Source organism: Macrosteles quadrilineatus, unplaced genomic scaffold (assembly GCF_028750875.1).
Source record: "Macrosteles quadrilineatus isolate MER2022 unplaced genomic scaffold, UCM_ALF_1.0 Scaffold_2__2_contigs__length_208266976, whole genome shotgun sequence".
In the NCBI taxonomy this organism is placed as follows: Eukaryota; Metazoa; Arthropoda; class Insecta; order Hemiptera; family Cicadellidae; genus Macrosteles; species Macrosteles quadrilineatus.
In genome coordinates this window covers 207,296,070-207,357,017 of record NW_026542595.1, presented here as the reverse complement: position 1 = coordinate 207,357,017, position 60,948 = coordinate 207,296,070, and the positions used below count along the sequence as shown (strand labels likewise).

The 60,948-nt window shown below is 34.7% G+C and overlaps 1 protein-coding gene across 2 annotated transcripts; it reads right to left on the bottom strand.

Annotated features, from left to right (window-relative positions):
* Nucleotides 1–3,141: 3,141 nt before the first annotated feature.
* Nucleotides 3,142–56,512, bottom strand: LOC128985711 (uncharacterized). 2 transcript variants are annotated; one of them, XM_054405513.1, is made up of 11 exons: nucleotides 56,347–56,512; nucleotides 37,554–41,871; nucleotides 33,503–33,614; nucleotides 30,738–30,811; nucleotides 28,997–29,136; nucleotides 25,754–25,874; nucleotides 15,791–16,010; nucleotides 14,005–14,213; nucleotides 8,126–8,349; nucleotides 4,841–4,931; nucleotides 3,142–4,347 (listed from the first exon to the last, which is right to left on the bottom strand). In XM_054405513.1, the coding sequence occupies exons 2-11, from the start codon at nucleotides 41,866–41,868 to the stop codon at nucleotides 4,265–4,267; spliced, it is 5,589 nt and encodes a 1,862-aa protein (XP_054261488.1). In that variant the 5' UTR covers nucleotides 41,869–41,871; nucleotides 56,347–56,512; the 3' UTR covers nucleotides 3,142–4,264. The 2 variants fall into 2 exon arrangements, with proteins under 2 accessions (XP_054261488.1, XP_054261489.1); XM_054405514.1 differs by having other exon boundaries at nucleotides 37,554–41,868.
* Between the last annotated feature and the right edge of the window lie 4,436 nt (nucleotides 56,513–60,948).

Genomic DNA, 60,948 nt, shown 5'->3' with positions numbered 1-60,948 from the left:
ATAAATTGTCACGATGTGAGTTTGAGCATTTTGTAGCTACATGGGTAAGTTACATAGTATTTTCGAGGCTGCTGCTCAGTGCACTTTAAGAATATATCTTTAGAGATAAATTAAATGGTTTTTGTAATTTGTTGCCGAGTAGCGTTAGTAAACATGCACAACCCATTTCGTTATTCTAATAACATTCATTCAAAGGCTCTCTAAGAGTTCAAATTCTTATTTGTATACTTATCTATATTATGTTTTCACTAAGCTGAATTAACAACATCGAAGTAACCTCTCTGAAAAGTCTGTAGTAAATTGCAGTTTTACAGCTTAATGCCTTTTTAAATCATGCACATATTTCTACATAAATATTGTAAAATGTTTTATCCAGTTGCTGTAAACTTCTATTAATTTAGCAAAATATGGACACTGCTCAAATGGGCAACGTGCCCTTCTGCACTTGTTTAATTTTGTATTGTATTACACAATCGAAGATTTTTCCAATGATTAAAAACTTGTATAACAATAATCTCGTGAGCCTATGATGATCTGTAGAATAATATGATAAAATATAGGCAAAAGTGGGGGAAAAGGCAGACAACAACCCGTAAAATAGATATAAGATAGTTCAATAAGAAATTATTATAAGAGTTCTGTGATAAAAGGAATTTCCACTGATTTCGTAATGGAATATTATATTGCAAAACATGACATGATACAGATGAAAATAAATTTTAAAATCAGAAAATAGCATTGCAAATACTTCTCTTGGACGATTTAGTAACTCCCAATAAATGTGTGTTGTTTAAAATACAATTGAAAATCAACAGCTGTTTCATTAAAAAGTATTATCCACATGGTAAAAATGTAAACAAATCTGTCGAGGTATCTTTAAAGGCTTCTGGGGCAAAGCCCTAAGGGAATTTACTTCGTGTTTCGTTTGATAACTCATCTACAGACCAAGGCCTTTCTTTGGAGACCTCTACCAAGTTTCTTCGTCCAGCCGTTCTCTCAAATTAGTGGAGACAAAGTTTCCAATTAAATATTTAGATTTCCCCATGTTAATCTTTTGGGAGAAAACCCAACTTTGATGGAAGATCCTGCCCAAACTAATAAAGATTTTAAAAAACCAAAAACACTTTGCAAAACTACAGATCAGGGCCGTTCTTTTGACACTTTAATCATCAAAATCGGTCCAAAAATGTGGGAGGAGTTCTGTTCACAAAAATCAGCTTAGCGTATTATATATATAGATGTGGAAACGTAGAAAGATCGTGCAAGCCACGGTCCGCCATCTTTGCTAAGTTATGAAAACTAGAAACAAGAAAAACAGACTGCCAAGCTACATTTCTGGCAAGCTGGCAATCTGGCAATCATGATGTAAACTGATAAAGTAAAATCACACCAAAACTCGACTTGTTGAACTAGTTGGTCAACAGAGATTGAGGTTAGTTAGTCAGACAACTTTATTTTAATGTATTGAAATATGTATAATACAATGCAATAGATAAATTTGATATTCTTTTCCTTCCTGCAAAAGTTACAAAATACTCAGTATAATTTATTTTTATACAACTTCAATGTATTTTATATAACCACAATGGATTCTTAAAGTTGGGATGAATAAATAATAAATAAATAAAACAGTTATTACACCATAACTAATTAACGTATCGGATCAATAAGTACAGTATTCTTAACCATCGCTTTACAGTCCACTCCCATCCTGAAATATCTACTAAAGTTAGTTTCTTTATTTATTAGAATTGGTATAGTAATCCTATTTTAAAATTTATTACTTTTATTAAATACAGTAATACCTAATACACAATTAGCAACATAGTGCTTATTCGACACTAAATGTGCGGCAATACCAGCGCTCACATAGGCAAAGCTATACGGTACCGGGAGCCCGAGGTACCGCTGTGATGTCACAGCGGCGGAGTGGTGGGGAGCCACCTGGCATCACTTTCTGAGCTCGCGTGGCCTAGCCCTTGTATATCTGTAGCCCTGGGTCTGTGGTGCCTAGTTTTCCGTCTGTCTGCATTTATAGGTTTTTTACAAAAAGACTAATAACTCCGAAACGGTTTGAGATACAGCGTTGATATTTTGCAAAAATATTAATCTTATTAAGACCTATTATCGTTAGAAATTATACTAAAAAATCATTAACCATTTCAAAATATGGAACCGTTTCCATTATGGAGAGAATTACGAAAATAACTCGTTTCTCTGTTATTATTTATCCATTCTAACAAACAAGGTATCATTGAAAACTACATTAAATTTCCAAACTTTTTTGTCACTTGCAATTTATTTGTTAAGTTAACGGTTTTCTTGAAATTTGGCATCAAATATTTTAAATGGCCGTCATTTTGAAACGGTTTATGATTTTTTAGTATTATTTCTAACGATAATAGGTCTTAATAAGATTAATATTTTTGCAAAATATCAACGCTGTATCTCAAACCGTTTAGGAGTTATTCGTTTTTTTGTAAAAAAACCTATAAATACAGACAGACGGAAAACTAGGCACCACAGACCCATGTTCCTATGGTGAAATGTGTTTGTCTTGACCTAAGGAATAACGCTATATACATATGTCCAGAGAGTTACGGGACACCCCTTATGTTTAAAATCAAGCCAATAAACAATCGTATGATGACCACTGATAAAATAATACAGAGAAAGTATTATACGCCATTTGGAAAATACCACTGATCGCATAGGAACAGTGTCTTACAGATTTCATTTATGTAATCTAAATTAGGTTATAACAAATAATATTTATCTTGTCATTGGTAATTAAAATGAAAGGAAGCGGACCCTGGCAATAGTTGACAACGACAAGCTCAATCGCCGCTGTTGTATGCTCATGTGAACGGGTCTATTTGATTCTGAGGTCCGCTACGTTGCGCCTGCGACCTAGTCACAGCCTAGCAGCTAGATGTGTGATCCAGGCCTAAGATAATGTCAAACAAATAAGTAATTAACATCAGTGCAATCCGTTGGTGGCAATTTGGTGTGACATATAAGATGTTTAAATCCTAATATTAATACTAAATTGTCTTTCTAGAAAGAAAGATTTTCAAAATTATATTGCAACTTGCAAGCAATGCAGAAGGGACTTGGTAAGAAAAACACTTTTTGTATTGAACTGTGTAATCTTTATAAAGGTAAAATCGGTACAAAAATGTGGCATTAAAATAATTAGCCAAGATATTTGCTGCCTTAGTGATAAAATCACTTGCTTAAGTTGCGATTCCAGCAAACTCAGGTTAACCCTGAAAACTATGTTATCATAGAAAATAAAAGTATTGGATAACAATGCCACAATTATCTTAACAGCTAGATCAAAATAAGAAATAATTAATTGATATCAAGCTATTTAAATTTCTAACAACATCTTTACACTTCCCAAACTTACAAGTGTAGTCAACCAATGTTAATAATCGGTACAAAAATGTGGCATTAATATAATTAGCCAAGATATTTGCTGCCTTAGTGACAAAATCACTCGCTTAAGTTGCAAACAGCAAACTCAGGTAAAGCCTGATAATTATGTTATCATAGAAAATAAAAGTATTGGATAACAATGCCACAATTATCGCAAGAGCTAGATCAAAATAATACCTGGAAATTATCCAAGTGATAAACAAACAAGAAACAATTGATAACAAGCATATTTAAATTTCTAACAACATCTTTACACCTCCTAAACTTACAAGTAGTTAACCAATATAGATATAAGAAAAGTTATCAGCCTTAGTTGTTCTTAGAATCAAACAACTGCGATAATTAAAATTAAGTAACTTCGAATTGCACTTGATTCTCTTGTTACAAAATTATTCAGAGCTTAACACCCTACGTCAACAAGTATGACTTAATTATTTTGCAATAGAAACTTAACTTAGATTAAAAACAGTCATGATGATTGTACATATAAAACTACTTAAAAGTCAGCAAATAAAAATATTACTAAACCAAGAAAAATCCAAATTTCATCAATTATCAGTTCTGATTACATTATCAGCTGTGAAGTCATCATCTTTGTAAAATACAACCATTCAATATGCAAATGATTGTTTTCTACAATATTAAAATTTAACTAATTTGAAACTTTCTTAGAGTTAACTTTATAATGATACATATGATCATACTCTTTGTCCTTAATATCTTTTCAACGATTACAAATAACACACTCAAAAAGGCACAGATTTGAAATATTAGTTGATAAAAACGCAGGTACTGTGATCAGTCTTGAATTCTATCTCTTGACTTACTTAGCCAACAGATTTTGGCATATCAGGTAAGTTTTATGGCAAAGGCTTTGAAACTTGTCAAGGTCTGTGCGGTGGACCCCTGGAAGTAAAAAAGGCAAGTATGAAAGTTGTTTAATGTTTTATTTGAAAAGGTAGGCCTAGCTGTTGAAAATAGAAGAACCTTTTCTTACAGACATTACACAAAGTATATCCTTTGCTAAGGAATTATTATTTCATTGTCGATGTTAGCCTCCGGATTGCCAAATAATGTTAAATAAGGTTCAAATACCTGCTATTAGGCAAACCAATGTTATTGCTAACACAACTAGTTTTGGCTCCTATGTGGAGCCATCATCAGGCTGTACAAGGACAGTTTTCTTTCTTCATAAGAAGAGCGTCATATATTTAACACGATGATGATAAACAATATGACGCTCTAATTATGAAGATGAAACAGAACCTAGCTGTGTTTGCAACAACATTGGATCGCCTAATATAGCAGGTATTTAGACCTTTTTTTAAATTATTATTTGTATCAGGTAGACCAAGTTAGAATTTTGTCTAGTTATAAGAGATTGGTAAAGTACCATTACCTTTGGTTATGTTGTGGGACAGGTCAAACGGGTCCTGAAGACAAACTGGAGTCAGAATCTTTAACTTTTCCCATTCCTGGAAGCGCCGAGCCTGAAAAAAGATGGTAAAACATATTTGAATAGCAAATTTCCCATATAGAGAATAATAAATTAAACAGATACATTTTAATATCAACCAATGAGGATAAAGGAGGGGTCGAACTCGTAGCCCAACAAACTTATCTTAACACAATACAGGGTGTCCACATTCTGGAAAGTCAGGGATAGTCATCAAAAAAATTTTGGTCATGGAAATCCCCAATGATAGATATATTTGACAGGACTTTTCAATGCTCTAGTCCGCTGTAACCCCGACTATTGTAGGACTTTTTGTAGGATTTTTTACAGTTGTATTAGTTTATGAGTTATGAGTTTTTATTAGTTCAATACAATCTGTCCCTACTTTATATTATAATTCAATTCAATATTTGTAGGACATTGTTGCAACAGTAGTGTATATTAAAATGTTAGCCTACAACTTTATTATTAAAACTCAAATTGCAATACAAATATTGTTATAATGTTTTGAATTGTGGCTAAAGTTTTTTCTAAGTTAAGCTAAATATTGTAAACACTGTAAACTCAATAAAAAATCAAAAGTAAATGAAAAAGAAAGTGGAGAGAGAACATTATATTTTATTATTTTATGTGAAATAACTTGTCTAGGCAGTATTATTCGTTTGTGTATGTTTTATTATAATTTTTAGTTAAGTTTGTGAGTCATGGAAATCAATGGTAAATGGTCATGGAAATTAATGGCAAATTTTCTGTGGACACCCTGCAATAAGAAATCTGAAAATGTAATCCGAATCAAGCAAAAACTTGCTGTTAAATAAACAAAACAGGAAGCTGTATTAAAAAATACACATATTTTCTTTAACCCTGAGAATTTAGATGCTAAAATCTACGAAGAATGAAATAACTTGTAATTTTGGGTGCTTTAAGCTTGAAATTCAAATGCCGTAGAGGTTTTTTTTTCTGATCTAGTGGCAAAATTCTAAAAACGTTTAAATAGTACTGATAGACGGGTATGTGAAGTTCTACAGGTAAAATACCCTGTGCCTGTGTACAAGAAGACTGTACTGTGTTCTAACTTAGAAAAATATTAGATGGGGGAGTCTTGACTTTTTTATTCACCCTGTATGGACACAGATAATCTTCTTGTACAAAGACACAGGGTATTTTACCTGTAGGCCTAGAGTTTCACATACCCGGCTATCAGTACTGTGGACCTGGAACGAATAACAAAGAGAGGCAAGCAATGGGTGATCGAAGCATACGAGACTGATGTTTTCCCGATTTTATTACTAACACAAATCTGTCTGTATCTATGTACAAGACCGATTAACCGGATAACACAGTGGTAAAAACTATTACCGGTGTAAACATTATTACCGGTGGAAGTGCATTTGCCCAGTTATCATTACTGTGGACCTGGAACAAAATTCGGCGGTAAACAATATTACCGGTGGAAATGCATATGCCCGGCTATCATTAATGTGGACCTGGAACAAAATTCGGCGGTAAAAATTATTACCGGTTGAAGTGCATGTGGACCTGGAACTAAATTCGGCGGTAAAAATTATTACAGGTTGAAGTGCATATGCCCGGGCTATCATTACTGTGGACCTGGAACAAAATTCGGCGGTAAACATTATTATCGCTGGAAGTGCATATGTCCGGCTATCATTACTGTGGACCTGGAACAAAATTCGGCAGTAAAAATTATTACCGGTTGAAGTGCATATGCCCTCTATCCATTACTGTGGACCTGGAACAAAATTGAAAAAAAAAACGGCTATATACAGTACTGTGTATTTGCTCGACTCTCGATAGTCCAGATTTTTCGTAATCCGGACCGAACGTCCGCCACTTTAGTCCGGATGAGCGTACATGGATACAGACAGCTTTATGGTAGCAAAAAAATCAGGAAAAAAACGGATCCATCAAAACCGGATTCTACCCAAGATCCAAAATTTTTTGGATCCGATCCGGTGCCGGTTCCAGCTTGGATCCGGTTGTCCGATATCCGGATCCGACCATCACTACTTATCAGAAAGATAAGGATATAACATAGAAGGGAGTGTTGCACAATGTCCAATGAAGTCAGTGTCACAACGTCCAAATCTCACCATGTCCAAAAGTACAGTAACTGCAAGAAACACTTTCTAAGCTTAGGGCGTCATGGGATTGGTCGTTGTGCAACAGCACATTTTATACTCTTAAAAAATTAGCAGTAGCACGACGTCCAAAGCAGCTGCCAGTTGCACGACATCCAATAGCTCGGCACTTTTGTACGACGTCCAGAGCTCCTGAATGCGGAGCAAGGTTAGATTAGGTTAAGTTAGATTAGTATGCACTACAGATGGTAAAACAGTCAGCGCAACTGGAAGTGGAGCATCTGCTACTTTTTTAAGAGTGTAAAGTGCACCGTTTCACAAAGACCAATCTCATGACGCCTTGTTTGTTGCAGTTACTGTACTTTTGAACAAGGTGAGATTTGGACGTTGTGCAGCAGTAAAATATTTTACAATGGACGTCTTCAAACAGCTCAAGATTTATATTTTGGATGTTGTAACACTGACTTATATCATTGTACGTCATGCAAGAGCACAAGGGCCTAGATGTTTAGGGTTTTTTTTTTGTGAGCAGGCTTACCTGAATGGGAAAGAGTTCAAACTGGCACTAAAGATACAACACTTTACACATAGACACAAAACATTTAGAATATTTCACTGTCACTGAAAGCATTTTCAACTAAGGAAGAATATTTTCTTCAGGTCAAATATCTGGAAGATTTCCCACTGGAAGTGTCACTGCACCGTGGTCGACTAAAAAGTGGCCATTTTCATATTTCAATAAATAAATGGCCTCTTAAATAATTACTCAAGTAAAATCTTGAATTTATCTTTGTCTTCAATATATTTCATTTAATTAGGAAGCTTGTCAAAAATCTAAGCAAATATACTTGGGGTAATAATGTATTACTTAGGTAGAATTTTTTTGGGTAAATTAATGTTACAGATATTGGATGTGATTGGTGTTACTATTGGACTGGAAAAACTCTCTCTTCTTCAGTTGGAAATGCTGACAGTGACAGAGAAATATTCTAATGTTTTGTGTAATTAGTATACAGTTTTGTGCCTCTTGTGCCAGTTAGGACTTTTTCCCATTCAGGTAAGCCTGCTATCCTAAAAAAACTCCTAATTGCTTATCAGATGGTTATACGGTTAGTGCAGTTCTCACCTTGTCTACATATGGATTGAACTCTTTTGGAAGATCTCTCAGATCCTTGAATTGTTGGCGACTTAGAGTTTTTCCATTCAAAGGACACATGACTGTGTTTCTGAAGGGGAAGTATGCATAGGTTTTAAAGAAGTTGGCGAGCAGTTCCAGGTTTGATTCTTGACAGTAAGTTTTGAAGTAAACACTCACATCTCTCATGTCTCGATGAAACCGACAATCCCACTCTGAAATATTATGTAACTCTTGAGATAAGTCAATAATTACATGCTTTCGTGTAAATATGTGGTAACTGGTGCATACATTTTAAACAACACAATAAAGTAATTGTTTAAATAATTTGACCCCATTCATAGTCTATTATTTTGTTGTTGTATTCAATATTTGATTTTATAATGGGACTAGCTGAACCCGGCAGACGTTGTCTTGCCTTTGACTATTTATAATCCCGCGGGCTTTGCCCCGTTTAACTTCTTAATTTTCAAGATGATCTCGTTCGCATGGCTCAATCAAGTCCTGGTTGAAGTTCGTTCGCTACGCTCACTCACCTTTAGGTTGGAGCTCGTTTGCTACGCTCACTCACCTTTAGGTTGGAGCTCGTTCGCTGCGCTCACTTGCCTTCAGGTTAGCTCGTTCGCTACGCTCACTTGCCTTCAGGTTAGCTCGTTCGCTACGCTAACTCGCCTCCAGGTTGAAGTTCGTTCGCTATGCTCACACACCTTTTGGTTGCAAATTAGCTGTTGTCATAAATGTAAAAGTAATAATAGTGCTGCACCCTGTTGGTAATCCTTGTAACTTTAATGCTATTGAACATCATAGAACAGATCCAACTTGTTTAATTGAAACAGCTGTTAAGATTCATTAATTCCATTTCTCATAAGGTTAACATGGGAAACTCCAGAGCCACTGGGGCAGAGCCGATTGGACGGATCACGAAATTGATGGTGTATAAACCTATTCCATGACATTCTACACGTATGTACCAAGTTTCGTGGCAATCGGTTCAGCGGTGTCTGAGTTTATCACTGCCAAACAAACAAACAAACAAATATCTATACAAACATCCTCTTTTATACTTATAGATTAAATCATTTTGAAATCACGTAACGATTTATAGTGTTTTACAGTAAAGCCACAACTACACGAAGCCAGTTGGCGGGATGGCTACCTGCCACATGTATCTTGAAACAGAGGCAGGTAACCTGCACTGTGACCTACCTGCTCTACTGGCCTCCTGTAAAAACGTGGCTTAATGGTAGAATCAATGTAGCCTATATTCACTTTCTTCCAAAAAGGATAATTTCACACGCTATCTATCCCTTTTGTGTCATAATCATACTATTAAGTTTTTTAGACGGACGTATAATTACATTTAATAACTGACAAATGTCTAATGCATCACAGTGTATGCCTAACGACAAAAAACTTGAAACAATAAATGTAGGAAAGAAACATTCCTGAATAACTAAAACCCGGGAATTTGGTATTCTCATTATTCAGGTTACCAGGGAAAGCTTATCAGTTTTATGCCCTTGAAGCCCTTAACCCGTTGGCGCCGACTTACGAGCGTTACTCGTACGGCCGCTGCAGGCCCGGCGGCCGACTTACGAGTGCCGCTCGTGTCACCGCTAGGCAGCGCAATTAGTTATTTAGTTATTATTATTTTTCGCCCTTTTTGTTTCTTCTTACTATTATATAGTTTATAAATATCTTGCTTCTTGATTTGCGTATTTACTCATTTATTTTAGCGAATAACAAACAATTTTGTGTTGCCATGGAAACCACATATCACCAAAAATCAGCTGCGGTAAAGTAAACAAACAATAAAAAAAAATGTTATCTATCTATACTATTATAAAAAAGAGGTGGTTGCTGTATGTGTGTATGGGAAAAGTAAACTCGAAAAATACTGGTCGGATTGGGCTGAAATTTGGCATGATGATAGCTCACATTCCCGATTAACATATAGGCATATTCTTATTTCAAAAATCCTTTCGGGCTCCGCCCCAGTGGCTCTGGAGTTTCCCATGTTAACCTTATGAGAAATGGAATTATTGAATCTTAACAGCTGTTTCAATTAAACAAGTTGGTTCTGTTCTATGATGTTCAATAGCATTAAAGTTACAAGGATTACCAACAGGGTGCAGCACTATTATTTCTTTTACATTTATGACAACAGCTAATTTGCAACCAAAAGGTGAGTGAGCGTAGCGAACAAACTTCAACCAGGACGTGATTGAGCCATGCGAACGAGATAATCTTGAAAATTAAGAAGTTAAACGGGGCAAAGCCCGCGGGTTACAGCTAGTTACTTATAAAAGTACACAACTTTTGATTTTTCTACGTAGGGAATCGATTGAACTTTATAATAGTAGTGCTATTTGATGTCTGGATTAATCTTGGAATTTGTATATCAAGTTTACTTTCAAAATATTGTTTTTAAAATTTTTATTTTTATAATCTTTATATATATTTTTTTTAGTTTAGAGCTTTGACTATCCAATTACCACTTTTCTGTAGACAATTTTACTGTGAACAAAATGGTGAAAGAATTATTAATTTATTACCTAAGGTTTTCTTTCTATAGCAGTTAGAGTAAAAGTCTACAAATTCCGTAAAATTAATTGCCGCCAGAGGGTGCTGCAGGTAGCGCATTAATTCCTTCCCCAATGGGTTAAAGTCCCATTGTTATTATAATGGGAATTCAATCTTTGAATATTTTAAAACAGATCATTTATATCATCAGTTAGAAACTTTTTACAACTTTGGTTTCATGTCTGTTTTGTTTATTTTTTATCAATATTGAAATATTCTAGGTTAACACTTTAAGCCCTAAGCCAAATTTTTATATTTCTCTTGTTAATTATTTAGTTTGGTTATGTCCTTTTATTGCTTTTATGTATTTCATAAATACAGGGTGTTTACAAAATAATACCGCTATTTTGGATGGCAATTGCTTGGTTACTAATTAGCGGTGTGCGATGCAGTATATTTTTTTCGATTCGATGCAGCACGGCATGATTTTCTTTAAAAATTAAATACAACATGTGTTTCTGTAATGGATCCTTTGCCTTAAAAAAGTTAAAGTAAAAAATGTACTAAATAAAATTATGAACAAGAGGATAGTTGCTGGCCTAACCTCACTAATGGAAACTGCTAATTTTATGGTTGGCCTAAGGAAATTAACCCTTCACTAACAATTAGAATATGCCTATATATCAATAAATATATTTGTTGGCTTTCAATACTTCTGGTTCATTCTTAACCCTTTGCGGTCGAGTGGCGAGTATAGGTCGCCGCCCGCCATTTTGCCCACTGCTCAAAAATAGCGGCCTACAAGGACATAAAAAAAAAATTCAAAAATCAAAAAAGTTAATTTTTACGGTCGAATGGTGAGTATAGGTCACTGGGCGCCATTTTCCTGACTGCTTGAATGGCAAGCTAAATTCACCGGAAAATGTGGAAAAAATTCGACCTCAAAGGGTTAAATCAGCGCAAACCAAAAAGTTGATAATCAGTGTTTACTGTCTATTTAATACATTATTGCAGTCACCTCACAACAGTTAAGACATCATGAACTACATACATACAACACAAGACATGCCACAAATTTCACCCTCCCACTACCACTACACTGCCTAAGGCCGGTTTCACACGAGCCACAAACGTGCCACAATCGTCGGCAGAAACGCGCCACTTGCAGCGCTCAATCGCGTGGGACCTTTCAGACGGCAAAAGCATGATTCCGCGATTTCCATCAGTTTATCGCCATTTCATACCGCACCTCCCTGAAATAAACCAAAACACCAGTCCGCTTGGAACAACTACGAGTGCAGTTCAGTGCTACAATGGACGATGAAGAAGATTTATTTTTTATAATGCTTCTTCGTGCGGTACGACGTCATAGAGTAATTATTTGAGTAATCTTTACATTCTTGGGCCCACAACACTGGCCTACACCCTACTTTTACGATAAAACGGTCTGAATCTAAGTCAGATATAACTTAATGTGAAATAAAAATTCGAAACAATACAGGGTGACTGGTTGTTTTGACTGTCTGAGTGGCAATAACCAGCTACAAACGCCAAAATTGTCGAGAACAGAGCCACTGCATGCGATTGCAGCGCGTTCTAGCGCCAAACGCGAAAAGACGCCACTTCGTGTGAAAGGCACGCCGCGTTCCTATGTTAAGTGAATGGGGCTATCCTTTTTTGCGTCAGCCAGCGATTCTCGCGCCACAAGCGCGCCACAACTGTCAGAAGCAGCGTTTCGCGATTGTCGGGCGTTTTGTGGCTCGTGTGAAACCGGCCTAACGCTTTTCGAGAAGAAACCTTCATACAAAGGAGCGCTCTTCTTCAACCACCTACCCGACCATCTAAGAAGCCAGCCACCCCAACGTTTCAAGAACCAGCTAACGGAATGGCTCCAAGGAAGACCCTACTACTCAGAATCAGAATTCCTGAACACCTGACACAGCGCCGCCGCCGACGAGAGCTCTCTCTGGGCATCAAAATGTTAACTTTGTGTTATCACATTTATATAAAAAAAAAAAAATCTTGAGCATTGTATAACTTTGACAATCTAAAATCTTTTGTTTTGACGCATGTACTATTCTCCCACAAATAGGCTATGTAAATAAAGAACATTGTCTATTGTCTATTGTCTATTGTCTATTGCATGCTATGAATAAATAGATCTGAAATTAATAAAAGTGTGTGTAAACTAAAAAGTTCAAAGAGATCAGTGAGTTCAGAGAGATCATTGATTAGATTGATGACAATCTGAATTTTAATAATTGTTCCAAATTTTATCAAAATATGAGAAATAAACTGTTCTTTTCCCTTCAATTTGACGTTTAAATCGTTTAATTATCTTTAACCCCGAGCAACGGCCGTTTAAAATCCCGGCATTCTTTTGTAAACACCCTGTATATTTATTTCAACTCAATATATACCCATATTATTAAGCAATAAGCTTATTTGCACATGTACGAGATTTAGAAAACCCTCAAAATATCTGCATCATTTATCAATCTATGGCAGGTAGCTCGACAATGGGTTTAAAAACACAAGTTCCAGCTATTTGTTTACATACATCTTTCATTTTTAATCTAAAACAAGAGGTTCTACCCGCGAATTCACAGGTGTACAGAAGCCACCATTAAATTAATTTAATCAACTTTGAATTGAATTTAAATTTCATTTAAAGGGCCCAAATTCGAGAAATTGTCATCTGAAAGGATGTTAAAAGCAGTGGAACCTTCAAACCTTACGTCCTAAGGTGGCCGAGGTGGGTACGGTTGTACCTGAACTCGCCGCTCTCTTTCACGACGCCTTTATTACTTTAAAACTTTACTTTAATACTTTTCAATGAACTGGCGACCAATTAAAGATCCATGACAGCCTCTTAGAACGAACAACATACATGGTTTGTTAATCTCATATTCATCGTGTTTCAAACTTGTTTAATCACTCACTTGTATCAAACAGTTAGAAATAGCTTCAGAGTCCATTCACCATAAAAGTAAATAATAAAATAAGTAAACAAACTATATTGTCAATTGCATTGGCCAGCTGTTGTTCACTAAATTAATTGAATAACGTTAGCTTCCAAAACATGCAAGGCGTAGCCCTTTTGAAATCTGCCTGTGGGCAGATTCCTTAGGGAGTTCGTCCATATCAATACTTTTCGGCAAATCTACACACTCTAAGCTTCATTTTGATATGCCATATACCTATATTTTTATTTGGTAAATGGACTTAACCGTTTACATAAAATTTGATTGTATCACTTTAATAATATAATAGATATTTCTCTATTTTATTTCAAATCTTTCAAACAGTTAAGAATTCTAACTTATTAGTGTTAAGGCTGTACGTACTTGCGACATAGTGTGGTTTGCATTTCTCCTGTAAGGTCGTAACAGGGCACACAAGAGGGTGTCGCGGCAGTCGCATGAGGTAGAAGAGCACAAGCCAAATGGTTGAATAAGATGTGAATTTTCTCGGACCTAACAGTCCGTTCATCTCCATCCACAGCTTGATTGTGACTACCAGCCAGCGGACACGAGGGTCCATATCCAGGTACAGCCTGTCATCACAACATACAGAGTTAAATAGGGAAAATTGTGGTCCATGCGTGATCGTGGCTCTCTCGTTTCATCTCTATATAACCCCTCAGAGTTAAAATAATATTTTGCTTTTGGTTAGCTTTAAAAAGTTATAAAGTAAATTTTAAATTTACGAGAGCCGCTTAGAAAGTAACAGACATTTCACGTTGGCGCCCCTTGGGGCGGGCGCTCTTCTACAACTTCATTTTTTAGAACATCACAATCTGGCTTTAATATTTAAATGACTTAACAATTAAGCGCACTTCAACAATGACAGGATTTACAATTACAGCACTTATTTTTAATACATCACTGAAGATCAAGTACAAGGAGATATGAAGTGTATAAACCCTCTCCTTGGCCATAAAACACGTTTTTGTCAAATTATAAAATATTTTTTCCCCAAAATAGTTATTTGTGTAACTAGTGGGCAAAGTGGCACTTTGCTGCACACGAGAGCAATGTTTACACATAGCAATGTTATGTTGGATACGAGAGGAATGATCTCGAGTGCAGCAAAGGCCTTTTGCACTCGTGTTACACATTATATTTTTCCTCCAGTCACTATAAAGCATATAAATAATTAGTCTTACAAACACTATACAACACGTTTTTAAGTTCAGCTGGCAACTCAAATAGGTGCCCTAGAGAAAGTAGTACCCAGTCCGTATCACTCCGCTATTTTTCCTCGGCAAGAAATGTGCTCCGCGTTTTGAGAATATAGTTCCGTATGTTTTTGTAATTTGAAGTGTTTTCCGCGCCTAAAAAAATGCTTTAAAGGTATTTTCTTGTTTATTAAGATCGTAGGAATGTTTTAAAAACGTTTAAAATAAAAGTCCAGAAATACCGAAACTATAAACACGAAATGACAGGTTAAATCGTAGTTATAATAGTCAATCAGCTGCTCATAGTATAATTATCTTTAAGTGTTGCCAACCTATTTCCAAGCATACACGGATTACGTGCATAATAGAACCACGCTGTTTTGTGTTGTTTCGTTGGAATCCTGATGTGCGGCAAAGTATAAACCGTACGGCAAAGTATAAACCGTACGGCAAAGTATAAACCGTACGGCAAAGTATAAATATACAGCAATTAGCAGCTTTCTGTACTATATACAGTACAAGGAAGCCAACTTTGTCGGGTGACTGTAGGAAAAAAATCTTTTTTATATGCCTCCAAGTAGATTCAGGGTTCTAATTTTCAAACATTTTCTGGAGGAGTGCCCCAGATCCCCCCTCCTGAGGGTCATCCTAGTTACTCCTATGTAATAGGTTAGGTATGTGCTATTACAATACACTGTAGTGAGTGCATCGAAGTGTAGTGAAGCATCGAACCATTGTTTGTTGGCGCTACACTCAAAGTTGAGAGCTTTTAAGTTAATATTTGCTTTGCGTTTTAAATTTGAATTACCAAGTGAATTAATGGAAAATAAAATAAATAGTAAAAAAATACATAACACCTCACTTTGCCTTCAGACAACACCGGTACAAAGTGTTAACTTCTGATTATGAGAACCTTTGAATAGAACTGTTGTTAAAGATCAACGTTTTCTCACTTGATCAACTGAGAATTCTCCACTGCCAGTCCGTTGCGGAAAGAGATGTCACACTTAGTATGGGTCTTCAAGTGAAGCACCCTAATGATAGGCACTCTGGCGTCCTGGATAGCTTCAGTCACTTCAAACTTTGATCCACGCAGGTTCAGCTGGTACGCTAAGTGATGCATGATGTCACATTGTTTCTCATAGCTCAAGTCATGGTAGAACGATTTTCCATCTGAAACAATCATTTTACCATTTTTCAATCAATCAACTTCATTAACAGGCCTCATAGGACAGTCCCGGCTTACCAAAACAGATGTTGCACCAATTCACATTGGAGCTTCTGCACATTAATGTTTACCTGTTTGTTATTAGTATTACTGCAATAGGCCGGCCGGTGAAATTTTGCCACACACCAACGCCACTGCCCAATGAGGCTATGGATATAGTTGTGCTATTAACATTGCTATTACATTACATGTATTGTATTGTCAAGCAGTTTGCATCAACCATTCTTGTAACTCTCATGGAAGCTTAAGGGCATTTTTACTTATTTGTTACTTTATGATTCTTGTTCATTGGTATTTTAATTATGACTTTGGTATGGTCAAAACTAATATTTCAATGAAAAGATGTAAGAAAAAGGGTACAGTTAAAGTTCGATTTGTGGGTCCTTATGTTTTTAGGATAGTTAATGACGCTGAAACTGCCATTTGAAACAAGCTTGTGGACATAATGTCCTTAATTAATGTGATTTTGTTTTTGTTTAGGCCAACAGGTTACGCCTCTTTCACACGAAGCGGCGCGCGCCGTGCGGCGTCCGCCGTGCGGCGTCCGCCGTGCGGCGCTGCGCCGGACAAGCGTGTGTCTTCACACTAGTATGGTTTCGTGCGGCGCGCGCCGTACGGCCCTCCTAAATATTTATTATTTTCTGTTCAGTTGTGGCTTTTAAATTAATACTCCACTTAAAAGTTCAAATAAAATTAATACTGTAGGCTAATTTAAAATATAAAAACTAGTGCACCTGTTGCTCGAATTCGAGCAATTGCAAAATATTAAAGTAGTTTTTTTACGAATAATTGTCACAATTTCCGTCAACTTAAAAGAGTCAACTCATAGATAATGTAACCAATCACTCCACTCCACTACTCCAGTTATCGAAACTGGAAACGAACTCACTCTGAAAACGAACGCTCACTCCACTCCATCTATCGAAACTGAAAACGAAAACTCTCTGTGTATCATGTGTGTACTATGAACAGTTGTAATTAATACTAATTACTCGTCTGTTTAACCATAGATAAAAAAATACTCCCCCTAAAATAATAGAAACAAAATTTCGTCGACACTAGCGCCCAGTATGGCGTACATGAACTAGACATGAAAAACGAGCTTCAAAATTAACTATGGGATGAGAAGTCTACTTGTGTTGGTTAGTCTATGGTTTAACTAAACAAAATCTTGTCTTCATAAGATATACATTGGGATTTTCATGGCCGGAGGGCAAAGCCCGAAGACTTTTACTACAGGAATTGGTGAAAGGGTACACAACAAATACTTAATTTTGACACATCGTTTGTAAAAATCCGTCCATTATTAACAGAGGAGTAGTATTTTATAGAAATCGCCTTCACGTATTATATATAAGTATTCGTCATATCTGAAAATATTGTATTCTAGAAGTTAAAAAAATGTTACATTACGTATGAATTACTAAATTATTAACTTAATACTAAATATTCTCCTCTAGTTATTAAAGAAAAAAATTTATTTTAATACTTTAAGTTGACCGATTTGCATGGGATGAACATAAAAATATATGTTTTGTAATAGCTTTAAATATATTATTTTCCGATACAACGATATATAATTTCTTAATTAACTGTTGCACCTTCTTGGTCAGGTTGTTTGCCTAAATTGAGACAGCGTAGGGGTTGGGCCGTGCGGCGCGCGCCGCACCGTGTGAAAGCTCCCATAAGAACCAATGCACCTTCACCAAGTGGTCCGGCGTGGACGCCGCGCGGCGCTGTCGTCCGGCTCAAGGTGCATCCGGCGGTAACTCGCGCGCCGTGCGGCGAATTCGCCGCGCGGCGCGCGCCGGACATAGTGTGAAGGGACTCATATACTCCCATAGCCCTACGCCGGATCCGGCGGGCGCCGCACGGCGCGCGCCGCGTCGTGTGAAAGAGGCGTTAACGATAGTGACGGGGATCGGTTTGTGTAGGCATAGTATTCTCTTTCAATAGAGTATGACATTTGAAATGTAATGAAAATGAATATTTGTGTTTGAAATATATTTATAATTAATTGTATATGTGTAACCAGCGAGAAGCTCTCGAAAGATGTAATGTGCTTTATTTGATAATTTAATGTATTTGAAATATTATAGTCTAAAGACAGTCTTCTTTGAAGCACATAATTCCTCATCTCCATAATCAGTAAAATTATAAATAAACTTGGTTTAATAGAAATGAAATGAAAATTAAACATGCTCATTATTCTAGTAGGGTGAGTGGGTACAAAAGAGGTTGTCTCGACACAGTCGCTGTAATGTAGTTATATAGCTTATGTTTTCACTGTACCGATCATCCATAGGATAGGTTTGTTTATAACGCAAGGTCAGATAACCAGAGGTCAAAGGTCAAAAGATAAAAAAAACTTGCTTACAAGTAACTTTACCAGTGTTTTGCAGTGGGTGACAATGCAAATATTAGAATGTAGTGCAGGGGTCTCTAACCTTTTATCCTCTAGGGCCACCGGCACCATCGTATTTCTTTTTGGAGGGAAATCATATTTCAGTGCACCAAAATCACCTCATGAACCCACAAAGTAGTTAACTTAATTAACAGTTTAGTGGTTGTTTTTGATATTTTCTTGCTTTGAGCTGATTTCCCATATGAGGAATAGGCTATTACCGAAGGTCTTATAGTAAGACCCTGATCCGGGACCTATTTACTTGTTTTAAAGTCCTCAAAGGCAAAAAACAGAAATATTGCAATAACTTTTGAACAGTATTTTTTTACAGCTTTCGGTGTTGTACCATTTTTTTATAAAGGCCATAAGATACTAAATTTTAATCAAAATTGTTCAAGCCACTTTTGGAAAAGTCAAAATTTAAATCAAACATTCAAAAAGAAAAAAAAACACCTAGAGATACCATGGTGAAGTGCCCACTCGTTACCAAATTTCATCAAAATCAGACCACAGGTGAAGTCTGTAATTCTGTACACACATACGCTAACACAGACATCACTTCGATAACAACATTTTTGTGTTCAGAGGGATCCAAAACAAATGAATATTTCCATTAAAAACTCAAACTAAAAAAATGTCAAAAACAATCCTTTCCCCCTTCCCAAAAACTCGTTAAAACGGACTGTTTAAATGCATACTGTATACAGTATTCAACTTAAATTTTGGAGAGCATTGTATTTAGACAATATGTGATCACTGGTCTCAAATCTTTCCACGAGAACAGTTGTTTCAGGACCGCCCACTTCCTGCCGATCTAGTCCTGTTAAACCGATCTGCTGATAAAGATTGTACGGTCAAAGAGATGTCATTTCCGCCGAGTGTAGTCCGGTTAAAAGGTATCCGGATAAGAGGGAGTCTACTGTCAGGGTGTCTACCAACTCCTGGATGAAAAATTCATGGACAATTCCCGTACATTTAAGGACACTTTGTCGACCTTTTTCCTTGATGTTACCAAATATATTTTCCTGATTTGTCGAGCCGTAATAGTCAATTTTCACCGTATTTCTCTCTGAGGGAAAACGTTATTAACAAAAGACAAGTATTAAGTTTCAAAGTAGATATTTATTTTAGTAGGTATACAAAATTTACTATAGGAACACCTTTGTAATGTAATACAGATCTTAAAACCACACTGGTACCAAAATGTCATTTTTGGTTGAAAACCACACTCAAACCAAAATGTTATTTTTGGTTGAAAACCACACTGGTATCAAAATGTCATTTTTGGTTGAAAACCACACTCAAACCAAAATGTTATTTTTGGTTGAAAACCACACTGGAATCAAAATGTCTTTTTTGGTTGGTTAAGTTTAAACCTAAAATCTTTAAACTTTGAACCACTTAAAAACTAAGAAAAACATCTATTGAAGAATTGTCAGATCCAACCTAACAAATTCAAGTTAAATAGAAAACGATCAACTTTATTAGCACTTAACCTATAAACCACATAAAAACTAAGAAAACCATCTACTGAACGATTGTCATTATTTGTTAAAAAACCCTAAACATAAAATAGTATTATTTATTTTTAAATACAACATAACACATTCAAGTTAAGATAGAAAGAATCAACATTAATAGAAACTTACAAAACAAAACAAAAAACACTTAACTAAAAAAACATAGATACCAATAACAATGTTTCTAGCAAACACATTGTCACAAATATTGAGATGATAAATAACATCTTTTAACAAATTTAAATCTAAAATATTAAATGAAATGGTAATATAAAATGATTTTACATTAGGGTTTAAAAACACAACTTAAAACAGTTATTAAAGGATTCACATAAAAATGCTGCACTTCCTTGAAACATTTAACTTAGCTTTGATACAGTAGCCCATTTATAAAGAATGGATTAATTGTTTCATCAGACAGAAAATCTAATTTCAATAACAGATTTCAATTATTTTTCAAGTTATTGTTTGAAAAAATAATGGAACTAAAGAGTGCATTAAAATTAATGAGACTTTAATGGTAGAGATTACCATTTTAAATTAATGGTGTCACAACCATTAGTTATTTAGTTCATAATTAAGTAATATAATTTTGCATTAGAGTGAAATGCATAGCTTAACCAGTTGCCAATATTAACACACAAATGATAAGGGAAAGCATTTGGTCTGGGTTTGATAGCCTTACTATTGAAGAACTTTGGCACATTCCATGAAACTGAATGCCTGAACTGCATTACAACTTCCTTTTCTTTATTTCATTGGTTTTTTCTTCAATTATTGCAGCTTCTTCTAATAACTTTCTTTTTCTTTCTTCAAGTTCTTTGAGTTTTAGCTTAGCTTTTTTCTTTTCATCTTCAGCTTGGGTAGTTCTTTCTTTTTCAGTCTTCATCAATGCTAAAGCTTCCTTATACTTGGCACTTGAGTTTCTAACAGCATGTATTAATTTTGGTTCAATATTTAAATTTTCTACATTTCCTGCTAGTACCAATGAGTCATATATTATCCTTTGAGCAATTAAGCTGCTTTCTTTAAGATTTTCAACTATTATTTCTTTATTTACAGAGAATCCTCTTTCTACATTAGCATTGCCGTGAGAGAGCGAAAGCAGGACTTTAACAACTTTGAATAAATGAATGTATTCTTCTTTTCTGCCAATCAAATTGAACCAGAAATCATCCAAACGTGTTTCGTGCCTATTAAAAGAATTACATTCACTTAATACATCTGGCGAGGATAAAAGCTGTTTATATTCCCTGTCCGCCAGTTCACAATGTCTGGGAGACACTATGTTGGCCTGCAACAAAGCATTCAAAGAACTCTTTAAGGCTTCCATAGTGTCTCCTTTGGAGATTAAAGAGGGATTTAAACAAGTTACCGCTTTTGTTAAAGGGTATTTAAGTGGGCTCTTTTCCAACAACTTAGCTACAAAATGCATTAAGATTTTTCGACATTCTTTGCGGAACTGCAAAAGAGCTTTATCTGAACGTGTTGGACAAAGTCGAAGTGCAGCGCGAGTACCATACCCTAGTTCAATTTCTTTAACAGGCAAAAGATTCTCAAAAATATTTTCCGCATTCTTTTTGAAGACATCAATCTTGGTTATGTCGCTACCTTCAATTATATCTGGCTTAACAATCTTTGCCGCAATATTTTTCAACACAAAAGATAGTTGGCCATACAAAAATGGTGACAAAGGTTTGTCAGACTGAAATTCGGTTAAAAACGGCTCTATTTCGTCACAAAGGCTTTCAAAAAACGCGATCTTGGCCATTAGCAGTTTGTCTTCTAGATGTTTACAAATAATTGAAAAACTGGAACAAGATGGTTCTTTTGCAGTTCCCTTCACTTCACTTACATATTTCTGTAGGTTTGGTAACATATCTTTCACTCTTCTAGCAACCTTTCCATTTTCTATCCAACGTACTGAGCATACTGTAAAAGGAAACAACGATGAGCCTGTAATTCTGGTAAATTCGCCTCGTCTCCCAGGGGATTTGTAAAATAAGTTAGAAACTGCTCTAAAAAAGCTTATGAGTTCCCAATCGCTCTTTTGAAACCCAGTTTTGAAAGAATTATGTAAGGTGTGCAGACCACAAGATCCTAAATCTAAAAGTTGTACTGAATCAGGCGAACATTGTATTCCTTCTTGAAAAATTCTTTTAAGTTTAAAATTAACATTCGGTCCGTCCATTGATAGCTGTATAATTTTCCCCATAAACTCTTCGTTTACGTTGGTTCTAATAGCCTCTAGTAAGTCTTCACTAGTTGTGTTACTTAAAAACGCTGATGTTAAATAACGAGTGCAAACCCTGTTTTCTTCTTGATTCCAAAATCGTACCCCCAAATCCATTTGTTGTTTATTGGATATTTTGTTTAGACTTTCATCGAAACCTAAAACTAAATATTCTGAAGCTTTCATAACTGCTTCAAGTGTACCCTTAAAATAAGGAGCAAGACCATAAACTATCATGTAGGACAGTTTGTCTTTTTGTAATTTAATCTTTTTAGCGATCTCACTATCATGAAACATGTACGGAAAAAGTCTAGTATAGTTAGCAGCAGCTCTAAGCGAGCTGTGTGTCATGACTGTTTGGCAGGCCCAAAGAATTTCAGCCTTTGTGACATCATTGTGATGGAGATATGAATCAATTTTTGATGTAGGCCTAATAATTTTGGTGGTAGGAACTGGAGGGGTAGTTATTGTGGAGGCGGAAGTTGACGCTGTTGAAATGGGTTCAGTAGGCCTTGATGTACTTGGCATAACTTCTACTGATGGAGTGTTAGGCCTTATAAAGATGTCCATAGGCATTGATTTTTTAGCATCTGATTCTAATCTCATGTGTTTTTTGCCTAATGAGTGGCTTTTCACAGCAGTTTTACCCATGCTTTCAATGGTGAAAGTGGTGGAGCAAATAATACATTTAGCAGAATATACATCATCTTTTGCTGGTTGCAGCCATGAATATACTTCCTCCCAGTCTTTTTGATACTTGCACCTTCCTCTTGAACGCTTCATGGTTTCCTAAAAAGAAAAAGTACCACAAGTTAGGTAAGCCTACTTTGGTATATGATCCAGCACCCAAAAATGAGTGTTATCACATTTGTGAAAATAAATTAATGTTGGGAAAACTGAATGATAAAAAGAAGTTAGTCTATTACTTTTCGATTAAGTGAGTAGTTTATATCAGTTTAGCTTTTAGGCATATTAAATTCATTGTTAAATTTATTGTTAAATTGCACCTAGACTTACATAAAGAGATTACATAATTAGATAAACCTAGGCTTACTCCTAGCTGTTTTATGGCATTAACCTTTGTCAATATAGGCAGATATAAATTGAAGGTTAAAATAATATGATAGGCTACTGAGCAACTCCACCAGCTACAATCTGATTCAACTACATTAAAATTAAGCTTAGGAATAGTAGCCTATGTTTAACCATTCCTGGAAATTGTCTAAACAAACATAGCAGCAACCTTTGGTTGACACAAAAAACTAAATCAAAACGCATTGTATGTCAACAAAATGATCAAATATCAAATACAGTTATTTATTAGACTCACTTACTTTTGATTGATGTAATTGTAATGATAGTGATCAATTAAGTTATATGTAAGCCTAACCAACCGTACTTAACGAAATCATAATAGGCCTAAGCTAAATTGTCCTACAACTGAAATAGCCTTTATCCTATTCTAACTCAACACCCTGATATCATTTAACTTAACTGTTAGCAGAAAGTCTTCGAGATACCATTAAACTTAGCCTAATATGATCATAAATCAGTTTAATTCCACCTCTGTCCTCCCTTCACATGCATTTTTTCATTGCCTTTTAGGACAATGGTCCATCCGTTTATTTGATTACCAAACATTATTGTCATATTAAGTTGTAGCCCTACAAGCTCACACATACTAATTACGTAGGTTAACCTATGTCATGCCCAAGGCAAGGAATTGTCCCTATCTGCAACCTTTCCACAATTTTGCAATGCCTACACCTAATAACTTAAATTTGAAGAATATATACTAAACAAGTTTGACTCACTCACTTTTTGTTAACGTATTGCACCACCGTTTCTTTACTACATGAACATGAACTGCATAAGTTTAGTGTTCTTGTTTTCAAACTCAAACTCACAGGACACGGACAGAAGCACTATTTTTACTTAAGTTTAGTCCACTCCACACTATCTTCCAACTAACCTAGTCTAGTCCGATTGAGATGTAACATGTCACACCACACCTCATTTCATGCAAAGTTCCTCAGTTGTAGATTAACTTTAATAATTCTAAATTAACGTATCCACAGTCACAATTCACAATATTTGACCTAAAATCTTGTTCATTAAGCTTAGAAAAGACGTTTTATTCCATACTCGAACAAAATTGAAATTCCGTTTTTTTTTACCAGCTAGTTGATCTTCCCACGAATACTAATAGCCTACTTGTTCGTTCAAGTATTGCACTTTTTTGATTTCAGCTTATCTTTCTAAATTTCACGTTGCAAGTTAGCTTCTTAGTTTTGAAAAATTGCCTTTCATTTTCATTTTACCAGACTAACCAACTCAGACTTCCCATCCCATTGTTAAATTTGAGGTTAGTTTTTCGTTTATGGTTCATGTTGGTGAAACCGGGCGCTAGTATCGAACTAGCCATGCATCTATCATATTAGGGTTAATTTTATGACTGGTGCTTTAATGTGAACTAGGGGACGATTTATTATATATGATTAGATGTTTCCTTGGTTAAACAAGGTTTTAAATGAATTAACAAGAAACTGTAAAAAACACGATCCCAGCGCACTAGGACGAAACTAACAAATACAATTGTCTTCATCTGCAAGGATAAGAACTATGGTACTTGATGAGTATGATTAATAGCTTTACTTAAAAAAGAAAGTCGATAAATCGTATCATTATTATTATTAAGCAATCCAATTATGAACAAAAATAGAATTTATCAAGTAGGTATTTCTGTGTAATTCTTATTATAAGATTTATAATAAATACAACGTCCTAGTTTCACTTACCTTATAACTGCAGCATTCAATGTGAACTTGTGATTGTGAAGATGACGTCTGCTTCACTGCCTCTAGTCTATGACGACGACGGCAATAATATTGACTATTGGCCAACATACACGAAGCAGACGATGCAACGGCAGCGTCATATCAGTTACAACATCATTTTCCAAACTAAACTTAGTTGAAATAACAATTGGGAAGTGAAATTCAGTTGAACACAGGGTAAATAAAGATGAACACAGGGTAAATAAAGATGAACAAACCTAACTCACGGCTTTATTTAACAGTTGAAAAACACTCACCGGCTCAAAAATTATTTAAGGACATAGTCTGATATTTAAGGACAATTCCCGTACATTTCATGGCCAGTCTAAAATTAAGTACAATTCCCGGTTTTCCCGGATTTCCCGGTTGGTAGACACCCTGACTGTGCTAACTAAGTAGGGGGATAAAGTAAAAATTGTGGTTACTCTTTTTCTGCTATAATATCGACTTTTATTAGGCCTACATACAAAACCATCAGAACTTTTAAGCTCTGAAATTAAGTTCTGAAACAAAATGTGAAAACAACATGTCCAACCCTTCGGCTATCTTTGTAATCAATTTCAGCTTTCTTGATTCTATAGATTTTAAGGAGATATCTCATTTTCATATAACAAAAACCCCTATGGACTAATTGTAGATCTTTTTAGCAGACAGTAAAGACTGTCAACTACACTAGGATGTGGAAAGCACCAACCGTAATCAATGTAGAGATCAAAGTCACTTTTGCTGGTGGCAAGCCCGGTGACTTGGGAGCCGAAAAATAGAACTCTGCAGCCAGGAAGCGAAGCGGACAAGTCACTTCGGATCATGATACTCTGTGAAAACAATGTCACAAACTGTCATTGGATAACTGTTTACAATGGATCACTTGAAATGAACAACATGCCACCGCCAATGTAAGTCCTTATCCCATTAAATCCATGTAAAACCAATACAAAATGACGGTGATGCTAAACAAGTTCTACCTAAACATGTGCATTACTACAATGGTATACAAGTATTCACAATTTAAGCAAGGGGTTAAACTAAAATACAAATTCTTTAGTTTTAAAATTGAATGTGTCCATTAAGAAAAATGGCAAAGTTTGTCAGAAAGAAAACATGGTTGTGGATGGCCATGGCTTGGCGGGATGGTGTGCCGATTCCACATAATTAATTTTATCAGACAGTCACTATTACACAGGCAGGGGCGTCGCCTTGGGAAAGAGAAAAGTTGGGAATTTCCTAGCCACGAGTTGGGACAGTTGAGAACTCAACAAGAAAAATATATTTTTAAACTAAATTAAATTTAAATATTTGAACATAAACACGCCCTATTTTAAGAAATAAATAATCAATTACCAGTATAGTTTGTTGGAATTTCGCTTACGAGAAATTTTGTTCCTTATTGTATGTTGGCTACCTTGATCCTGTTCTGTGTTGATTATTCTGATTTCTGAATGATTCGTCTACGAGAGCGAGACTGCGAGTTTGAATTTTCAAAGTGCAAGCGATGCAGCTCTTCAGTTCAATTGTGTTAAAAATATTTTTCAAGTCAGTCACATGAACTATATTTTATACCTTTTTTGTAGTATTTCGAGCAGGCTAACTGACAGGAGTACTTGCTAATAAGTAGATTAAAATAACATTAAAGATAGGTTTTGTGTATCGGTATTACCTTTACAACTTTTATTTTTTAATAACCTAAATGAAATATTTATTATCTGAATATATTAAAAAAATCTACTAAAGTTATTTATCATTCCTAATTAAGAATTTACAAAAATGAATCAACTAATCACTTTGAAACAGATCTATGTTAACAAAACATAACCTAAAATTTGATGTTTGACTTTCACGTCTAAGTTTGATTTTTGTCTAGTTTGATGAAGATGACATTAACATTGAACATAGTTCATTACCATAGTTATCATTTTTATTGTATGTACAAGTTTATTATCAACCAAGTTGAACGTGTTTATTTTATACGAGTCTTATTTTAGGTTTAACTTATTCTTATCTAGACTAGAATAATATTACTCACAACACTGATATTAATATTTCATTATTACAAACTTGTTTAGGCTTAGTTGTAAGTTTTATGAAGTTAAAGTGTTGATCTTAATGTCAACTTTAATATCTTAATATCTATACTAATTTTTACCAGGCTTATTTTATATCCCTAAAATTTTACACTGCTACGTCTGCTACCACAGCAATGGTTTGTAAAGTTTTTTGGATTTGAAACAATACTTTTCAAGTTTTTTGAAGTCATAAAATTTCATTATGAATTGGTAGAAGTTTTAGACATTTTTTTAATTGAATAATTTTGTATACATGTAAAACTAACTATGTTTTGTTAATGCAAGTTAATAAATACTGAATTGAGTGTTACTGCAGTGTAGTATAATAATTTGTAGATTTTTAAAAATAATACAGAAATTGATTTCTCAAAATAAAAAATAGTTGGGAAATCCGTGTTAAGCAGTTGGAAAATTTGAGGCTTCTCCCCCCCCCCCTAGAATTTAACTAAGCAAACGCCACTGTACACAGGTGACTGGGCATAGCTACACAGCTATTTTGGGCTTTGTAACTTCTTAAGTATGAGAGTCGACAATGTTGGCCTGGGTGCAACAGAGTATTTTTGTTTTGTTTTTTGTGACTGTATATCAGGGAGACTACAGAGATTTGTGTTATTTCATAGGGCCCTAATACATTTTTGTTTTATTTTTTCATGTACCTAATAAAATTTGGCTTTAGTGAAAATCTTTCCGTGACCAGGTTTTCTTTTTGACCAGTTTTGGCATTTCCTAAGGGACCCAGGATTTAAAATTTGATTTAAAATTAAACAATCTGTATTTTAACTGAACAAGATGCTTCAACTATGAATTGTTGTACAGCATTGTACCAATGCACATGATGTGTTTGGATTAGATCTAAGAAGATTCAAAAACATGATGTAATCAAAAACAAAGAATTCACATAAAACCAGTACCACAAAGGAAAATGAGATCCAGACAATTGTTTAGCAAGGATAATCAATGTAGGCTGTAAAGGTTTTTACCTAACCCGCCATGTTAAACTTCCCTATCCTAAGCGTGATGTATACAACTTCCTTACTTCTCGAGTGATGTAAAGTATCAAAAAACTCACTCGGTGATGTAATGAAACCCATTTAAATAACATTGAGTGGATAACTTAAAAAATATAACTCTATGGAGCCAACTACGTTTAACGCTAGAAATCAGCTGTGTGCTTGAATTTTATTGTTATTGTTATGTTTTGGAGAATTTTCCTAACCTAGCTTTTGTTTGTAAATGAACCTTACTGTTATAAGATGAGTGAAATGGGTAATTAAATATGTATATTGTCGGGTCAGGTAAAATCTTGTACGTTACACGTTACGCAAGAGCGTGTTTACATCACTTAGGTAAATTATGCAACGAGCGAAGCGAGTTGCACAACTTTCACCTGCGTGATGTAAAAACGCTCTTACTACACTTGTAATGTAAATAGCTATAACAACTCAAGTTTGAGACTAAGCCACAACAAAGCGAAGCAGGGTTGGCTAGTCATAATTTTTATTTAGTCCATCACTAAGCCAAATTTTAAAATTGAAACGATTGTGGTATTTTACTTTTAAGTTGTTTTCACAGGAAAAATATATTTAGCCTGATTGCTTTCAGATTTTTTTTAGATAATTTTGTTCACACAGGCGAGCTTAATGAACCAGTAATTTATATATATATATATTGTCTTGTCTGTTAAAATTGTTGAATGAGTTCATTATTATTTCAAATGTTGCTTTATTTTATTACTGGTACATACAATTGTGGTAGATGTTGGTGAGGCAACTGTACACACCTATCATGTTTGTAAATTATGTACCAAAGTGTCATTGTCATGTACACATTAATTAGTAGTTTATATAAAAGATTAATTAATCTACAACACTTACTTTTTGCTGGTTTTCCACGTAGTTTCGCTGCATCTCAGTGAGAATTTCTGAAATCGCAGCTTCAAGACTGTACATGGATCTCAGTACGTTTGTAACATCTGGGTGAAGCTGTTCTTGCTCTATTGATTTTGGTGAAACAGCTGGAAAACCCAAAAATCAACATGAAATGCATGCTGAAGAGTCATGTGGGCCGAGTAAACACCCAGACATGACACGCCATTTTTCATTATACATCGTGTAAATTGTTTATTAAATTACTAGTATAAAAAGGGAATCTATATATTAATAGACAAGCATGTTTCATTAAAACCTTTTTCTCAGCTCGCGTTCATCGCAGGTAAAATCTACGGATACCGTAGACGCTGGGCTTAATGGGATGCCATTCTGGTGAGGAAACAACAACGAAATATAAACAGAAAATCAAAACAAAAGCAAAAAATTCCAGTGGGGTGAAATAGAGAAGCCTGTACCTTTTCATTAATAGCAATGTATAAGTTGTCACTAGTTTTTTTTTTTTTTATTCGTCATAGTTGATGTAAGGCACCAACAGATTATGCTGATCTAAATGACTACCTAATTTCTGTTGAATACACGATGATTTTTACCAAGTTAAACTTTTTGAATGACTTATTATGAGCTATAGCAACTGTTATGACCCATCAACTTTGTCAGCAACAAAAAATAAGGTAGAAAATAGAATTTAAGACAAGCATTCGGTGACTGGCTCACACAACTACATGTTTTTCAATTAAAAAATGGCGACAGCTGGTCCATATAGATGGGATGTCTACTTCAGTACCCAATAGTGAATACGGTGTACATTACATGTTTTGGTCGAGTTTTCGACCACTGGACGACCACTAGTAGTAATAATTAGGTAGAAAAATTGCAAATCTAATTGAAGAATTTCTCTACAACATCCACATCAGTATACTCTCTCTTATTTGAACGATCAGGGGCCTTTTTGATAATAAAGTACAAACTAATATTATTAGTAAATCAGCTGATCACCCAATGCAAATCTAATGGAAATTACAAGTTACAAGTTGTAACTTGTAGTTTATTATGAAATGGGCCCCAGAAGTTATTTATTAGAATTGTCACCATTATTTTATGTCACATCAACAATCTAATGACCCAGCTGTTCCTGATCATTAGGCTTTTAAAAGACACTGTGAAATGGTTGGGACCGGACCCATTTCGGATTAACAAATATTTTGGATTAAAGGTTTTTTTTAGAAAATTTTAAAAAAAATTTAATTTTTTAAATTTTTCTTGTCTTAGGACGCCAGGCCCGGGATTGTTTTTCACATTACTTAAGGCTAAACCCTTAAGGCTGCAGCATTATCACTTAACAAAATCCATTTGTGATTTGGCGGGATTGGAAGCCGGGACGAAAATAAAAAAATGTTAATAACAAAAATGGTGAAATATTGACTAAAATACACTACAAAAAAGTCTATCTTGCCCGGCCACTACAGAATACTTTGACAAGGTAAACTAACTGTGATATGTCCCTCAACTAACTGTGTTAAAAGTTTAATACAATTTTTTAAATATTTTTTTATTAGTTTCGGATTAAGAGGACTTTCGGATTATCGCGACTCCACTGTAGTGTCAACTTATGGTGCAAGAGTTAACCCTTGGCATAAACAGTAACCTCGATCAATGACAAGCTATCTACAAGATTGGCAGAGAATTACAAATTGAAAGAAGTATTTTGAATAAAATTCCCACATACCTTTAAGAGGTTTTACTTCAACTCGAATCCCTTTAATGAAATGTTTTTCTTGAAGCACAGTCTTGACTGATTCACTGTAAAAAAAACATGGTGATTAGATGTTACTGGGTTGCATTTTTTTAAGAGACTTTTTTACAACATATTGGTCTGTCTTCAATCTCTGGGCTTAAAAAAAATAACCAGCTGATCTTAGTCAGAAACAAAGATACACATCTCATCTCATTCCCTTCTGCATTCATTTTAAATTTAAAATATGCATTTGAGAAAGTTGGTCAGCATCACTGGATCTTTGAAAGTGTAGGTACTCTATAAATAAATAAAATGCTAGTAGGGAAATCCAAAATGAATTTACCTTGATTGCTCAAACAGACACAGAAACAGATAAACTGATAAGACTGATCATGTCTTCAGTACAGATAGCTTAATGTCTGTTACTAGCGACTCAGTGAGTGAGCTATTTTCACAATAACAGTTTTGTATTAGTCAGCTGTAACTAATGCGATTCGACGTACCTATACTGTAAAAGGGTGAACAACTTGCCTGTGCTACCATTTATCTCTCAGAAACTATGGCATTTCTAGACAGTTTTATTAGTGGACTTCACTTCCATTCTTATGAAGATAAAAAATATTAATTCTATTTTGTTAAATGGCTACCATTTTCCACATGGCAGTCCAGTTCAAAATTTCTCAACAAAACTTCAATAATTGTTTATGACTGATATAATGCAATTTAAAGTTTTATTTGTTCTTATTAGGCATTATTCCTTTTGAAACGTTGAGTGTATTAGCTGTAAAACTTCAATATTTTTCCAAGGGGAAAACAAGTTTTTAGCAGCTGTATTTTGATTATCTGACAACACAATATTAATCTTCACAAATTAGGTTACAGTTGTCTGAACATTGGGTAGAATCATGATGTTTTTGGTTATATTTACGTTTTGCCTTTGAAATGATTCCTATCTCAATTTCTGTCTATCTGTCTGTTATTGTGTCTGTAAGTTTAACTTTACAATTATCATAAAAAAATAGTAAATAGAGAAATTGAAAGAGGAAAAATTATTTACGACCGAGTAAGATTACTGGAGACTCTTGTTTGTAGGATTGCAAAGCAGAAATCATGTTTTTCTAGCAAGTAGTTTCCAAATTTTTAATTTTGTTTGGTATCAAAATATAAATAAAAATTTTGTTTTCAATGTTTATAAAAATTACTAAATAACTGAGCAAAGCTTTTATACGTTGACTCTTATGCATTTCATCATACCCAACTCCTCCAAGAGAGGCTGTAAAGATCGTTTTTAAATGTTGAGTGGTGATGAATAGGCCTAATATATTTAGTAAATGCCAACATCTAAAGCATAAAAAAAATCTGCCAAGTGGGTCTCAAAGTTTCAATATTATCCTTATGGAAGTATTATTTGACATATAAACAAAATCATTAAATAAGCTGTTAACTTTTAAATGCAGTACATCAGGAAATAGCTTATAGAATAATAATTATTGGAAGTGTAAAAATCATCGTCAAGCTTGTTATGTATGAGGGCGGGCTTTTTAAGTAAGGGTGGTTTTTGTATATAAATCCTGTTCTTTTGTACCCCGCAACGAGGCTCCTCACCACTTGCTGGCACCATTTGTGAACAGAATGCCATCACTTGAAGCTCTGTAGCTGACATGTACGCTTCTCTGTGTGTTATTAAAATTGTTTACACCATCGAATCTCCTGCCGCCTGCGAGATAAAGTCAGTAATATACATTTTTTTACTACAAGAAACATATCCGATGCTGACATTCATCGCCACTCGTTTTATTTTAATGTGTGAATTATTCTCGGTTTTAGTTTAAACAAGATTTATTATTTATAATCTACAAAACAGGTTAACTATTACAATTATTTATAGCAGTGTTCCATATTTTTACCTTGCCAACCCAACCTTGTTAATACTGTAGAACAAAATTAAGTTATTTGCCTCACGACGAACATTATATAAAAACAATACAATTTATTAACAATGTCCAATTGGATTTTTATAAAACCACAACCATGTGTTTTTTTAATGTAAACAAAATTTATCGTTAGATGATCGTTTGATAACTGAATCTGCGTTTTTTGTGTTCTCATTTATACACTTTCCATCAGAGAAAGTAAACACTTTTAAACAAACGACTTTGGGCTAGCTGCATGAGTCACTGACAAACTGTGTTCATGAAACTTATAAGGGTCACAGGAGATCTGAACAACCACACGTGGTAAGAACAAGGCTTTATGCAGTTATCAATAAACAGAAATGGTAGAAGCCGAAATTGTTTGGGTTGAATTCTAACTCTAGGTTATCACTGTACCGCCCTTTTCTAGAAGTTGATATATCAACCAAGAGGTTTTAAGCTGAAATATAAATATAGGTCTCTGAAAAAGACGAGATATCACTGTCTTGACTTCACTTAATCAGGAAACAATATTGACTACTTTAATCGCATTAAATAGTTTCTCTACAAATATTGTCTCCGTTCAAAGTTGTAGATAAAAATAATTATGAAGTTTGATGGTGAGAGTTGAAAAAAAAAAAATACTTTCGACATCCATCCTCGATTTCGTGGATGCCTCTACAAACGCCAGCTATTAATTGGGCATATTTATTTGTACATCTTCATTTCTATGATTAATTGAAGTAGTAATGTAGAGAACAACACACTTAACAAACAAATCGTACAGTACGTTTTATAGACTAACTTACTGTAAAAATACAAATTATGTTTAAAATAACTTACGGATTTTGAAAAATAACATTTCCATGTTGTTTGATATAACTGCATGACCTTACATGACCATAATTCTTGAAATAATTCATTATGTGTTTTTTTGGGAAATCTTGAGGTAATCCTGAAAAAAGACAGTAATTTCTAAACTCATCGACTTCCCTTTTGGATTTTTATATTTAGAATTGTCAGCTGATTATGAATACATGCATGGCAACATAAAAAGTACCGTACAGTAATTGCCTCTTTTAATAAAAGTTAGGTACCGGTACCAAGTTTCCAATTTTCATAACTAAAATTAAACTAGCATCAAAGAATTAGGTTAGTTTGCGGTTAGGTTTCTTTGTTTTTGTTTTATTGAATTTCAGTGGGAAATGAAGTTTGTAAGAGGTGTTAAAAGGAAAACAAGATTGGACAGAATTAAAAGAGTTGAGAAGAATAGTTGAAGAAAGTTTGAGAGAACGAGCAGAGAAATCGAGATTGAGATGGTTTGGCTACAAGAATGGAACATTATAGAATCCCCAGAAAAATGAGTGAGCTTCATATGAACGGAAGAAGACCGAGAGGAAGACTTAGAAGAAGGTTGATTGACAAGGTGAAAGGAGATGTGGAAGCAAGAGGAGTGCAGTGGCAGCAGAGGTGCCCATCCCCCCCAAACCCAGAGGCGCAACCCCCCCCCCAAGCTAAAGGAGTAGTTCTCCCCCCCCCAATTTATGCTGCCGTCTATTTAAACCTACCCTCCCCCCACCAATTTATCTGACAATTTTCCCTTTACCTCATAAAACGAGCATTCCAATTTAGTATTTAGTAAACTTGAGGTAATGAAAAACAAACTTGCTGATAATAAAAATTAAATGTTTAATAGGAAACGAACAACATTTAACAATACTTCATTAGGTATATCTAACTAATGGACGAATTAGAAGTGTTTCAATTTAAATTTCAGAATCTCTATTGTCAGCTAACATGTGTTCAGTATTGCAATAGACAACGTCTTCAAAACGTACAACAACATACTAGGTGAATTACTCTACTCCAACACAGTATTGTAACTGTACAATATATTAGGTGGCGTTAAATTTTACAGAGAAAGAATCTCAGAGAATTTTAAGAAATCAAACCGCTTTAAAAATGCATTGATAATACTTTGGCAAAAAGTTTTTTTTTTTCAAAATTATAGGCAGTCAGGAAATAAGACAGACTTGTTGCTCACCACTCCCTGGCTCTACAAACACCGCCACTCCAAACAACACACTCCAAAAACTCGATTTTACTCTACAAAAATCGCCAGGCAAAATACCCACAAAAGGTTTTTGTGACGAAGTAATCTTATAATTAATTTTGATAGCCCCAGGATTGCCTTTTATGACTAATAATGGTAGAAACGCATCTTGTCAGACAATCTGTTTATACACAAAACACGAAACGATAACAGATAGGCCTATCAATTCACGTGAGTATATTGCCGCGGGCAGGACTGGAAGTAAACTGAATCAGGTTATGACGGAAAGACGTGGTCTCTGGATTGTCGTCTGTGTTATCAAAAGCTGATATTGGACTAGTTGTAGTGACGGAGGAGAGTGTTGAAAATATAATGGGATTCATAATTGAGTTTTCCATTTAAAATTATTGACAATAATAACCAATTTATCTGCTGGATATAAATTATGGTCTCGAAATTCTACAGTACTGCACGAAAGGAAATGTATTAAATACTTTGAGGAGTTTCAAATATATAAATACATAAAACTAGGGACAGCGCAAAATTTTTGAGTGAAAACGCTCAATTAATTATGAATCCCATTATACTTTTAACACTCTTCTCAGTCACTACAATAGTCCTATATCAGCTGGTGACAATGCAGACGACAATCCAGAGACCACGTCTGTCCGTCATAACCTGAACCTGATTCAGTTTACTTCCAGTTCTGACGACGGCAATATATACGCGTGAATTGATAGGCCTATCTGTAATCGATTCGTGTTTTGTGTGGTGGAGGTAAAGAACCACCAAAACATATGTAGCAAATAAAATTCGACACTGACACTGGCATATTAAGGATTGTCTGACAAGGTGCGTTTTTACCATTCTTAGAAGCAAATCTTAATTACGAATGGCAAAATGTTGTTGGTGTTGATAGTGAGCTAGTTAGAAACACTTTTTCGGGCTGCTTATACAAAATTTTTCATTCATTATGACAGCTAGCAAAAAACATCCCCCCCAAAATCCCCTCAAAAAAGTCCCCCCCAAAAATTCCTGTGGCGCAAACGCGCCACAGTACCCCCCCTCTGGGCACCCCTGAGTGGCAGTATGTGGAGGAAGAGGAATTGTGGAGGAACAGAAGAAGATGGAGAGGTCTAGTAAACACCCAGACCTGGAGATAACCGGAACGGGAGATGATATGTATGTATGTATGTATGTATGTAATTTCAGGGATATCTAAAAACTATAGTAAAATTTTATATCTGACAAAAAAAATCTAGTTAAACATCTATTCAGGGTGTCTACTACATTCTGGATAAAAAATTCATGGACAATTCCCGTACATTTAAGGACCTTTGTCGGTGTGATTACAGAATAATATTCCTGATTTGTCAAACTGAATTAATCTTGTTCTTCATTGTAGTTGTTCCAGAGAGAAAAGTAAATAATAATAGACAAAATTAAATTTCAAAATAGAAACTTATTGAAAGTAAACAAACATATACTTTAGGTACAGCTTTTATAGTGTAACAGAAAAACACAATCATTGTCTCCGGCAATAGCGACAAAATCCTAAATATCTCCATGGGTCACAGAAACATCATAACATAGCTTATCCGATCCAGACGGATTAATTCGGCATTATTCGCCCTGGCACAACGTTAGGTTCTCGACTACTTTTGAAAAAAAAAATCTTTAATGCATAATGAATATATTGTACCTCGGTTCTAGGTACAAAATCGGTATGGTAAGCGGCTACCAGTAAGCACAGAGTAAGATTATTGTCTTTTCATCTGCAAAGTTAATATCGACACATAGCAATCATTAGTTTATCTTAGGCTCAATTACATTTTCTAAGTATATTTTACAGCACTTTCAAAGAATCAAAATACCCAGGCCTAGGCCTAATTATTTAGGAGGGCCTATATAAACTGAGTAACAAACAATGAGGTTATAATATCAGCAAAGTCACTACGATATCATCATTCTAGTTCATAATATTTAGATTGCTTAAAGCACACAATGCAATAAATAAATATGGGAAGTAAAAAAAAATTGAAACCTGACCGCCAACAATGTACAAAGATACAGAAAATGCAATGGCATAATTTGAAACCAAGTAGGCCTAGGTAGTGATAAAAATTTATAATGCAAACAACAATGCTTTTGGTTTTGTCAATTGAAAGATAAAATATCCATAAAAAAAGGGTTCAACTTAGTTATGTTTAAGATTACCGGTAGTTACATGTTTTATATGAAACCATAAACAGTTTTATGGCACTAGGCAATGGCCAGCGGCAAATTGAAGTACAAGTAAGAAGTGAAATTTAACAGCCATTATAAAACTATTATCTCCATGATAAAATATGTTTGGGATCTAATAATGATTACCCTAGTAATAAATAAATACGTTGTAAAGGAAGTGATACAACTTTTATGAGCTAAACTACTAGTGAGTCAACAGTTCTTGGAAGTACTTGACTTGACATTTGATTGTCGTGATAAAATATTAATGGTTTGAGACTGCTAATGGGGTTTTTATTGCATAATTACTCTAGTAATAAATTATGAAAATGTAAACAAACATCTGATAAACCTTTTATGTGCTCCTAACCAACTAGCGATCGATAAAATTATGGCCCATTAAAAATTTAAGGACTTAGTCTGGCATTTAAGGACAATTCCCGTACATTTCATGGCCAGTAAAAAATTAAGTACAATTCCCGGTTTTCCCGGTTGGTAGACACCCTGTATTGTTTGATTACAAAATGTATACTGTTATTCACACTTAAAATTTTATAATAGGATGATTTTTGTGTTAAATATTGACATTTACTATATGACTTTTGAAAAAATTACCTGATAAATATATGCCATTTCTAACAATTTTTTCTTTCTTTGTCTTCCTCTCTTGAAGTTTGACATGTTTCTGGCTAGGAGTGTCAAGATTTACACTCTCATGTTCGGATTCGCTGGTATTTGCCTCTTCATCTGAGCCACATTTGCTTTCAACCTCTTCATACTCTTCTCGAGTTATGTGTAGTTTAGATATCGCTTTATGGCCTAGGGACTCTAAATGTGAAGAGAAAAACTGTTCATCGCAAAACAAATCAATATTACAGTTTTTGCAGTGGTGTTGGTAGCTTTTTCCTGATACCTCAAAAGAGTTGATTTTTGATAAGTGACAACTGCTTTTTGAATGCAATTTTCCTTGTGATTCATTTTGGAAATAGAGTTTGCAAAATTGACAGAATATACCACATAAGATGTTGTCAGACTTATTGGATACATGTTTTTTCAATACAGTTTTCATAAAATCATGGTGTATCCCACATTGGTCTGTCAGTGAGATCTGTTGTGGGTCATTACTTTGACAAACATCACTGCTTAGAGAGTGGGTGGACTCAGAGTCTTCAGGATCTGGAGTAGTGGACTCAGAAACATCATTACTGTTGCATGTTTTTTCTGAGCATTGGTAATCCAACTTTTTCATGAATGGTGATGAAACAAACTCTTTGTGCAGATCAAGGCTTTGGTGTTCAGTCCAGACATGTTGATCCCCAAAGAGGTGAACTTCGCACGTAGTACATGATTTGAGACCAAAATCAACATTCTTTTTAGATGGAATTCTAAGAGCAAACGAGTCTTTGTGAAGTTTACTCTCTAAATGATTAGTAAGTGCTTTAGATTCGAGATCATATTTTTTGCAAATTTGACAGTACAGACCAAATGGCCCTGGTATTTTCCTTTCTTTTTTCTGTTTTGCTATGGACAGCAAAATTTCATGAGTAGTCATTTTAGTTCGACTTCTAGTGCTTTTTTCACTGCTTACACTTTCGTCATCCCTAATTGATTTCTCCTTGCGTTCTTCTGCAGAACATTCACCTTTAAGTTTTTTAATGTTGATATGATATGTCGTCATACAGTGCTCCTTGAAGTGTGAATCAGTTCCAAAAATGTTTATGACACAAAATCTGCAAAAGTGCCAAGTTGAATTTGGTTTTGCCTCAGTACAGATATGTTTTTGTGCGTTGTTTTTGTCATTTTCCAAGAAGTCACATAAAACACAAACATAAACATCAATCTCAAATTTTAAGCCTCCTTCAACAGAATTTTTAACTAGTTCGAGCACACCTTTGTAGTTTGGCAATGAATTAATATTCAACAAAGGCTCTGGAAGAACATTTTGCAGATATTCTTTAGTGAAAGATGAATTTACCACCTCAGGACCATTTAAAACATCACCACTTACTTTTATAAGTTCATTTGATCCCTCCATTATTTTAACAGGATTATTTGATACTTCGGAAACTATTACTGCATCATTATTTGATACCTCGGATCTATTTTCCCCATGATTAATCCAGGGATAATAATTCATTGGTTTTTCACCCAAGTAATAATGATTTTGAGCTTGGCTTTCTTTGTTTGAGAAATGTTCTTCTTTTGAAGATTCCACATTTGAATTAATTCCACGAGAACATTTCTCCTCGTAGTTTGTTTTAAGTACGTTCAAGTTTTCTCTTATGATTTCACTCGCTGAGTGTATCTCAGAGTTTACGACAGGACATATTTTCAAAGCAGAAGTAAACTGTTCCATCTCCCTCAAAATTGTTTTTATTTCACTCTGAAGAGAAAACACAAACTTTGTGTCATCTGCTTGAACATTTCTCATCTTTGCGATACAATCTCGCAACATCAATGGATTGTGTTTTTCTTTGCCTCCTGAGTTGTTGGATTTCAAACGAACATAGTCCTGTCTGGAATTGCTTCTATCACTTAAACCAGTCAAACTTTCTGCTAACATTTCAACATGCTTTAATGTTTTGTCTGTTGAATCCTTTTGGATTGAGACTTTATTTCTTGTCCAACTCGGATAATTATACTGATCATCATCCACTAACACATTGCCTTTTTTTAAATCAGGCTTCAGATTAAAATCTAGATAATTGACTATGGGTTGCTCATCTGGCAGTGAAGTACTATTATGAATAGCACTGTCATTTGATTTGACTTCTTTAATGGTACTAGACCAATTGTCTGCCAAATTAGACTTGTCAGAATGATCAGACCTATTAGAAGATATCGTCAAATTCTGCATTAGTTTGTCTGATTTAGGAGGAATAATAACCTGAAATTGGCCATTTGTATCCATCTCATCACAGTCTTTGGCAGACACTAACACATTGCCTTTTTTTAGATCAGGCTTCAGATTAAAATCTACGTAATTGACTATGGGTTGCTCATCTAGCAGTGAAGTACTATTATGAATAGCACTATCATTTAATTTGACTTCTTTAATGGTACTAGACCAATTGTCCGCCAAATTAGACTTGTCACAATCATCAGACCTATTAGAAGACATTGTCAAATTCTGCTTTACTTTGTCTGATTTAGGAGGAATAATAACCTGAAATTGGTCATTTGTATCCATCTCAACACAGCCTTTGGCAGACACTAACACATTGCCTTTTTTTAGATCAGGCTTTAGATTAAAATCTAGATAATTGACTTTGGGTTGGTCATCTGGCAGTGAAGTACTAATTTCAATAGCACTGTCATTTAATTTGACTTCTTTAATGATACTATCCGCCAAATTAGTTTTGTCAGAATCATCAGACCTATTAGAAGACATCAACAAATTCTGCATTAGTTTGTCTGATTTAGGAGGAATAATAACTTGAAATTGGTCATTTGTATCCTTCTTATCACAGTCTTTGGCAGACACTAACACATTGCCTTTTTTTAAATCAGGCTTCAGATTAAAATCTACATAATTGACTATGGGTTGCTCATCTAGCAGTGAAGTACTAATATGAATAGCATTGTCATTTAATTTGACTTCTTTAATGGTACTAGACCAATTGTCTGCCAAATTAGACTTGCCACAATCATCAGACCTATTAGAAGACATCGTCAAATTCTGTTTTAGTTTGTCTGATTTAGGAGGAATAATAACCTGAAAATGGTCATTTGTATCCATCTCAACACAGTCTTTGGCAGACACTAACACATTGCCTTTTTTTAGATCAGGCTTTAGATTAAAATCTAGATAATTGACTTTGGGTTGGTCATCTGGCAGTGAAGTACTAATTTCAATAGCACTGTCATTTAATTTGACTTCTTTAATGATACTATCCGCCAAATTAGTTTTGTCAGAATCATCAGACCTATTAGAAGACATCAACAAATTCTGCATTAGTTTGTCTGATTTAGGAGGAATAATAACCTGAAATTGGTCATTTGTATCCTTCTTATCACAGTCTTTGGCAGACACTAACACATTGCCTTTTTTTAAATCAGGCTTCAGATTAAAATCTACATAATTGACTATGGGTTGCTCATCTAGCAGTGAAGTACTAATATGAATAGCATTGTCATTTAATTTGACTTCTTTAATGGTACTAGACCAATTGTCTGCCAAATTAGACTTGCCACAATCATCAGACCTATTAGAAGACCTATTAGAAGACGCCAAATTAGATTTGTCAGAATCATCAGAAGACATAAACAAATTCTGCATTAGTTTGTCTGATTTAGGAGGAATAATAACCTGAAATTGGTCATTTGTATCCATCTTATCACAGTCTTTGGCAGACACATCTATAATGTGCGATGGCAAAAGTGGGTCACAAGATGTTGTTAATTCCCTCTTAAAAGTATCGACAGACTCTACATTTGGTTTGAGACCTTTTTCAAGCTTTGGCTGATTTGGAAAAAACACAACCTGCAGGTCTCTGTCTTCATGTCTTCTCTGTTGAAGAGTAGTAGGCTTGGAAGATTGCTTTTCACATTGTTCTTTCTCTAGCTTACTGGTGCTGGCTTGTGCTTCAGTGTTCAGATACTGATTCACCCCTTGCAGATCTGTACTTATCTGGTGGGGAACATTATCAAACTTGATGCCTTGAGACTGGTTGGAACTATCAGATGTGCAAGTCTCCAAATCCTGGAGAGATTCTCCTACTTTTGAAGGAATAATACTCTCTTTGCTGATCAAAAATTCAGAATTTTGAACTTGAGTGGCATTATGAGTAGTTCTGTCTTCTCTGCACCTTAGTGAATCTGAAGCATTATCTACTCTTGATGAATATTGTATCCTTTCTGAGGTTGAGGGGTAACCACTCCTTTCTCGGTTTTTGACTTTTGACGATGTTTTAGACTCATGCTGACCCATCTTCTGAAAAAAAAATTCACTCATTAGAAAAAGATATAATTTTGACACATCAAACATGCATGACTAAGCAAACTTCCATTTTCCTGATTATTTAAAAAAACCATATTTTAATTAAAAAGGTAGATTTATTGCCCATTTAAATATCATTAGGTATGGTACTTAGGTTTGGTGCTATGGGGAGGATAATAAGGCATAAAGTGTGTGTTTTGGTAGAATGTTAATATGGTTAGTAGGCCTATCTATATAAATAAAATTAAAGTTTTGTCTGTACATTGCTCAGAATCATAAACTTTTAGGTTATTTTTACGTTTTATACATTAAACAAACCCCCCAAAGCAGAACAACGAGCGACGCTGCGACATTGTCGCGGACACGAAACGCCGAGAAACGCGGGCCTGCGGACACATTTACGAGCTTGAAATTATTTTTTTTTAATATCTCGATAAAAATACTTTGTCCGCGGACAAAATTTACCAGTTAAACGAAAAAAAAAGATCACAAAGTAAAAGAAAAGCGGGCGCGAGTGAACACGCTACTACACACATCACGTTGAAGAGGAGAGAACCGCTCTGCTCCACAGCCGGATGCCGTCTGCCGCTCCGCTCGGTATCTGTCTGCAGGCCACGCCCTCCTACCGCTCTCCCATTGGCCCGGCGCAGTCACCTGACAGACAGCAACCACCCTCCCTCCACCTTACAAGTGCGTGCGGATGACTGAGCTATGAAGACGCACTGTACCGTATCTGGCGATAGTGTTGCGAAATAGAAAAACGCCATTACGTTGTTGATTTCGGAAGAGAAAAGGCATTTCAGCCCTATTGTGTTAACTCTGTGGTGCGTGGGTGCGTGACCTTTGTTACTGTAAAATGTATAACTAATGTTGGCATTATTTGAGTAATGGGTTTTGCGAATGAGTGAAATATACAATGTATTCTCGGCCTTCTCGTGAGCGTGTTATCTGCTCACGTGAAACTTGCCTTGTGTAATAGATATGGCACCAGATACTATGAACATTTTAAGCCAGCTTCAAGAAGCAAAATTCTATCAAAATCAGTAAGCTCCAAGGTTGTTAAAAGAATACAAGAAGATATTGGAAAAGCACTGCCATGTTTCAAGAACTAACAAAACCAGACTATGTGCTATGTAATATAAATAATGTAAATATAGATTATTTCTGTTTGGTGTGTTTATATAAAGAAACTATAGTACATTTAAAGTTTTACTTCTGAAGACCTTGTTAACACTTGTTAAGGTATGTGTATATATATATGTATTTAAAAAAAAGTAAATTTAAATAACCTGATTATGCCTACCCCTTAATAGTTTTTTAGTTTTTTGTTTTAAAAGTAGGCTATACAAGTTATTGAAATTTACTTATTTTATTTAACTATATTATTAGTAGCCCTATAGAGTGAATATATATATATATATATATATACCGGTATATAAGTCATTATTTAGCTTTTTAGTTTTAGCGCTTGCAGACACATTTTGAGGTTTTCACAGGCCGTTGCAGACACGTAGGAACCATTCTGCTTTGGGGCTATCAAGTTCTGGTCCAAATTAGTTCGGATTAGTGTGATTCAGTGTTATATACATGAGAAGAAAATTAGATAAGGCATCTAACATCAGACACACCAGAATAGAATTGGACGTAATCTGTTTGTGCTTTTGGTTAGAATATATAGCACCGGAATCTGGTTTAAGTTCTTAGCACTTTCACACAGTGTCCATTCGGACGCGTTGCAGAAAGTCAACAGTCCCGGAAGGTCAAATAATTTATACCTGTGCCGCTAGGTCAAAAACTATAATGTTTGCAGTGTCTGTAGATCAAAAATCCTAGTAAGTCAAATAGTACAGTCCGAGCTAAAAACGTGGTCTATGTTAAAGCAATTGACTTATTGGGAATTTGACCTAATGCAACAGCAGTTTTAATATAACGAAATAAGATAAAATATAAGTTCAGTTTCGCTGAGTCAACAGTGCCGGAAGGTCAAAAGTATAATCTGTTAAAAACAGCGATAGTCCTCTCGACGCATGACTTCAATAATTTCGTGTTTTGGTGTACTTAAAGTTGTGCTAAAATTTTGAAAATTGGCACAGAGCTTCTTGGTTAGTCCTACTCGATGACTATTTTGTTGGAACTTTAAACTATTTACCGATCTAATTAATAAAAATTGATATGTATGGTGAAATAGTTTTAAATCGTGATTTCTAGCATGAAAAAGTTAGCATGCGAGATTTTTTTTTGTTTTTGAGTTAAAGAGGTTTTGTCTGTGGCAAAGTTGTAGCCAAAAGTGTGATGCGTAAAATATATTTTTTTGAATTTTTTATAATCAGTGGTTCAATAGATAACTTGGGTTGAAGAGGACGGCAAATTTAACATTTCGCAACGCATGGAAAGAACTACATCGTACGATGCGACTGCTGAGTGGACTTTTAATTTACAGTTCTAAGAACAAGAAAAAGATGAATATACAGATCACCAGTACATTCATATTATTTATAAAACATCTTTCTGTATTACCAGCTTACATTTTTCACTTATAAGAATACATCATAAACAGGGTGTTAAAAATAAGCGGGGAGATACTTTACCTAGTAATTCCTTGGGTCAAAATAAACAGAAAATGAAGGATAAAATTTTTTCCAAAATAGTTTCGTTAACCAGATATCCGCCATTTTGTATTTTTTACATACAAATATTTATCTTTACACTTTTCCAACCGATGTTTATGAAACTTGGTATGTATCCAACTTGGTATGTAGGTAGGAGAGACCCATGTTATAAAAAAAGATTCATCTCGATTCACCCTAAAATTTCAAAATTTAACACTTAACTACAATATAATATACTTTACTACACCACAATATTTACGTATCACCATAAATCTTTAATAAAATAAAACGTTCACATTTTTAAAATCCAAAGTAAATCAATATAATCATATAATCAATATAAAAAAAGTGCACTAGTACTTACTAGTGTCCAATAACAATTTGATGGATTTAACCAAAACCTTTTCTATTTCACTTATTTTCAGCTGCTAAATTTCAAACGATACGTTTTAGCTACATCATTAACATTATTATCATCATCATCGTTTGAGTTTGGGTTTGCGGCAATGTATTTTTATAATTAAAACCTTTAATTTGATACCTACCAAATTTGACCTCTGCTGCTATTAATTGACTGTATGGACTATTAATTAACAGCTGTGTCTAAGGATTACGTCGGCCTTAGTCACTAACAGGACAACAAGATCGCTCCACTCATCACACACTCAACTCCATTCATACTTGGCTTAAAATGCATACATTTGTATGGTCGCCATTTCAAAAACAGGTAAAATAGTATTAAAATTATATAAGAATTTTGTCTTAGTCTTTGTGGTCCATCCCCCTTAAGGGATTAAACAGTGATAATAGCTTAAGACAGTAGATATTTATGGCTATTATATTATTGATATACCAAGTCTCACTACTTTATCTATATTGTTAAAAAAATATAGCCAATCCAGGACTTTTCAACCATACTGTATAACGCCAACACGAAATTTTTCCGTTGAACTCCTCCGAATTTCTTAGGTGATTTTGACCATTCATGTCTCATTAGAAAGAGCGTGTCACGTACATTTGCAAACCAACCTTACATTTTTAAATCCCTTGGGCTCAGCCCCAGCGGCTCATGTTATGAACCCATGTTATGCCTATGAACAACATATTGATTTATTTATATTAGGATCAGCCCAGTTAATTGCTGTTATGCAATTCAAGGAAATAATGTAGGTTACATTATTAACATGTTACTGATTTGTTTCAAATACTATATTTACTATTTCTATTTGGGTTTGCAGGATAATTTAATCCATTTTACCAAACAATAAAATTAATGGACAAAGTACTATATTTCATGAGCTATCATTGAAAGGACCGATTGAAGTCCTCATCAACCAAAATAATGCCTACTAAAGCAATTAAAATTGAGACGAACATGTAATGCACGAAATCAGGTGGTTCTTAAGTATGTGAAAAAATGTATCGCTATTCAAAAACAGACGGAAAACTTGTAACCATATTCTTGACAACGAGTGTAACCATGTAACATGGCTACATTATCAATGACAAACGTGGACAACCTTATACGAGTGTGAGTACGTCCGAAAACAGAGTAAGTCCGAAAACAACTCTAAAAAACAATAAGCAATAAATTGCAAGAACCGTTGCTTATATCATTGGGTACGGTATACACGTATCCACTGACGTGTATACTCAATGCTTATATCGAACTGTTATATGTACATCGTGAGTTGTTCCATTAGTTGTTTCATTTAGTTGTGTGTCCATTAGTATAGTAGTTTAGTTGACTCTTTTAAAGTCGGCGGAAATTGTGACTGTTATTACCCTTGAAATAATGTTTGTGAAGTACTTTGCAATCCTATCAATGCTTATAGAATCATACGATTACAATTTTCTGGTTAGAATATGTCGCATAGAGTGGTGACTAATGTATCTTTTTGGTTTGCTTGTAAAACAGGATCAACAGAGATTTTCCATCGACTTAAACAATACGATACTCCCAAATTGTTCATTGCAATAACAAAATATCACACAGTTTGATAAATATTTGTGTGTAAGCCACATACAGTACACCTTTATTCTATCTATTTTACCTTTTATTTTTCCAAGACTTTATAGAAAATCACGCATTACGTGATCAGTGAAGAAAAGGCTGTATCCCATGTGTTTTATAGGTAAAGAAGACAAGGTCGCTCCTAGACATATATTTTGGGGGGGGGGGGGGGTCACCGGGGGCCTGGAATACCCCCCAAAAAGGAGGGGGTCTTGGGGTTCCCCCCAGGAAAAATATATAAATAAATAAATATAGGCTATACAGGGTGATCAACTCAAGGAGGCCACCATTGGGATATCGGAAACGGTAAAAATTAGAGAAAACTTAAAATGGAAGACATTCCTTTATTTTTTTGTGGCAGTTTAAAATATGATTTTAGCCGTTTGAAATTCAGCCGCCATTTTCCAAAATGGCGGCCAAAATTGAAATTTCTTATCGAACAACTTCAAAACAATTTTAAAACTTTTTTTATCCTTGACATTTTTTCGATAAACCCACTCGTTTAGGAGTTACAGCCTATGGAAAATGACTTCCGGTGTACATATTAAATCATGTAGCTCCTAAACAAGTAAGTTTAAAACAAAAATATAAGAAGTAAAAAAGTCTTACAATTGCATCCACATTCCAAAAAGACCATAAAATTAATTAAAAATATAAATTATATTATTTAAAAAAATGGCGGCAAACTTGAAAAGTGGAAAACTTTTTATTTTATAGTCTTTAAGGAATGAAGATGCAATTCTAAGACTAATTTACTTTTTGCAATTTTGCTCTAAACTTACTCGTTTAGGAGCTACATGATGTAAAATGTACACCGGAAGTCATTTTTCCATAGGCTGTACTCCTAAACGAGTGGGTTTATCGAAAAAGTGTCAAGGCTAAAAAAGTTTTTAAATTGCATATTCTATCCGAAAACATGATAAAAAAACTAAAATCATATTTTTAACTGCCACAAAAAATAAAGGAATGTCCCCCATTTAATGTTTTCTCTAATTCTTACCGTTTCCGACTTCCCAATGGTGGCCTCCTTGAGTTGATCACCCTGTATATATGAATTTGAACGGATGGTGTTTTTGGCCTCTGGGGACCTCAAAACGAAAAATTAAATCGGTCCCGGGTCCAGGTGTTACCATAAGTACTACGGTAATAGCTTATTCCCTATATGGGAAATTCGCCAAAAACCTAATAGTTATATAGAACAATATTACATTCAACCAGCTGTTAGTTAAAACAAATTATATGGGACTAAAACAAATCGATGATTACAAAGATTCCTTTAAAAAATAATTTGAACATCCTACTATTTTTCTATGCAAATTTAAATAATCTGCCATCCTCATACCTAGGAATTGAATGTATCAATGGTCAGCATTACACATAGTATAAATAAGTCAACTCTAAATATGTCTTTAAATTTGTTTCCAAATGCTGAATTTGTGTCACAAATGCTGAATGTTTACAGCTGTTATGCTAAGCAAATTATATTGTACTAAAAGCTGGCTTAGAAGGTTAGCGTCGGCTGCTAGACTTTAAAAAAATTAAAACTTAATTTCTAAAAAACTGGGACCCTTATTTATAATTATGGCTTTGACATTCCCTAGTTCTCAAAATTATCTTTCTTTCAACACAAAAATAATGAAAATCCGTCGACTGGTTGATTCAGAATGTGAAAAAACCATATTTACGTTTTAATATATGATAGTTTGGACAGGTTACAACCCTTCCGAGGCGTAATACATTTACACAGTTTATGTGTAGACTACATTATAACTTATATAATAGTTCTAAAATTAAATGGATCTCCTTTTACAAACGTATATAATAACCAGAAATTTTCAGATCGTCCTTGCGTGTATTTTATGCCACAAATTTTGACGAAAGGCTTTTCATTACATAAACTATACCTATTTACAGTGTTGACCAAACAGTTGGCAACGGCAAGAAGCATTAATAGATAAGCTATGTACCAAATATGATAATTTTAGCTCTATTCTAATTATGACAAAACACGAAGTAACTAAAAGCAAGTTTTGTTGGTGTAGTAAGCGTTGCAGGAGGTCTACTTTACACTGAATCGACGTTCACTTTTACTGCTTTTGATCTTCCGGCACTGTTGACTCAGCGAAACTGAACTTGTATTTTACCGTATTTCGTTATATTAAAACTGCTGTTGCATTAGGTCAAATTCCCAATAAGTCAATTGCTTTAACATAGACCACGTTTTTAGCTCGGACTGTACTATTTGACTTACTGGGACTTTTGATCTACAGACACTGCAAACATTGTAGTTTTTGACCTAGCGGCACAGGTATAAATTATTTGATCTTCCGGGACTGTTGACTTTCAGCAACATTCCCGTCCATTCCTTTTTTAAAAATGATATTTTGCGTTCAACAATCAAGAATCAAGAGTTTTATTGCCATTGACCTTTCTTTGTACAAAGGAATAGACATAGTCAAAACACATACAAAATATTCCAAATTAACAAATAAAATACAAAGTTTTACAAAATACTTAGTTAATTAAAATACAACATATCTAGAGAATATGGATCATGTAGATGCACATCAAAATTCAATATCAACTTTTGTTTCTAGAAATTCATGGATGCCATAGAAAGGATTACTTATCAACCATTCACATAATTTATATTTGCATATCTTGAAGGATACTGTTCTGGCCTATTTATGGCAAATTTATTAAAAAAATTAATGCAGTTTAGTCTATGACTATTGCTACTTTTTTAAGTCTATGAGCTGTTATATCTAACTGTAGTTTATTCCTTGTATTATGAGAATGAAAATCTTGTCTTATGTTAAATTCATGTAGGTTAATTTTTGTATACTGCATAATTTGATAAATGTATAAATTAATTATTGTCATAATTCTTGATAGTATTTACTAAATCGTTCCAATTGGCTAAAAATGCATTCAAATTGGATCATAAGCTTATAACAATGTATTTGAAAGACTAAGAATAGCCATACAATTACTTCTACGATCTCGAAACCAGGGTGATCGCCTAAGACCACAATAACATAATGATCAACTCCTATGATCACGGTAAAATCATTATCATTTCCTCCGTCACACTGAAAAAGTCATCTTCTTTCACGATCGCGGAAACATGTTCTGTGTCTATCAATCATGACCACATTCTTCTACATAATGACTTTAAAAGATAAATTACATAATTACTAAATGGACAATAGGCCATGGGCAATTGTCGTATATTCCAAATTTCGTTCCGCTTATCTACATTGGCTAACGGTTTTCAGTTTTTAATTTTCCAATTCATTTGGACATCCTGGTTAGCATTTTTTTACCAACAGAGGCTATTTTTAATTTAGACTATATAAATATATACAGTTAACCTTTTCCTAAGAAATAGTTGAACATTGGATTAGCAGCGGGGTTTGGATCATCTAGACACTGGTAAACTGTTTGGTTATAAAAATGACATAGGCCTAATAATAGCCTAATAATAACGATTTTCAGTTTTTAATTTTCCAATTCATTTGGACATCCTGGTTAGCATTTTTTTACCAACAGAGGCTATTTTTAATTTAGACTATATAAATATACAGTTAACCTTTTCCTAAGAAATAGATGAACATTGGATTAGCAGCGGGGTTTGGATCATCTAGACACTGGTAAACTGTTTGGTTATAAAAATGACATAGGCCTAATAATAGTTTAAAAATCCCTTCTGGGGCAAAAGATGAGAATTCCGTAACAAATTAGGTGGATAGACCTATAGCTGTGAAAGTGTGCCCTCATAAACTTAGGCCCTAGCCATAAATATTAAAAATCACAGATTATGTTATGTTCACAAACATTTAGATTTATTTAGTACTAGCTGTTGTACCCGTGCTTTGCAACGGGAAGAGGACATAAAATATAAACATTTTAATCTTTATCTCTTGCATAATAGTTACACATCCGCCAACGCTTTTAGAAACAAAATTCAACTTTTATGGCCTTAATAGAAACGTTTAAGTTATGACTTTTAAATCTGGTAAGTAGGTGGTGGATACCATCATTTTAGTTTTGTGTAGGCTGATATGAGAAAAACTGACCAAATCTATATCTATAAAAGAGGATGTTTGTATATATATTTGTTTGTTTGTTTGTTTGGGGGTGATAAACTCGGACACCGCTGAACCGATTGCCACGAAACTTGGTACATACGTGTAGAATGTCATGGAATAGGTTTATACACCATCAATTTCGTGATCCGTCCAATAGGCTCCGCCCCAGTGGCTCTGGAGTTTCCTATGTTAACCTTATGAGAAATGGAATTAATGAATCTTAACAGCTGTTTCAATTAAACAAGTTGGTTCTGTTCTATGATGTTCAATAGCATTAAAGTTACAAGGATTACCAACAGGGTGCAGCACTATTATTTCTTTTACATTTATGACAACAGCTAATTTGCAACCAAAAAGGTGAGTGAGCGTAGCGAACGAGCTAACCTGAAGGCAAGTGAGCGTAGCGAACGAGCTAACCTGAAGGCAAGTGAGCGCAGCGAACGAGCTCCAACCTAAAGGTGAGTGAGCGTAGCGAACGAGCTCCAACCTAAAGGTGAGTGAGCGTAGCGAACGAACTTCAACCAGGACGTGATTGAGCCATGCGAACGAGATCATCTTGAAAATTAAGAAGTTAAACGGGGCAAAGCCCGCGGGTTACAGCTAGTCTTTGAGTAAAACTTTGACATACATGATTTAATTACCAGATTTACCTTCATCTCCCTTAATTACACATCTTTTAATTTATTATTGACATTTTAAATTTCAATTTTGAAGTTGCAAAAATACTAATTATTAAATTTAAATATCTTTATATTAAACTCTTCTTTATATTAAATCACAAATCCTTTCATCTTCAGTTTTTTCACTCACAATAAATCATTAGCTAAAACTAAGTCAGCTGTTATAAACTTTAGAAATATTGCTGTGCCTTATCAATACAGTCTTTTGAAATATTAAAGAAACATAGAAAAAATATATCTATAGGTACTATAAAAAATTTCAAACAAATAATTTAGCATTAAAGACAGCAGACAAAACTAATATGATTATCAAAGCATCAAGGACTAAAAAATATAATAGCAAATACAGTATATGTTTAATTGCATCTCTGATTCTACAATACAAAAATATCAACAAACAACAAACCAGTTCTTTTAATCAGTTCCATCGTCCCTTGCCTTTACATTTTCACACTTACCATTAAGAAAACATAGTAACAGATATTTCATTGATTTTAGAAACAAAAGAACACTATGTGTACTGCTTAGTTTTATTATATTGTCCTTGGTTTAATTTAATCAGTGGTGTGGCAAAACAAAACACAAATAATAAATGTATCAAATAAAGTAAATGTGAACTGAAAGCTATGTTAAGATAAAATAAGAGTATTTTGTATTACCATTTGATAATTAAATATAGTTACACATATTCAACATATTTTAGAAAACAAAAATCAACGACAATAGTTATTGATGATATTCTTTAGTTTAATTTAAGCATAGGTTTAGCAAAACACAATAACTTAATTTACCTAAATATACATATAAAACACAATGTGATGTGCAAGTTATGTTAAGTTAATCTAACATGTGAAGCAGTTAGAATTTATTTAAAGTAGCCTCCAAATTCATACAAAACATCTATACATTGTAATTTTCATACTGTTTCCATGAAAACATATCAATAACATTATTTTCACTTAAGATTATTAACTTAAGACGCTTTAAAAAATCCAAAGCAGAGCCGGAGTTGATACAGCAACGGTTATAAAATCTTTTTTTATATAATCATTGACATAGTTTTAGAATAAATAATCCATCATAAAAGGTTAGATTAAAATAAACCTACTTCATATTTATGGAAAATATTATATTTAATTTCTTTGTATCAGCTGTCTGAAATTGTGAAATATACAGTTTAGCAGTTCTTCTTGTTTATATTTAAATGTCAAAGCAAATGTAAACAAACACTGTTAGTTTTCTCATCACAGCCATGGAGACCAATCAATATTTACTTTTAAAATGTTCACCTCAGAACTTTTAAATCCAAAGGGGCAAAGCCTACGGTAAGTATCGAAAGGTGAATAGTCCTATAATGGTCCTTGGTATGGTAGCTATATTTTTGTAAAATTTAAGCCCAGTTGGTTCAGTAGTTTTTTCACCTATTAGTAATACACATACAGACAGACACCATTAGATTTTTATATAATAAGTATAGATGGCCTATTACCTTTTATTATACAATTTATATATTCTACATAGCCTACATAAAAAATATAATGAATCTGTGTATTGTTGAGTTAAGTACAGATTAGCAAAGCCTACTGTAAAACTGTGTAACTTGTATTATAGTGTAGAAGGGTAATAACTGCGGGAAAAGTAAAGTAAACTATAGGCCTATACAAGTAACTTTTAAAGGCTTGATGGTGAGAAGAACACAAAACAGCTGAATTTTTTTAGGATAATCTGGAGCAGGGCAATTAATTTTTTTGTGCCGGCTGCTGCTTGCCTAGGCCTATATCTTTTTTTGAAATAGGCCTAGTTATTTGAAGTGTTTTTCTCAGGATTTTAATTTTACAAAAACAGTCTGCAGGCGACATAAACTAACAACTCGATACATATAACCTAGAAACTTTACCTTCCTAATCTAACCTACGGTAACTTCAAAACACTTAATGCAGTCACCAATTCACATACAGCACGACCTACCACCCTGACATACCTAAATAAGAACTACAGTATGTAATTAGTCCACCAGTCCATCTATATCTCTATAATGTGACGAAATTACTATTATAGAAAACATTATTGACTACAGAATCACTTGAAATGTTTCTACAACTATGCTATCATGTTTAATCAACGATGTTCTTCTTCTCATCAACCATGTTACTCTCTTCACTTAACCTGGACTTGTAACGGCATAGCAGACTAGCACTACACAGCACGTATAAGTATGAGTATTTTTGTTTTGAGTTCTAGTTGCAGTGAAGTAAAATGACGTCACTAGGCATAATGCCGATGATAGAATCAGAGTGAGTTAATATTCAAAAGTTGTTACTTCCAGTTGCTTGTCGTATGGTTGAAAACAGTCAGCTGTAGGCTTAGTTACCCACAGTTTCATTCCACTTGTAAATGTAATCCATCCTACCTTGTTTATTGTAATGTTGTATGTTTTTAAGGTGATAAGTTTTATCTTGAGAAATATTCATCAGCGGTGAAAAATAATGGTATAACACAATGATATATCCATCTTCATTATTAGGCCTAAGTAAACTTAAGTTAAGTAAATTAAAACCCTTTGGGTGCTAGAAATTTATTTTGGTACCTACTTTACGAAAAGTGCCAGACTTTTTTTACTAGGTAAGCTATGTCTGAAAAGTGCCAGACTTTCCGTGGGGGCAAAGCGTAGTGCACAAGAATAAAAATCTGTAAAAGTATAAATTTTCATCCCAAAAGTGCCATGGAATGATATAACTTATCGTGCCTTGATCGTATGAGAAATCGATTGAAATCATCGTTGTTTTAAAATAACAACAAAGTCAACCGATATGCCCTTTCTCACATGATTGAAAATCGCACCGGCCCGATATAGGCTACTTAACTTATCATTGCAATGTATTTTTTGGTAAGACTACCGACAACGATAATATCGTTGTGAAGTAACTTATTTTTCAGATGTTGTGCAAACGATACGGTATATCGTTGCGCGGCACTCAAAGGATTAAATCTCATTTTAGAGAACAAAATTGCACAAGTAGCCTAAGTTAACTTAGGCCCAAATGTGCACCAAGATGTTTCACAAGATCCCAAATACAAAGGCCTAGACTAAAATAATTATTTGACGAGGACAAATTCAATACACAGAGGATACGCGTCCGGTAACCAGACGTGGATTAGGCGTCCGGTAGTGACGTCACCGGGTTGTGGGGTCCCGGAACGCCATTACCACAACGATACGATGTTCGGCCAGCGTTGTTCGTGGTGTAGTGGATAGAGTGCTCGGCTGATAGCCTATCCAAGAGGTCTCTGGTTCGAAACCCATCGGTTTCTTTAACTTTTTGTCACAGATTTTGCTTTGAATGTAATTTCTTCTTAAGTGTACATCTTTTGTTAGAATTTTTGGCATTTATAATTTTATGTTATGAAGAGAATTGAACCTTCATTTCATTTAATTTTTTTCATTATCATCAAGTTTGGTTGGTTAGGTTAGGTTATGACAGTAGACAATTTATTCATCGTTCAGTAATTACAAAATTACAATAGATTTTGTCAAACAGAACATATAAATAAAGGTTACTTTTTAAAAATCTAGATCCTTGTTTTTGAATCATCAAAAAATCATCTATTTTATACATTGGATTGATTTTGCACCACTTTAACAGTTTGTCAGAGAATACATTTAAAGGCAAAGAGCTGAAATCAACAGGAAACTTATTAAATATTTTGGTAAAACTGAACTTATACTACTTATGTTAAAATATTGAACTTGTTTTGCCTTATCTACCTAAATTAGACTATTTTGGGCACTTTTTACCATTGGCACTTTTGGGGGAAACGACTATTTCACCCTGAAAATCACATTTGAAAATCAAGAAAAATGCTAGAAATCAATGATTTTTGGGGCTTGATAATTTTCTTTTTAACTTAGGGTGGGTTTTTTTACTAGTCCATTTTAAACACTTTTTTGGCAAATGCCGTTTTTACCCAGGAAACCAGGTTTGAAAATCGTGAAAAATAGTAAAGTAGGGTATTAAAAATTAGGGTACCCCATTTTTGGGTAAACCAAATTAAATACTAACTTAACCTAACCTAACCCAACCCAACCTAACCCATGCTTAGGTTTACAATGTGCCAAAATGTCCGATTTTGGGTAAACCCTGGTTATGCTATGCTAGGTTAGGTTACCGGTAGTCCTATTAAGTTATTGACACGTAGTAAAAATAAGTTGGGTCTTGGGTACCTACCTACAGTTTCTTAACTTAGCGATGATAATACCGATTATTAGTAAACCTTCATTCGATGTTTTCACTAACAGCAAGTTTGGTTGGTTAGGTTAGGTTATGATAGTTTAATTTTATAACTTATATAGCTGGTAAATATATCGATTATTAAACAATATTTTGAATTTGATAGTTTCAATAGATATTAGCATAAGTTAGTCCAGTTAAGAAATTGTACCCAAAATGTTTTACATGAAAATCATAGATTCCTAGCATTTTTATTGATTTTCAAACACGTTTTTCAGGGTGAAATAGGCGTTTCCCCCAAAAGTGCCAATGGTAAAAAGTGCTTAAAATAGTCTAATTTAGGTAGATAAGGCAAAAAAAGTTCAATATAACATAAGTAGTATAAGTTCAGTTTTACCAATATTTTAAGACCCAAGTAGGTATTTCTGCTGGACGCCTAATCCACGTCCTGCTACCGGACGCGTATCCTCTGCGAATTCAACAAGTTATAGCCTAGCAGCTTCTAACACTTCTTGAATAACTCAGGCCTAGGTTATCCTGGGGTACTCACTGGCAGGTTAAGTTTCAAAAAGTCAAGAATTCCAACTTAACTTAGGCCTAGGCCTATAAATAAGCCTAACCATATTATTTCAATCATACATAGGCCTACCCTGGAGGCCCATTGATTTAAAAACTTAGTAGGAATAAGATTATGAGTTAGCCCATACACCCTTTAAGCAAGATTCAGTAACCCAACCCAAGGCAAGTATACTAAGCAGGTTCTACTCCTTAAGTTATTAGGACTGATCTTGGAATTAATCTGGCCTAGGCCTATTCCTAAGCTATAAAATTAAGTTCAACACTTACAATTCCAACTAATTTTCATACATTGTAGACTAATAATGTGGTGTGGTATCAAAGGGTTGCCCTAAAACAATTTGAACTATTCAATCAACTCAATGGTATTATGAAATAAGCTTAAGTTATTTGCTTATTTACGAATTTGTTGTCGGATACCATACCATTCCAACCACTGTCCACTACCTCATTCTCAACCTCACTTCACTTCACTATATATATACCACCACACCACACCACCACCACACCACCGAACCGAACCGAGACCGAGTGGAGTGGAGTGAGTAGTACTGAGTTGAGTACTGGGGCCCTATTTTTGAAATGGTTGGCAGTTGAGTCGATCGTCAGCACTCAACTCAACCAACAACATGATTTGGTATTTTTGAAACCCAACAGTTGGGAAGCGAGTTGGGAATCACTAGTTGAGTGACTCGTGGTGGAAATGTAGAGCATACGACCGTCAAAAATTCAGATGACGTCATTTTGAACCAATCACAATGCAGAGTTTTTGCGGACTTCGATTTAACCTCTTCTTACTCTAAAATCTGGGTATTTACTCAGGGGAGGTATAGAAGAGGCTACAATGACAGCTGAGATCTTATTAGCTGAGGGAACGCCATTACCTTAACAAAACATTCAACAGCCATCGGCCTCGGTGGTCTATTGGTTAGCGTGCCGGGCTGATATACTGTAGGTCCCGGGTTCGAATCCCGCTGGTAGCGTTAACTTTTTGTCCAATATTTTTTTATTATCAGCAAGTTTGGTTGGTTTGGTTTGGTTATTACAGTTTAATTTTATTATTAAGTCATTATAAAATTTTAATTGAGCAATTTCTAGTTTTATTTAATAAACAGAATTATTTTTCCGATTACTAAACTTTTGTTATATTATTTCTTTATCAGCAAGTTTGGTTAGTTCGGTTAGGTTATGATAGTTTAATTTTATAATTAAAAAATAGTAAAATTGAATTTGAGGAATTTATAATTTTATTTTATGAACAGAACTATTTTTGCGATTAGTAAACCTTCATTGCCAAAGTGCTCTCTACTACTACTACAGCGCTGTTCGCGGAGGAATTTTGAACTAAATGCCTCATTTGTACCTCCCCTAAGTCAGACCCTAAAATCTGGCAGCTAATCTCAATCTGCCATATTTCGAGACACTGAGGTAAACTGTCAACTCCGTTCTTGAGAGATTGAGATTGAGGTTATGTCTTGCTTAATCTTAGTGATTGCAAAGTACCTTAACTTAAGTAATAAACTAAAGTAAACTAAATAAAGTAATAAACTTAAGTATTAAAAATAAAATTTACTATGGATGTTTGTTTTAGGGTGTAGCTAATTATAAGTTTAGGCATAGGCTGCACTTTAATTTAGGTCCTACACACCTACACTCATCCTAAATACATTATTATTTGCTTTCTTCGTCTCTATTTCGGAACACATCACCTTATTTTAGTTTCCTTCATCGGTTTGTTTTATGTTATTTTTAATTGTTATTTTATTTAGGTTAAAGCGGCTATTTGCCATTGCACTGAAAGCATATCGTAACTTAAATTAATTTGATCCCTTTATTAGGTGAATGGTATTGAAACAAACTATGATATTGTTTCTCTCTACCACAATCTTTAATACCTTAAATCATAGGTCTAATAACAATAATCTATACTATAATAAGTTCAATTAGTATGCCTAGTCTAGGTATTTCAAACATTCCAACAAGAATAAAACCCTTGATTAAATAGTCTAGTATTGACACAGTAAATAAAATTAAAATGCGATTATTCTACAGAAAACAATCGCATAATTGGGTGCTAATACATTGACAACGAATACATAACCTCTAAATCGCAATTAGTAAATTAAAGCAATAACAAAACAATATGGCGTCGTCTCAAAAAGAGTAATTTTTTGCCGAAAGAGAGGAAGAAGAAAGTGCAGTCAACCTCCACTCAACAGCTCGATAGGTGTTGAGTAGTTTTGGTTGTAAATCAGAAATCAGAAATCAGAAACTTTTTATTGCCGTAATTTGCAAGGTACATGCATATGACAAAGTCAACAACAAATGAGGTTCAAGTTTAACCAAGAAAATAAAACTAGATCCGGTAAAACATGAATAGACAAAACATTTGTCTGGGCAGTCATAATAGATCAAAAAATAAAAATGTAGCTATGCAAGCATCGAGCCTATCAGAAACAAGACAGTAAAAGGTCAACAATTGTTCATACAGATCATATGGTCATACTCAACATGCAAATAAATAAGAGAATTACAGGCATTGAGTAATTGTTGGCAAGTCAAAATAACATGCTACTAAAATCCTCCTGAAAATAACTCTCTAGGCTATAAAAGGGCCTTTGAGCAAGCCACTCATGCAAAACATGCTTAAACCTACTCATGCTAACATTACGTGCTGTGCTAGGAAGTTTATTAAACATTGATATTCCTACATTACTAAACCACTTTTTTGATTTGGATAGTCTCGCAAAAGGTAAATCTAGCAGATTACTGTTTCTGGTCACATGCAAGTGCACCGAGCTTCTACACGTGTAACTCTCTAGTTTTGTTTTAACTCGTACCAAGCAGACAAATATATACATATTTACAATAGTCAGTATTTGTTCAGACTGAAACAGAGGCCTGCAATGTGCATCCAAGGGCGCACCACTTACAATCCTAACGGCCTTTTTCTGTAGCACAAGAAGTTTTTTGACATCTGCTCCATTTCCCCACAATAACAGACCATAACTCAAGATGCCATTAAAAAAAGCATAATAAGATATCTTCAGATATGGCTTAGGTACAAGATTTCTAAGTTTTCTTAACAGATTAATTACCCTGTTGAGCCTAACACACAGGGATTCAATATGGGAAGACCAAGAGAGAGAAGAATCAAGCCAGATTCCCAGAAGTTTGACATATTTTTCCACATCTAAAAGCTCAAGATCAGGTTTACCAAGAGTGAATAAAATATTCTGAGTTTTAGAGTCATTCAAAAGCAACCCATTTGTTTCAAACCAAGAGTTAGCATCATTTAGAGCATTATTCATTAACAATATAAGACTATTTACATTAGAACCAGTACAAAAAAAGGTTGTATCATCTGCAAAGACAACTGAGTTTACATCTATGTTTGAAGAGAGATCATTTACATGTACAAGGAACAAGAATGGGCCCAGTACCGAACCCTGCGGTACTCCACTTTTGATCAGAGCTACGTCAGAGAGGGCATTATTGAACAAAACTCTCTGCGAGCGATTTTCTAAGTAAGATTGAAATAGGCTAAGCTCCACACCAACAATGCCATAATGCCTTAATTTCGTGAGGAGTATCTCATGCGGAACGCAATCGAAAGCCTTGGTAAGGTCACATAAAGTTGTTAAAGTGTGTGAGTGGTTTTCAAAACCATCTACGACCTTCTGTACAAGGCTCTCGACCGCATCCACAGTAGACAGCCCTCTCCGAAAACCAAACTGAAATTTGGAAAACAAAAAATTTGTCTCAAAAAAATCGTTTACCTGGTGTTTCATTGCTGATTCAACGATTTTGGAAAAACAAGGCACCACAGAGATCGGCCGGTAGCTTCCTGGAGAACTTGTGTCACCTTTCTTGTAGATTGGTACAGTTTTTGAGGATTTCAGGCACAAGGGGTAGACACCACTAGTGAAGCAATCATTTATGCAATGTGTAAGTGGTGCCACTATACAGTGGGCCACTTCCTTTACAAAATCACTATTGATACCATATATGTCTTTGGAATTTCCACTTTTCATGTTTAGTATCAACTTTGCGACATCATCACAGCTCACTGGCTTCCATCTGAAGGTGACCTCGGGTACAGCAAAATTGTTGAGCAGGTAAGTAGAAGCAGGTTGATTGAGATTGACAGTTTTCTGAACATTGTATAAGTCCACCGTCAACCGTTTCAAAAATACGAAACGATTGGAAATAGAATGACTCGACACTCAACTCAACAGTCAACCATTTCAAAAATAGGGCCCCTGAACCGACTCCGACTGCGACTGGTCTCGAGAGCGACTACCGAACCGACCAACCGACCCGACGCGACGGTTCATACCTTATAAAAGGAGGCATAGCTTTATAGCTTATAATTGCAATTTTTTCCATAACTTATAATTATTGTGAAAATGGGGCATAGCTTATAGTGGCTAATAGTCCGCTCAGGAGGAACACAGGAAAAGATGGGTTAGACTTCAGCACCACAGGGTAAGTAAGGTCACCCTCTTCTCCCCTTCTCAGACGGTCGCCTCCAATGCTCTACGTTGAGACAGGAGGCAACTCAGACAGATAACAGGAATAATGGTCACTGGCCATGGTTTCCTGAAATTGTACCTGCATCGCTTGAGGATCCACAATAGAGACTCTGTGTGTAGGAAATGTGTGCAATCATAGGAGACCTACTCTACGACTGCACAGCTCTGAACGAGGTAGGGACAGTACTCTTGGTGCAATGACAAGTGGCAGACACCATATCCTCATCAGGAGGAGCTCATATAGACAGGATGCTGAAGTTCATTAAGCAACTCAGGTTTGACGGACTCTGAAGTACCATGTGGGGAGCGCAAAAAGCCCATCTGTGGCTGACGTGCT

What these genes read in the sequence shown, in the direction of transcription:
- LOC128985711 (XM_054405513.1), bottom strand. Translation starts at nt 41,868, where the DNA reads ATGGGTCAGCATGAGTCTAAAACATCGTCAAAAGTCAAAAACCGAGAA. An exon ending in AATGTTATTTTTCAAAATCC is followed by an intron (nt 30,812 to 33,502) that starts GTAAGTTATTTT and finishes TTTTTTTTACAG; the next exon opens with TGAATCAGTCAAGACTGTGC. An exon ending in TGATCTCTACATTGATTACG is followed by an intron (nt 16,011 to 25,753) that starts GTTGGTGCTTTC and finishes TGATTGTTTCAG; the next exon opens with ATGGAAAATCGTTCTACCAT.